General features: G+C 31.9%; 3 protein-coding genes across 3 annotated transcripts; all 3 read right to left on the bottom strand.

Annotated features, from left to right (window-relative positions):
• Window positions 1-38,741: 38,741 nt before the first annotated feature.
• Window positions 38,742-40,962, bottom strand: LOC113399774 (odorant receptor 46a-like). The gene is made up of 6 exons (XM_064215424.1): window positions 40,260-40,962; window positions 40,172-40,211; window positions 39,882-39,981; window positions 39,704-39,805; window positions 39,115-39,270; window positions 38,742-38,850 (listed from the first exon to the last, which is right to left on the bottom strand). The coding sequence occupies exons 1-6, from the start codon at window positions 40,960-40,962 to the stop codon at window positions 38,788-38,790; spliced, it is 1,164 nt and encodes a 387-aa protein (XP_064071494.1). The 3' UTR covers window positions 38,742-38,787.
• A 12,844-nt stretch (window positions 40,963-53,806) lies between these two features.
• Window positions 53,807-57,765, bottom strand: LOC113399730 (odorant receptor 49b-like). Its single transcript, XM_026638942.2, has 5 exons — window positions 57,226-57,765; window positions 56,708-56,807; window positions 55,932-56,033; window positions 54,091-54,246; window positions 53,807-53,872 (listed from the first exon to the last, which is right to left on the bottom strand). Exons 1-5 carry the CDS (start codon window positions 57,735-57,737, stop codon window positions 53,807-53,809), a joined length of 936 nt encoding a protein of 311 aa, XP_026494727.2. The 5' UTR covers window positions 57,738-57,765.
• A 4,052-nt stretch (window positions 57,766-61,817) lies between these two features.
• LOC113399775 (odorant receptor 2a-like) lies at window positions 61,818-66,713 on the bottom strand. The gene is made up of 5 exons (XM_026639012.2): window positions 65,956-66,713; window positions 65,773-65,872; window positions 65,322-65,423; window positions 63,572-63,727; window positions 61,818-61,891 (listed from the first exon to the last, which is right to left on the bottom strand). Exons 1-5 carry the CDS (start codon window positions 66,711-66,713, stop codon window positions 61,829-61,831), a joined length of 1,179 nt encoding a protein of 392 aa, XP_026494797.1. The 3' UTR covers window positions 61,818-61,828.
• Between the last annotated feature and the right edge of the window lie 494 nt (window positions 66,714-67,207).

Here is a 67,207-nt window from a genome sequence, read left to right as displayed (position 1 = left end):
CTCGTCGGAATCTCTGTAATGGGGGCACCTCTCACGTGGAGGGTAGTTGCTCCGGCTGTTCTCCCTTAAATCTCTAATATAAAAAAGTTCATCAAAATCGGCTCAGTCTCTTAGCAATAATACAGTGGCATACATTCGTACAGAATAATTAAATCAAATATTATAAACTTTGACACCGTTGCACAATTCATTAGCTTCGCAAATCGCCGATGTGTTACAAACACAAAATGAAATGTGCATGCATCTAACACAGTTCGCTTCGTTGAGCGCAATCAAAAACGAACTTTACTAGTTTTAACTATGTCATCGGGCATTCGACGAAGTATTATGAAGCAATCATTTTGCATTTTGAAAATACTCCAATGGTCCATCGGTCTACAAAATACAAGTTGATATATAGGAACAAGGGACATAACATCTCAGGTTCGTATGTCATTGGCGATGTAAGCATAGGTAGTGATATTAAAAGTAAGAATCTTGATCAATATTTATTTATAAATTTTTCAATGCGAGGCAAAATGTTATACATTACGCTTTCTACGGAACCTAAGCATTCGTACGTCTGATGTGTCGTCTGTTTAATACAGTTAGCCAGTTGTTTTTTTTTTATAAATACAACGAAATAAACCTTTTCTACTCATACAATATGACAGAGAATTACGATAAATCTTCACCGAATAATAGAACATTTATTTCAGTGACATTTTTCATAGTGAAGTCAGTTAAAATTTTCTATATTTAATCTGTAATAAACCAACTCAATTTACCCCCTACAGCTAGCTCGAAACATTCCACACGTTATCAAATAAAATCTTTCATTATTATTATTTTTATTTGTAAAGCCTAACCCCTATGACTCACTTAAGGTGTCACAATAAAAGTTCTTGGATTAGTATATAGAGCAGCTCGCACGCGATCCACCGCTCGGATTTAACTGAGGTAACAATTACCTGGTCATGCGAAACCCCGATCTATCACCCATTTGGCCGGTGCCACTGGCTATGGCCACTCAGTTCTACTCTAAAGCAATTTCCGGGGCCCTTATCTGACTAAGACTGGATTTACTTCGGTTGTTTAACAGAATTAATCCAGTTGACAAGGATCTCTAGCATTTAGACAAGGCCGTTCGCACCGTGCTCCATTTGTTTTCAATTTCGGTTTTATTCGAAATTCTATAATCATTATTAAAATAGAAATATTTGTATTATTTAACGAAATAAAAATTAAATTCGACATGTCTGTCTCCGACGAGCGTTATTGACAAACATGCAAATGCATGTGTTTTTTTTTATAACGTGGTTACCATTGCAAATTTTAATTCCTTACATTGCCAATGTCTCATCAACCATGGGAAGTACTACCTGATACTATAAGAAATATAAGCCAATTCTAATTCTTTAATATGCGCTGCTAAGCTAATAAAAGATATTCTGTCCTTAGTGCATGTAAATACACTAACTTATTAATTCAAACCAGAAATACAAAGCATTACTTCTTAGCGGTGGAACGATTGAAACTAGATGTTATGTCCCTTGTGTTTGCAGTTACATTGGCTCACTAGTCCATCAAACCGGACCAAAACAATACAAACCGTTGCAACGTTTGAATATCTGATAAGTGAGTAGTACCTAACCAGACGGGCTTGCACAAAGTCTTATCACGAATCAATGCGTTTACCTCAATTTTTTCAATATAATCAATATAGATATAGAATTTTATAGTTCCGAAATGTCTGAGTAAAGGCATGACCATATTATTATGACATATTATTGAGTGTAGGTAATCTTAATCCTTACGGGGTATTTATGAGTGTATAAGACATCGTCACAGATAATTTAAATATAATTAAAAATAGAACGAAGACTAATCAACTAAGGAGGATATATATATTACTATAGTACGCATTTGTTTCATCCCCATACTCCGAAAGGACGGTAATCTGGAACAAAAGAGGGAGCTTAGAAATAAGGCTTTTATGCTTTTAAAGGCATTTCAAAGGCAAGACACTGTGACCTTCAAAACTTCAAACTACTACTTTCTTCAGTCTTCTTTTTTTAATCTGATTCTGGGTTGGAGTCCAGGACCGTTAAAATTCACAACCTACAGCTACTAGATAAACGAATATTAATCGTAGACTCACGAATAAACATATTTAACGGTTGGGGATCTGAATATATATCTACACGTTACTCATATGAATTGTTGATTCATCTTAGAATATATATACAAACAAAATCATTTATAAGACATAAGATTATTGCCCTTTTAATTTTATTATTTAATAGACTGAATTAAAATCTATACTAATGTTATGGAGAGGTAAAATGTTTTTTTTTTCTATGAAGGCGGTAATCACGGAACTAATGATCCAATTCTAAAATGTTTTCCATTGGTAGAGAGGTACAGTATATCTGAGAACTATATATATATATATATATATATATACTAAATTGTATTTATATCATATTATTTTCTTTATTAATAAACACATTCGTTGTCGAAGCCTATCAGATTTTATAAATCCATCGATATATAATATAATTAATTAATCAAATTATAATTGATAAATAAAAATAATGTTATATAATTACAATTGAATCGGGGTAAAAAAATATTTCAGACGTTCATATTTAAAGCTATCAAAAGTCATCGTACAAAGACGTTAATAATGCAAAGAGCGATGTCAACATACCGACAGGATCTGAACAAAAATTCGCCATTATTATTAAATTCCTTTCATGAACGCGTTGTTAGGCCAAAAGTCCTACCGTGTGCATAATTCTTTAATAAGCCTTTTGAAATAACACTGCAAGTTTTATATTAACCGCAGAATTTATAGCGAGTAGGTACCTATAGAATTATAGTGGTAGCTAAAGCGCGACCGTCGGCCTTTAATTATATTCTCTTGTTTGCACAAGATTAAGATTGTGTAGATATGAGTAATATATTGCTAATGGAAAATATTGTAACTCGCCAGCGCAATGTTGAGCATAAATTTACTGAAAACAAGTACGTTTCTTTGCACGTGATTTCATTCGGTTCGTTAAACAATTTTACAAGTGGCCCTATTAGTTCACGTCGACCTAAATGTTTAATTTTAAATATATTATGAAAGTTATTTTCACGTAACGTTTAAAATTATTAAGTCGCCTCTTGTATTTTTTAATAGAATTATAAATCATACATTATCAAATTTGTAATTATGAGCTTATATTTTACGTCGTATTTGTCGCTCGAGTACAACCCTACCGATTAAGTTTTAGTACCGTTGGCAAAACAAACATTTATCCTAATTTTAATTTAAGTATACTCGTGCGAGCCCATCTGTGTAGGTACTATCTACTCATCATATCTACCGTCGAACAGTACTTAGTATTTTTGTGTTCCATTTTGAAGGGTGAGTTAGTCAGTGTAACTACAGGCAAAGGCGACATAACTTCTTAGTTCTCATGGTTGGTTGCGATTGGGAGTTAAAATTTACAGCGCCAAAGTCTATTGGCAGTGGTGACCACTTATCATCAGGAATCACATTTGCACGTCCACCTACCACTGTTATATAAAAAAATATATATATTTAGTGCATAAATCAAGGAAAACCTTTTTGTAATTTATTTAATTTATCAACTTATTTACATTTATATTATACGAAGTTAAACGTTTGACTTTCGCAGACCGATTCCAGTCAACCGCAACCCAAACATTGAACTTCGGTAATGGAAAACAATAACAAACAAAAACGACTTTGAAACATTCATTGAAATGGAAAGTTGGGTCGTAAAGGACGCGACGGGATGCATCAGGTGCCATACACGAGTCTCGCATTCAACGAATACATTTAAAAATCTATTTTGTTTAATGTATTTTAGTTTCATTCGAAACGGTTACTAAATATGTGTAATAAAAAAAGTAACCCATTATTTTTATTTTATAATTCCTTTTAATAATATATTGAAAAATTGTTTTTAATAAAGTAATTTTAATGTTTTAATGTTTTCTTGCGAAATCAAGTAATCAATATAATAATAATTCCGTTGAAATTATGAGTATGTTAATAAGTATAATTTACATACAATTAAAATTAATGATGAAGATAAGATTGAATTTATTCAAAATTTTATAATTTAATTAAAATCTACCGTATTACAATCTAAAAGTCTGTTCATAGGCCTCAGGCTTTCGCCGTATTCACTTTAAGCAAAAATACAACATTTACTTAAAGAGAAATAAAAGTATAAAATATTATCTCGAAATAAGATTTTTCCCTTTTGTAAATAATGTATTTTTAAACGAGAATATTGTAATAAATGAATAATAAATAACAAATAATGTTTCATATGACAACAATATCATTTGAAGAAAACACTATTACAAACGGTACGAGTAGGTACTATCTGGGTTTTAGAGCCGTTTATTCTATTCAGCCCACTGAACTTTGTTTTTGCGTGATAAAAAACATGAAAATGTATTAAATATAAACATTCATAACAAAAACCAAGCGTATATTTTTGTAAAAAAAACTCAGGTATGGTTCTGACGTATTTTAAAAACGTTTTAATATTCACAAGGACACTTTTATTATTTATTAAAAGCAATCGCAATATTTACACATTGTAACAATAAAAATACCTACACTCAAAACATTACATAAAATACTAACACTTAAGGACGGCCACTGCATGCATTTTCAATGTACAGTATGAATATTTTTAGAATATATATTATTACAGATATTCTTCCGCCAAGCAGCAATCTTGGTATTGCTGTGAGCCAGTGTAACTACAGGCACAAGGGACACAACATCTTAGTTCCCAAGGTTGATGGCGCATTGGCAAAGTAAAGGATGGTTAATATTCCTAACAGCAGCAATGTCTATGGATGGTGGTGACCACCTAACATCGGTGGCCATTACATAAAATATATTTATTTTACGTAATATAAATATACTAATGGTTAGGTGCCCTATTCTATGAACGTAAGTTGTAATGGCATAATGTCATTCAAGCCGCTGGTTCAACGACGTTTAGTGAAATGACTTTGCTGTTAATTTTAAGGCTAAATTAACTAGTTGGCAATATGGACATAACATCTTAGATCATTAGGTTGATGTTCAAGAGTGCTTGTAATTGAACAGTTTCTTTCAACTTTTCAACCGAAAAACAAATTGTTAATGATTAATGGTGGAAAACGGAAAAGGTAATCAGTACCAGGCGAGTCTGAAAGACATCACCAGGAAAATAGGATGACGGAACAATACCGAGTTTAATAATTTATGAAATTGTTTTTCAAATATATGATTGGTATCGAAAATAAAATGAGTAAAGTACACAAACATACTTCGATTTAAAAATAAATAACTAAATCCGTTGTAAGAAAAAACAACAATCTTATGATTTAAAAAGCACTTCCATGTAACAGATGAGTCTCGCATCTTATCTCACAAACGTAGAATATTATAAAATGTCGCAATAAAGTAAATAAGTAGACAAATGTACTTATAATCCAGCGATCCATGCGATTTTATATTCAAGGATCTTAAGTTTTAGGTTTAAAATAGAATGTGTTCTAAACACATAATGCTCAAGCGGTGCTCGTAAGAAATATTATGAAAACAAATTCGCGTTGAGCACGTTCGCTCCGAGTAATAAATAAGAGCAAAAGTGGGTACTAGACAGAGGAAGTCAGCCGCAAAATGGCCCTGTTTGAACTTTTATTATGGAGTAAGTCGACTGTAACATGCTATTGCTAAATCAGTAGAAATCTTCTGATTGACTATGAATAATTCTAACATTAGCATTTAGCATTAGCAGCCTGTAAATTTCCCACTGCTGGGCTAAAGGCCTCCTCTCCCTTTGAGGAGAAGGTTTGGAGGATATTCCACCACGCTGCTCCAATGCGGGTTGGCGGAATACACATGTGGCAGAATTTCGTTGAAATTAGACACATACAGGTTTCCTCACGATGTTTTCCTTCACCGCCGAGCTCGAGATGAATTATAAACACAAATTAAGCACTTGATAATTCAGTGGTGCCTGCCTGGGTTTGAACCCGCAATCATCGGTTAAGATGAACGCGTTCTAACCACTGGGCCATCTCGGCCATTCTAACATGTGCATGTAATACTCTTTAATTATCTGAAACAAGAAGAAATGTTTTAATTTTCAACTTGCAACTAACTTATACGATTCTATCAAAGGATTCACAAATACTGATCCCGTAATATTTTATTTCTGATACAAATTGCATTGTGTAAAAGACAATATTCATCATCGTTAAACGCTTAAAATTAACATACTATTAATTTAATTTCATTCATACTTTGTATCAAATAAAATAAAAATAAAAGTAATATAGTCCAATTTTTTAAACATAGAAATGGTTACTGTGATTTATCTATAATAAATTGGAATTTGCTCTTATTGACATTCCGATAGACATTTTAAAGAGCAACCAATCCCTCATATAAAAATTTTCACCATTAAACTTGGATACGTTTATGCTGATAATTTTCCGACTACGTCGACATTTTAAGCAGTATATCAAATGTATTCTATATTTTCGTCCTGAAATTATCAACTAAAATATTATGAAAATCCTAAATCAATCTGAAAATATATTTTACGATTTTTAGGAAAAACAAATTAAAATAAATTTATCTTTAAATAATATTAGTATTATATTATAATATAATCTTTCAAATGAAATATATTTGGAATATACCCTTCACTAAAGTAATCTTATCTTCTCGAGTTTCACTAAAATTAAATTAAATCTATCTTTTTAAATTTAAATGAGAACTTCTTTGTAAGCGACGTTAGCAAATCTTCTATCCGTAGTTTCTGACTAAGCTGATTGGACATAGCAACCTACGTAAGACTGACCGTCTTCGTGATCTATTGATGCACTTGGCATAACAATATCTGACAGGAAATTGCAATCTTCGGATACATCAGATTTAGCTACAAAAATATGCATGGAATTGAATATCGGTTGTTCTGAAAAACAGTTAGAAATTATAGAAGCTTTTGTTTGATAATTATCATGCACTTTCATCATCAGCACCGTTATCCTCTTTCATCGCACTATCATCTGTGGTCTATGTATATGTATTTGCTGTGAGGAGTGATGTGAGGCCTTGTTTTCGAACTATATGTAGTTTGTGTAGTGTTTTCCGTAGAAAGGTGGCTTTCACAATGCTTATCCTATCGTCAATGTCTTGCAGTACGTGCATAAGACGCATGAGTCTGTCTGGACGATAACGTCTAAGTGAGTTGTATAATTCTGTGTTGTCTGGCTCTCTCAAAATACAAGTTGACGTGACTTCTATCTGCATGTCTAATCAAAAGTTTCCGAATAATTCGCAAGTCATTTACCTTCAAAGATTTAAAATGGTTAAATTGGTTCAAATTTATCTCTTAATTTTTAAAATGCACTTCATTTGTTGAATTCCATATTCCATTAAATATTTTTTGAAAAACTCTATAAAACTTCACGATTGGCACGACACAATTGGATCAAATAAATGTTTATGTATTTACGTAAACATGTCCACTAACATAATATATGTTAGTCGTTTCCCAAAAACATAGATCATATTTTCCTTAAAAAACGAAAAGAGAGACACATTAAATGCACCTGCCTGAGAACAACCTTCCATAAGAATTCCGTGTTGCTTAATCTCGGTCTATTCTGTATCAGAGTATTATATGTTGTGATCGATTACAATAAAATTTCGAAAAACGAAAAAAAATAAGTAAATTCGGCTTCTATATAAACAACAATATCCACGTAAAGGTATCTATATAAAATAGAACAATATTTTTATAATGTGACTCCACAAGGTTAATACGAATCCCTCACGGATTTGTATTAACCTTGTAGGTTGTCACTTCTGAACATATACATTGGCAATATAAAAAATATTAATCAATCCATCAATCCTTGTTAACAGGCTTACTTGCCCTTCAAATCGAAACACCAGTCAGCAATACAAGAAATTTCCTATATAACGCTAAATATTTGACGACTTTGATGATTTGTATCTAGAAATTATATAAAACCCTATCAAAAAGCACAACATGTCAATCGCATTGAGCACTTATTATTTAATATACCTCTTCAACTTGAAAAATTTCGAATTTAACACGAAAAGTCGTTGGCGAAATAAGAAATCGTATTGTAACAGAGAAATTCAGACGTGTCACGTGTAGAACGTTACAATAAACGAAAACGAGAAAGAAAATATGTTAAACAAGCAATTCTCGCGAACAGCGCACATCTCTAGCTAGAGAATCGTATCTTTATAACAACCGTATTCTTAAACTTGTGGAAATATTCTGAAGACATTCCATATACTACATTTTTCATTTGTTTTGCTTGAAAATATCCTTGGATGCGATAAGAATAACAATTCAAGGTCGAAATGAGTGCAACGTTTTTACATGTAACGTTCAGTTGAAACTATTCCGACGCAAAAGAAATTTTGTTTAACATTAAATTATAACTAGTTAACGCACGTGAAACTTCTCTTTTATTCAATAGATTTTTTACAAATTTCGAAAGTTATGACAGGTTTTTTTTTAATTTAATTTCATTGTAAACTGACGATGTCTGATCGCACGATTTACATTTTTTTTTTTATATACATAGCTTCGCTCTCTACGTGGCCAGTAACTTCTATCCGCTCTCTCAAATTAATTCTTTGTTAAATCGTAACAATTTATTAAATTGCAATCATGAATCCTTTTTATTTTTCTGCACATCTACGGGTGGATATATACGGCTCTTCAAAATGAGACCATAACCGATTTTTATGTGCAGCTATCGTCCCATAATCACTGGGACAAAAATCGGCTTACGTTATTAATATATAAGATTGATTGTTTACGTCTTTACACATCTCACATTTTGCTAGACTTGCTTTTACGACTGTTGTAAATAAATTATTTTATATTAAAACTTTAAAAACTAAAACAATATTTAAGTTTTTTTATGACAGACGTAAGCGAAGAAGACATACGGTACCAGTTGGTAAGGAGTCACCACCAACATAACCATTCCTTATGTTATTATCAATGCGCCATCAATTTTAAGAGCTATTACGAGAGATGTTACGTACCCTATACCTGTAGTTACACTGGCTCAAAACAAAGCAATAAGGATGAAATATTTTCCGAAACTTAAAAAAAAAAAATAAGAAAAAAATTTACAATATTTTTTGCATATACGATTCTTAAGACATTTTATCAGGTCATGAAATGAACTATTCAAATGTATTTTAATATTTTACTATGAGATAAAACGACTACGTAGTAAGCGCACGCAAATAATTGGTGAATCAAAAAGAAAACAGCTTCGACGTGTATACCCGACATTAAGGTCCACAGATAATCGCTAACAATATATTCTTGTATATCTAAATACATATCTTCTTGTATTCTCGCTACATAAATCAAAAATCAAAAGTCAAAGTCAAAAATCATTATTCAATATGAAAGTGTTCCACTCGCTTATTGATAGTCAAAAATCTACCACCGGTACAGAAATTAACATTTCGGATCTGAGAAGAACCGACGAAAGAATAATAACCTCCACCTTTTTTGAATCGTTTGAAAACAATATCCTCGTGTTATCGCTTCACGTAATAGACAGTTTCTATTGGGATTATTTTCCGAATACTGGAAGGAAAAAGTCACAACACGTTTACACAACATCGACCTCTGTATTCGCGATTTTTATAGATATATATGATAAGGATCAAACGGAGTCGTTGTTTCCGAAACGACAAAGCCTTTACAATTTAACGGTCGTATTGAACGTAAAAGCCACTTGATAATGACACAACTCAGAAATTCCTTAAGTATTTGCAAAATACCATAATAAATAACAATTTTATATTATAGTAACAGGCTTTAAAAACTTCTCTGTTGGGCTAAGGCCTCCTCTCCTTTTGAAAAGGTAGATCTTATTCCACCACGCTGCTCCAATGCGGGTTATTGAATATACATGTGGATGATTATAACCAAAAACGTGCAGGTTCAGTAGTGACAACGGACCGTCTCAGCGCACAGTCACATTTATATTTATATTAAAAAACAAAAACACCAATAATGAAATATATTTTAAATATAAGGAATATTAGTAACATAAATTCTTTGATATAAAACAAACCTACATTAAATGTACTGTAGGTATATTTCCTGAACATTTGTTTAGCAAAGGTCCAATTGTTGGAATGACCAAAAAAAACCCGTCATTCGCAGAAGGTAAGGGTGTGGGTAGACAGCTGCTGTCTTGTTGTCGAATGATGACCGGGGGCCTTAATTAATAGTTTACGGAACACTGACATCCTTCATTTTCTGTTGCCCTGGTACTTGTCTGATAGATACTCAGCAAGAAATTGTTTTTTCCTTATATTAATTATTTACAAATACATCCATATATATTTGTAGGATTTTATCTGTATTATGTACATGTATTTTAATTAATATTTATTGCTATTTATGATTATTATAAGATTTAACGTGGATTTTGTTTTTCAAACACAGTTTATATACTCGTATTATTAAAGTAATGTTTTCTACATTCATATAAAAATTGTAAATTGAAAATAATTATTTACGGCGAAACAAGCTTTTTCACTTATAAGCACTACCGCTATGATTACCCTAGGGCAGTATCCATCACGACACTGCTCTCATTTTTATTTATTGCTTGCAATACCAAGACACTGTTACTCGAGTATGATTGAAGATTTCAATTTAAAATTTAAATTACTCTATATATATCTGATACTTGAAACTTACTTCTATAATATTGCTTAATTTCAAAGTAGTTAGTTATGCATGCAGTATCTGTCCCAAATATTATAACATCTTGTTAGCGAGTATTCGCCATGGGCGGCCTACGCGGATACAGCATTCGCGGTAACGCCGGGATGATATGACTAGCGCCCGGCGACAGCCATCCGTAGAGATAAGCACTTAGTTAGGAATATTGTATTAGATTTATTTTCAATCTGAATAAAACTGTCGTCGAGACTCCTTGGTTTCTTTTTAAAAACCTTCGGTAGCGACCCCGGTACTTAACCGGCGCAGCCTGGTAGGATATCCGCCGGGTTTAACGCTGTATTCGAGTACACGAAAATTGGTCTCACGCGCGGATCCGGGTATTCTCGAAACAAATAAATACGTTAAATTTACCTGGCGCTGAAGGTTACTGTCCACGACACAAACAGCTCTACGGGTAGGCATGGGATCGAGCAGACTGTAAGTAGACCTTTTTACTATCCTGTCTCGTCCTTGTTATTTCCTGTGTTGTTTCTGTAGGACTTTATTGCGTAACTTTAAAACTAAAAGTCGTTAAAAGTTATTTGACTTCTGCACGAAATTGGCAGACATATTTTATGAGCGAGTTTTTATGTTTTAGTGTTTTAAGTGATTAAATTAAATAAAATAACTATAAAAATATCGGACCAAAGCGGAGCAACTTTCCAAATGATCCCTAAGGATATTTTAAATTTAATTCCTAAGTTTGATGGTGATAAAAATATATTAAATTTATTTATTAAGAAAAGTGAGTACATATTAAGAAATTTTAATGGACGGAATAATGCTATTCAGGCAACATATATTTTTCATGCTATTACTAGTAGATTATGTGGTAGAGCTGCGGCTTTATTACTACGTGAGATAAATTAAATACTAAGTGAGTTAAATTTAATACTAAGTGAGAGGGAAGACATAATTACTTGGGAACAATTAAAAACTATTTTTATTCAACATTTTGGGGACTCCAGATCGGAAGATTGCGTGGCAACTGAGTTGGAAAATTTAAAAATTAATGTTAATGAAAGTTATTTGAAATTCTGTAATAGAATTCAACAAATTCGTAGCACTCTTTACTCCAAGGTCAACTTGCTTGCTAATGAGGAAATGAAAGCTGCAAAAATGATTATTTACAATAATTTGTGTCTTAACGTGTTTTTATTTAATTTGCCAGAAGACATTATCCGAATAGTAAGGCTAAGGAATTGCACAAGTTTGGAAAGTGCTCTCAGTGTCGTAATGGAAGAAGTTAATTTTCAATTTCAATATAACTCTAAAAATAAAAACAACACAAAACACCCTATAAAACATCAAAATACTTTAATTGCGAATAACGCTTTTAAAGTCAGTCTCAAATAAATCCTAATGTGAATTCAAATAAATTTGGCTCTCCTGTTAGACAAAACTTTAAGTTTGAAATTCCACAAACGCCTCAAAATAATTTTAGACCCGCTTTCAATAATTATAGGTTTGGTGTACCAAACCAAACTTTCCTTAAGCCTGATGTATCACAGCCTCAAGCTAAATTTAAATTCGGTATTCCGAATCAGCAAAGCTACAGACCAAATTTTGGTATCCAGAATCAGCAAGGTTACCGACCAAATTATGGTAGTCCACAGAACCACAACAATTTTAAGTTTGGTGTTGAACCTCAACAACGATTTAGACCTCAATTTGATAATACACAGAACATAACCAATTTTAACGCACCAAATCAGCAATTTAAATTCGGTATACCATCACAAAATCAACCACAACGTAATTTATCCCACACACAAGATAGTGACGTTTCTATGCGCACTGCTCGTCCCCTGAGGGAAAACATGATTACACATAATTATGACGAAAACAAAATTTTTTATATGCACGATAATAATGAATCCCAAATATTTCAAGACTATGATTATCAGCCTGACTACGCGAACTGTGAAAATAATTTATATTTTACTGAAAATAGCTAACAGGATGCCTTTCACAATTTTTATTTTGAAAATGTAGAGCCTGATCTCCACGAGTCTACAAATCAAGAAGATCACGTAAATTTTCCCATGATCATTTCATATACCCAATGGACAAATTGTCTCCTTTGCTGACGATACCGCTATTACCTTCATCGGTAAATCTTGGCCTGAACTCCAAACTATAGCCCAGAATGGACTGAACTCCGTCCTGCATTACATCCACTCTCTGCACCTTACAATCAACGCTACAAAAACTAATTTCGTAACTTTCTCCATTCCTTCAAACTCTCAACCAAAAACTCCACTATTCCTCAAACTTCACTCTTGTTCCAATAAAAACAACCCAAGCTGTCAATGTCCATCTATAACATCTTCTGAAAAAATTAAATATCTTGGCATTGTTCTTGACAAGCATTTAAATTTTAAAGATCATATAGAGTTACTGACAGGCAGAGTGCGCAAATTAATTTATATTTTTAAAACACTAAGACATGTTGCTAATTTTTCAGTGATTAAAAAAATTTATTATGCATTATGCCAATCTCTCATTGTATACTGCATCTCATGTTGGGGTGGTGCACCAAAAACTACTATGAAACCCTTAGAAATTGCTCAACGTGCCATCTTAAAGGTGGCAACTTTTCGGCCACATCTCTATCCAACCAATCTGTTATACTAAAATTGTGGGGTTCTAAGCGTAAGAAAATTATTCGTATTCAATTTAATTATATACCAACATAAGAGGATTCCGTACACTGCTATTGACAAACGACGCAAAAATAACATTTGTTGCTTACACACTCCAAAATTTGTTTTCACTAAACGATTCGGTTATTATCTTGGTCCTTACTTGTATAATAAGCTGAATGCAGAACTGTTTATATATAAATGGTATTTGCGTTCCTGCTTAACAAGACGTACGATGAAATAGAAAAATATATTACTTCTATAACCTAATTTTTACTGACCCACACACACTTACACGCACGCACACGCACGCACGCACACGCACGCACACGCATATACAGTAAAACGCACGAACACTCCCGCACCCACAAAAAAAGACATAAAAAAATCACACCTCTTAATTATTACCTATTTTAATTTAATTAATTATTTACCTATAAACATTTTACATAAGATACGTTTTGTAATATCCAGGCGATAGATCTCTAATGTATTTTAATTATCTCAACTTTCCGGGAGAGGACTGATTATCCTTAACACAGGCTATTTAATTTAGCCTAGCTAGGATAGCCAGTACTTGACCTGTTTTTCTTTTGATGACCATATTATATTACACATTAAGTCTTTACTAATAGTGCAATCATGTAATAGTTTTATAGATGTTTTCTGTGTGAAAATTAATACATTATACTACTACGAGTAAAATTGACTTCTTAAAGTTACCGATTAACAATCTTCCTGATGTAGCAGCCATCGAGCCACGACTACAACGCAAGCCTATTAATTTGGACACTAGTGAATTAATAAATCTACAATAATTAAATAATCTATTAGAAGTTAGCAAAAGTGAAGTGAATAACGACAAGGAAATGGTAGTTAACGTGAAAAGTGTGAGTGTCGGCACTCTAGTGTTATATCCATACTATCCATAGTAATGCGAAAGTAACTCTGTCTGTCTGTCTCGCTTTCACGCCAAAACTACTGGACCGATTTAAATGAAATTTGGTACACAAAGATTCTAGAGCCTGAAAAAGGACATAGGCTATATACTTTTTATTTGGAAAAAAATGCTGTAAGGGTTTGAAAAGGGGGATGAAAGGTTGTAAGTTGTTGAAAGTATTGCCATTTTTAAAACTAGAAACATAAAACTTATATTTTAAGCTGTATACTTATAAACTAACATATCATGACACCCAGCTAAGGAGGGAATTTTGGAAATTCTACCTCTAAAGGGGTGAAATAGGGGTTGAACGTTTGTATGAAAGTACGTAATTTTTAAAGTTAGAAACATGAAACTTTATTTTTGGGATACTAATTAAAAGGGAGTAGATACTTATCTAAGCGTTTTTGCATATTCTACCCCTACGGGGGTGAAATAAGGGTTGAAAGTTTGTATAGAAGTCAGTCATTTTTTAAGATAGAAACATGAAACTTTGTTTTTGGAATACTGATTAAAAATGAGTAAATACGTATTTAAGTGTTTTTTGATATTCTACCACTAAGGGGGTGAAATAAGGGTTGACATTTCGTATATAGGTTAGTCTGGAAGTCCGTCATTTTTGAACTTAGAAGCAGGGAACTTTATTTTTGGACTACTGTTTAAAAATGAGTAGATACGTAGTTAAGCGTTTCTAAATATTCTACCCTAAGGGCTGAAATACCTACTAATGTCATATACAAAGAGGTCTTACATTAACGTAATATTTTAAATAAATTTATAAATATATTCATATTCTACGCGGGCAAAGCCGCGGGTAACAGCTAGTATAATTATAGTCTTAAGCGCCTGTATAATCATAGCACATAACTATAGAAGTATCGTAAAATATTGTTTCTGCCGAAATCATCGAAATGAAAATAATCATGCTAATGATAATCATCCCTCCGATAATTTCGTGCTTATGGGGGGAGGAGTTATGCATGCAGTATCTGTCCCAAATATTATAACATCTTGTTAGCGAGTATTCGCCATGGGCGGCCTACGCTGATACAGCAGTCGCGGTAACGCCGGGATGTTATGACTAGCGCCCGGCGACAGCCATCCGTAGAGATAAGGACTTAGGAATATTGTATTAGATTTATTTTCAGTCTGAATAAAACTGTCGTCGAGACTCCTTGGTTTCTTTTTAAAAACCTTCGGTAGCGCCCCCGGTACTTAACTAGTTACTTAAGTAGGTGTACAAATAAATAAGTTGAATTTAAAATGAACTTCGATACGCTTACAAACTACTGTAAATATGTGCATTAATGTTCGCTTCGAATAAAAACACAATAATATCGAATAATAATGAAATTGTAATGTATCTAACAAATTGAGAAAAACCGTTATACCGCAAGAGAATTAAAAATATATGTACAAACTTTTCTTTTCTTTTTGAAAACCATTTCATTTTTTATTTTATCTTAAAAAGATCTGATTAAACACTCTTAAAATTTACTCCGCTAATTAATAATTTATTTTCAGTTATTCGATCAAAATTATATTTAATTGAAAGTTATTCATTAATAACTGTCCATTATAAATAAGAGAAATATATCTGTACATCAACCGGCTTGGAGTGAATTATCTTGTTTCAACATTTAACATCGAGGCAACGTCAAAATGATTTTATTAAGCAATAATAAAGCTAAAGTCATAAATCTCCTGAAAAATGGCGTAACGTGAAGAAGATTAATTGTAAGACAAGTCAGTTCATTCCATTTAACCCTTGTCCATACGGCATCTGTTGTCCGACCCTATGTTCTTTAAAACTGTCTGCCATAATGTGCCATTAGAGGCAAATGATGCAGGTGCCCGACCCTTATCTCTAAAGCACATATTTGAGAAGTTTGTCCTAAAAACTGGGCCGAAACTAGGGGCGAAGGGACTGCAACATCTGTAATGGCGGTACGCACACCGCGGATATGCAAATTACAATTTGAATATCTTTGCAAGTATAGTCACGTTTTTTTTTTAATTTAAACATAATAATTTTTAAATATTATACATTAGTTCTAAATATTTTTTTTCTTATAAACATTATAATGTTTCACAACAACAAAATAATCTTTATTGACGAGCACATTTGAAAAAAGTAAACTTAATATATGAAAACATTCTCCATGAGTGATCGCTTTGGATTTAAAGAAAATCAACTTTTACAAATTATACTCATACAAATAGTATCAGGCTTAATTTCTACAGCAATATAATTATTATTTATGTATAACTGTACATTTATTACAGGATGAATACTTTGATATAATAGTCATTTAATTCATTAAATAATTTTAATGAAATGGTCATAATTAATCCGTCCCCGTCATCATAATATCTGATATTCATTTGAGCAAAACTGTGATATTAATTCATAATTCAAGAATATCATTTATCGAATGTAATAATTTGGTATGTCAATCTCAATAACACTACTTATATATAGCTGGTCGACATATATTAGTAAAAATAACTTTCAGTTGAAATTCAATAAGTAATCGAAATTTTACACCGATTAAATTCAGTTATAATATTTTAAATTGAAGACTGTTAAACGGACATTTTTTTTTTAAATTAATTGATTAAGGAGAGCAGACAGGCAATTTAATTCAGTAGTAGAGTTTTGTGCAAACCCGTATGGGTAGATACAACCCACTCATCATATATTCTATTCCAGTTTGAAGGATGAGTAAGACAATGTAACTGCAAACACATATAACATTTCAATTAAGTTAGAATTGGCATATTTTTTTTACGATGGTCATGACTACCATTACCTGAAACAAAACCAGATATCCAAGCCTTGTCAAAACACTTGAAACTCAGGCAAAGATTACGAGATAAATACTGACAAGTATCGTTGAGTATTCATGTGTTTAATTCGTGTTTACATAATAATTCATCTCGTGCTTGGCCGCGAAGGAAAACACTATCAGGGAATTAACTACCAATATCTTTGAGCAGAAGAGTTCTTTGCCAATGAGCAGTTCTACAATAAACAGAATGTTACATATTTTCGACGTTTACAAACGAAGTTGCTCGTCGAAGTGGTGATTAATTGTTTCGTGTAATTTTGTTTTAAAATTTGTTGAAAACCGCTTCTTGGTTTAAGCGAAGCAAAAAGTGTTGGCACGAATTGATCGGATAAATTACATAGTATGCTTTTGAATTTCAAATTTATTTCAATTAATCTTGACTTAAATTTACTGAATAAAATTATTAATATACTTACGTATAAATTGTCAAATCGAAGCTGTTATTATATAAGACGTCTAAAGCCCTTTAGAAATAATTCAAAGCATTAATCATATGGGATCAGAGCGCTGTAGGATAGGAGATGGATTTTCGATTTGAATTTAGTGAGATAAATCTGAAACGAAAAAAAACCTCTTTCGTCTGATTTATTATCTTTTTTACTGGTCTATTGAAAGCAATTTCAACAACTATTAATCTCAACATAACTTTCATAGAGACAAAATTACATTCGATTTGTTGTTATAATTACTTCAAACGGGTTTGTTTGTATTTTTAAAAATATATTGAAAGCTTGTTATAATAACCTAAGAAAAAACTACCACCCCAATTGGGAATAATGTTCCCGATCTCGAAAGAACGGATAGTATCAGCGGATTTTTTTAGTGTAGCATTTTATAAATCTTTAAATAGTGTCACTTTTTGTTTCTATCTGTATCTCCACTTATTCCTTTTAAAATTAATTTACTAATAGAAAGAACGATAAACGAGGAAGATTTGTGTATATGCTTTGTACAAAATGGTTGAACTACGATGGTATTTTGTCAAAAAAACTGCTTTAATACGTTTACATGGTTAACGCTGGGTCTTAGGGGATCAAAACAATGTACTAAAAATCATAGGTTCTGAAAAACCATATTAAAAAATAAAGCACTTCGATCTTCTAAAGTAAATTAATAAAAAACTCTAAAATAAAAATGTGTTTTTGTTATTAAAAAACTATACATTTTCCCCGACTAATTATTAATTCTTATTCAGATAAATATGTAAGTCACCTTCGGCATTTAATATAGATTCAAATTATCTTACACTTATAACATTCGAATGAATACTTAAAAATATATCAACAATATCCAAATTACGTGCTACGAGAAAAAATCGTTTGCTGCGAAAAGCCCCAGCAGCGTGACACTTATATGCCAATTTTTATTTTCCAAGAATTAATAAAACACAAGCTTCTACTGGTTCGGAATATCGATTATACCGAGAAGAACTAGTAATACACTGAGTATTTATTATTTATACAATCATCATCATTATCATCAGCCAATCATAATCCACTGCTTGATATAGGACACTCCCAAAATTCGCCAATGGATCGCCGCGTTCCTCATCCTATATACTTTATAAAAATTACTCGTCTATTCCATCAATATACCTCATACGATTAATTAATTATCAAATACGATCAAGAAAATCGACGAATATGGTTTATAATTCTTACAGTGCCTTGCCAGTCTACTGACATTATCAAATTAAAAAACAATAATTTTAGCTTGTAAATATTTATGTACTTATATTTTCAATGATATAATTTTAAATCCAACATTTCTATTTTAAAATATTTAAATGATTACATATTTATTTATTGACAGTACGCTGCAAGTAATATTAAACATCATTAAGAGAAAGCTCAGAGGAGGTTGAGAATGCGCCATTAATTGAGGATACCCGCATCGAAACAAGCATTGAGGAACAGTTTACCACTTAAGTACATTTAGGAATTACATCGCGATATCCATTTGGTTAAGACTTTTGTTTTTATTTTAATAAAATACTAGCTACCCGTATCGATTTCACATGGGTAGAATTATGTAATAATAAATATTACGTTTATATTGAAAGACAGGCATACAAAAAATAACTCCATATTTTGAACTATCAAGCTACTCCTACGTAGAACTCACTAAAGTTTCATCACAATAGTATTGGTTTAACAACGCACAGAGGACTAATATTTTTAATGTATTATTATTTATCCTATAAAGAGAAAATTGTTGGCTGAAAATGAATTAGACATTATTAAATTGAACTTACTTAAAAAGGATTACATTTTTGTTTTTCAAGTATTTGCAAGATTAGAAATTGATTATTTTTGCTTTTAAGATTTTAAAAATGACCTAAACTATATTAATGAATAAGCTCAGCTAAATTATTCGGCTGCCATTATTGTGTATGGCTTAGAAAATTTTCAAGCGACTCCTTTAAGTTTGAACGTGATACCACGGCCGGTATTTAACTGAGGGTCGTTAACGGACGCTTGTAGTTTGTGGGATGATCCTCAAAGCGATATAACCTTGTATTACAGCTATTCGAATTGTCCGCCGGTCATTAATTTGGTCGGCTCGACGGCTATTCGGTCTTGCTGGATTGTATATAACGAAATTACAAGCACAGCGGCAGACCGTTAACCCTGCAGTGGTCGCGAGGATTACAATATTAATCCACTGTAAAAAAATGGAATTGATAGCGGAATCACTCTGAGCAACACAAGAGCCGGTTTAGTACGGTTCGTTATATTACAAAGTAGCCCTAAAGTTGATGGGTCACTATTGTAATCGACCTACGTCAATATATTCTTTGCCTTGTTAAAACTGATATTTTAATTACAGAATATTTTTTATCAATATACTGTTATAGTAAAAATATTTTGTTATATATTGTTTCTGTGAGTTCACTTAAATAATTGCATTTCAATATAGCATTTATGTCGCCTGCTATGTGATGACGTTCATCGTTATCGTACGATGTATAATTATACGATGATAGTTTTCAGGTGATTGAAATTCTTGCCACCTTATTTACAATTTCATTGTCCTGGGGAGATTTAGCTCTTTAAGAACATACTCGTGTGTCTTTGTCATTGCACTGTACATAGTCTTCTTGATTATAAGCTTGCTTCGTACCATCGAGTTTAAATAAGCAATAAAAATTTGTAAATTTATATAAAATATAATTTGAATAAAAAATGTATTCCTCATATTGAAAAAGTAATTTGATTCGACTTACGTTGGTCGATTTTGAATCCGCGTTCTTCGATTAAGTTCAACGTGTTCTACCTCCTGGTATCTAGACCAGCACACCCATTAAAATAAATCATACAAATCAACAATTTTAAATAAGTTGTTAAGTACACAACGAAAAAATTTAATTTATACTCACGCTACGAGTGTCGACAGTCACGCTATGGCATTTTTTTGTTAATTCTAACTAATTTTCAACTTCAAAAGCAAGAAATATTAGATCAAATAAAAGATTAATTATATTTTTGTATTTTACATCAATGACGTCGTCTTTTATAATAACATAATATGACGATATAATAACAAGAAAAGATAACATTACAGATTAATTTGTTTTGAAAGTTCGAAAACACGTTATTAGAGTTTTTGTGCCAATTTGAAGAAATATATAGTAAAGTTGTATTTGCGCAGACAAATCTGACATCATTCTATTTCCAGTTAATTCCATTTTAGACGTTTAGTTTTATTTATCAAACAATGGTTTTAAAAGCGCAATGAGTTGAATTAATTTTATTCTGTTGGCTGGTATCAATCTGAGCGTAACGCAAGGCATTCAGAGTATCATGCAGGTATCAGACGACGACGAGTCTACGAGACAACATTGTGCATTGATTTTCGTGACTGTGTGAAAATCAAAACATACTCGCTGTACGTTGGCGCACAGGAGCTCTCACTTCCCTGCGCGCAGCAATTTTAACCTATGCCTGCTTCGAGACGTTGATGATTTATTTCAATTTTTTTCCCTGATTGATAAAGTTAATGAACCTGTAGTTTTATTCAACTTGTATTTTAATATTTAATAATAATAATGACCAGACGAATATTGCGCTATTTAATAATGACTTAGTAATCCAGAAAAAGGAAAAATAATTATCATTTCCATATATAATATACTTCTATAAGACTTTGACGTTTCTGTTAATTGATAAATAACCATTTATTAGATAGAATGAATTTTATTCAAATATAGTTAGACGGATAGGATAATGCAGTGAGTAATATTAACCATTCCTTACATTGCCAATACGCCACTAAACTTCAGAGTTAAGGTGTTTTGTTTCTTGTATTTGTAGTACATTTGCTCACTCACCCTTCAAAACGAAACACAATAATACTAAGTATAACTGTTTGGCGAGAGATAATCCGATGAGCGTGTGGTACCTACCCAGATTAAGTTGCACATAGCCCTACCACCAGAAAAATGATTAACTATTTTGATTTGTTTTTAAAAAATTATGCATCATAAGTTTTCTAAGGTAAAGCTGCAAAACACGGTTAAATGCTAGCTAGTATCTAAAAGAAAACAATCAAATTATTCTTACAATTCTAAAAAAAAAATGAATCAAAACAAGAAACGTTTTGTAAGCGCGAGATTGTCTTATCATTTTAACAAATTTAACGATAATTTCGTTTAATTAGATAATTAAGTCGGTAATGTTTTTCCGAGATAAAAATTGGGCCGAGATGCGGGGAAAAAGTATTGTGCTCCTGCTAGATCCTTCAATAGATTATATTGTTTCTAAGGGCGCGCGAAGTTAGCGCTTCTTTGCTTTGTTAAGATAATCTTAGTTTAGCTCCCAGGAGACGTCAACAAAGAAAATTGGATGGGCAGTCAGCCAATAGCTTTAATCCTTCGGTCTTTTTGACCCTCGTTATCTACTTGTATGTTATAATCTCCTTCTTTTAACTATACGAATAGAACATTTAAGCCTGATATAATGAAAATATTATGTTGTAACTTTGAATACTTCAAGTGTACATCGACTTTAACCTTACTTTTTTATATTTTGCTTAAGATTTTAATATAATATTATTTATTTATTTATTTATCAAAACTGTACACATATCATAGTATATAGTATTCTAGTGATATTCATAATATTAACGGCGATGAGGTTCAAATGAATTAATAGAATAATAATTAATTTTTACACACAATTTAAATCATACTAAGTTAATATTATTTCAGGAAAACTGTCGAATTTATATCGAGATATAAGGTTACCGAAATCCATGTTAATAACTTTATATTAAACTAACTTTTATTTGTGACTTTGCTTTCATCGAATTAATCGAACATAATTAGTTAAAACATTCAAACAATACATACAAATTCGCTTCGACGCTAATCTTTTTATGGATGACGTATCAATGACGTAGAGGTTCACGACATCTATTCTGTTCCGATGGTAGACGGGTAAGAAGGTATTAAGTCAATTTATTCCTGTACATACTCCAACTGTATACCCTGTATAAAACCGACAGCGTCGATGTTCCAAGCTGTGGAGTTTGGAATCAATCAGCGATGCATCGCCGATGACTAGCTGAAAATTATACAGTGTGTTATTTTCGAAATCTATAACACCTTCACGATAAGAAATCTGTTAAAAAGTTTTAACATAAAAAAATACAGATTATTGAGAAGAATTAGGTTTGTCATCTCATCAGACCGTGAGAGTGATGGAATAATAATGGCATTTGATTTTTTGAACAAAAAAGTGAGATTCATCGCCATAGCTATAACGAAGGAGACACGAGCATCATCATCAAAACGCGAGCTAAATTTCAAACTATTCAAAGTCTGGAATTTGGTTAAAATTAAGGAATTTTGTTACATAGGGGCAAAAATATTGGAAGCGTGCTAATGGAGTCATGTCTGCGTGTATATGAATACATAATTCCATGCAAATACCTACAAAATATTTACTAAATCGTACCGAGAATATTATTAATCGGACAATTACAGAAATGTATTGTTAAATTTTCATACATTTACGTCAGGTTACACGTCTCTTTTATAGTGATTTTCATTTGCATATATTTTACTATGAGTGAGTTTTAACATGAGCTTGATAGTCCAGTGGAACATGGGTATTATCTAATTGTCTATAATAATCATGTTATATTCAAAGTAGTTCTTGTTTGCAATTTATCTTGTTAATCGGAGGAATCATTCTGATACATGTTATAACTGTACTTGGTAGGCTTTGGGCAAGCCCGTCGGCGTAGGTACCATCCACACATCATATATTCTACCACCAAGCAGCAATACTTAGTAACGTTAAATACTTAGTAACGTCGTGTTCCTGTTTGAAGGGAGAGTGAGCCGTACACTGGCACAATGGACATAACATCTTAGTTCCCAGTTGGTAGAGCATAGAGGTAGAGGTTTTCAATATAAGGAAAGTTTATATTTCTTACAGTATTAATGTCTCTAGTAGTGACTATTTCCGTCCGTCTATGCTATTAAAAAAAAAATAAACCAAAGCACACAGTGGAGCACCATGATAAAAAGCAACAAATATTCCTCACAAAAGAAATATTACAGCTACTATTTTTGGGTTTTGCCCAATGGAAACTTGGAACAGAGCTCTGTGCGAGTATGGATAGGTACAATCCGCTCATCAATGATTATGATACATCGATACTTCATCCACTGTCATGTTTTACAAATTTCTACTAAGTCAAAGACAAAATAGAGAGGCCTATTTAAATAGATTTAAAAAAAACTCAAATGGTCGTCTCTATAATAAATGATGTATAAAAATAATATATTATTTATGCAACTTAAGATATAACTTTTTGTCTATGAACTAAATTTGTTGATTTTTTAGGGTTCCGTAGCGAAATCGCAAAAAACGGAACCCTTATAGATTCGTCATGTCCGTCTGTCTGTCCGTCCGTATGTCACGGCCACTTTTTTCCAAAACTATAAGACAACTATACTGTTGAAACTTGACAAGTAGATATATTATGTGAACCACATTAAGATTTTCACACAAAAATAGAAAAAAAAACAATAAATTTTGGGGGTTCCCCATACTTAAAACTGAAACTCCAAAAAATTTTATTCATCAAACCCATACGTGTATCTTATGGATAGGTCTTCAAAAATGGTATAGAGGTTTCTTATATCATTTTTTTCTTAACTGAATAGTTTGCGCGAGAGACACTTCCAAAGTGATAAAATGTGTGTCCCTGTAACTTCGAAAATAAGAGAATGATAAAACTTAAAAAAATATATGATGTACAATACCATGTACACTTCCACCGAAAATTGGTTTGAACAAAATCTAGTAAGTAGTTTTTTTTAATACGTCATAAATCGTAAACCGCAATTTACCTTTCATTCAATCAACTCAAATGTAAAAAATTGAATTTCATAAACCTATACCTTGTTACTTGCTGCTTCGGGACTCGCTCTTGGCCGCTTTTTTTAAAATTGGATTCAGGACTTCTAACACATGAACCAACAGCAGTCCAATCATAATTTCATTGGTATCGGACATTGTTAAATTTTGCATTCGGTAAAATCACTGCGACCTTTTTCATACTGTAACGAAATATTTCATAGACATCATCGATCACATCAAAACGAAATGCTTTTGATTTTGTTATTATAATGCCTGCGGGAAAGTTGACGGCGCGTTTCTTTAATATTCAGTTATTGACGTCTTTCACAAACAGCACCGTTGAAATGAATAATTATAGAAGATTTTTGTACCTCTTAAACACGTTTGTGACAGTATTCATAAAAAGAGTTTTTAGTAACCTTTATTTTATTTTCATTAGCGTTAAATTTCAAATTTCTATTGAGCAACAGTAACGAATGAAACATTGTTACTTTATTTTGCGATTTTACTTTAAGCGAGCAGTTCAGTTAGTTTTATATGTTTAAGCTTAAAGTAAGTTGTAATCGTGTTACAGCTGAAATACGAGTTATTTTATAAAGTTACTCGAGGTAATAAAAATAAAACTTACACTACGTTAACTACTATGTTGCTAACATAGATATGAGATTGTTGTCTATCGGTGTAGTATGTAGCTAATGAAGCAGCATCTCCCAAAGCCCTGGAATCAATTCTCGCCTCAAGCCAATAAAAGTAAAACATCGACCGCTTACTTGCAAGCTTAATTATAATAAATTTTTATTATTAACCAATTTTTTTTTTCTTTATCTCTTCTGTCGGCTGTTCCTTAAATATCGTGAAAAGTATATAAAAAGAACTTATTATTTTATGACGTTCATTTATATTAACTTTTAAAATTAGAACACGTTCTAAGTAAAGTATAACCACCGCACTAGATTTATACACTACATACAACGGTAATCCTCAATTATATGAAACGTACATTTCAAACAATAATGCCATTTTGATGTGGGTCAGTATTTAGAAGTTCATTTCGATCAGACTTCCCTCGCTTTGTTCCGCAGCTCTTTTTTCTTAAAGGATGTTCGGTGAATTGCAAATCTTTTCAGAAGACTTCAAGGGAATGGCTCGGTCGGAGACTGTGTAAATATTTAATGCATATTTCATGGAGCCGCCGTTTTCTTTGTAAGAGATCGGATAGAACAACTTTCCCTGTATAATGACGGCACTTAAGATATTTTATGTGTTAAGTTATTGGATTTTCAAAAGTATGTGTTAATACATAAGAGTTAAAACTAATTAATATAATTAAACGCTATTCATTAAACGTGTAGTATAGGTGATTAGTAATTAATTTTAAAATCGCGTGCGTTTTGCCTTTTTTTCGATAAAAATATTATAATTATCATGCAAATCATGTTTTTATATTGCATCGATACGGTCGGACGGTATTTGATGGTAATTGGTCACCGCTGCCCATAGAAATTGGTACCATATGATTTTAACCATGTCTTACATAACCAATGTGCCACCAATTTTGGTAAATGAAGTTATAAAACCTGGAATATAAGTCCCACGTGCTTTTTCATTCCATTTTCCAGTTATATAATCTTCCTTTTTTTTTTTTAAATATAGCTTCAATTTATCTTATAGCACGTTATATAATGTATGTATTAATTTTTTTATCTAAGCTTTTAGATTTTATTTAGCTTTATTTTAGGCAAATTTCAAATCAACTTTAATCACACAATTCAAAAAACACGACATTTTCTATCAAACAGCTAATAAAATGCAATTAATTAACATATTATTACGTATAATTTTTTATTTGTACAAATATCAAATACAATGATTTTAATCATTTAAATGAAATATTCTAGAGGTTATGTCGAACATATTTTTCATTTTAATCGAACCGCTTAAAATGATATGTTAAAAATAATTGCCTTGCCCGTAGCTTCGGAAAAGTTAACGAGTGCTATTTAAACTGGCAGGAGTCGGCTCGTTTCGTCAAAAAAAAAAACGTTTTGCTTTGAAAAATTTACCAAAATAATGACCTGAAACTCATATAAGCGAGTGGACGCGTCGGAAATAAATACTTGGGGTAGCTAGGGAGCTCGCTTTATTGAGCGCCGGCGTCAGTCCGGTATGCGCTATAATTTTAGACCGCATTTATGATGCATTTTATTAATCTAACAGCTACCCCAGTCAGTCAAGAAATTCTTATAAAATGAATTGAATTGAAATCGCTGACGATTTATTTCAAGTATTATGACTTCATAATCTCCGCCAATCGTATTCTTTCGAAAGCAATGAGAAATACGTAAGACGGTTGTGAGTAATGGGCTTTCGGGATACTAAATCTAAATTTCGACAGAAGTGTGGGGTATAAATCTATGAGATGTTATGCGTGACTCGCTCGCGTGCCTTTATGTACAATTTATTACAGGGGAAAAGGAAAAAACGACGCTCCAATGGGCAACGTCCAATTGCAAACCACATTTCGAGGCACTAAAATAAATATAACATAATTCTCCCATTCTTTATACTTAGTTATTTTTATTTATGATAACAAATAGATTCTATTACGTAAAATATGTTTTAAAATATAAAACTGCTTTGCAGAATTGAAGTGTCGCTAAGCCTACCTTGACATTCGAATTCGGATTGATTATTTCAATCACTGTAGCTTTTCGTGATGTAATATCCTCCTGACATGTAACCATGAATTCAAATTATAAAATATAACATATTTTGTCTACTAAATATATATTTTTTTGTATTATTCACAACCAATAATTGCCACTAAAGTAACCTGTCTATTGGTGTATAGTGGTTAAAAAAAAAAAAATTGTTCGACAATTTACTATATTATTTTGTTCAATTTTAAGGTTATATAGATGAATATAATTAAATATCATTAAACATTACATACGCCAATAAAGTCGTCTTCCCATACGTTCACCATACGTTATATTAAGCCCCATCGTTTCTCTGAGTAATTATGTATATCATTTATTACCTTATTGTACAGCTTGAACTTGATGTTCAACCATCAAATAAAAAAAAATGAGACGACACTAGAGGTTGGAACACGTGAATCTTAACCAAAGATTAAACCCAGACAGCCACTAAATCTTCATGTAATTAATTTGTGTTTATTATTAATCTCATGCTCGATGGTGAAGGAGAACATCGTGAGGAAATTTAAAAATTAAAATATTCGCCTTGGAGGAGCGTGACACTCCAAACATTCTCCTCAAAGGAGAACCTAAAAATTAATAAGCCTTGAACGAACAACAGCTGAGTTAAGGTTCTTACCTATGTCCAGCTGTGTTACCTTCGGAAAAAGAAACCAAAAACAATATTCTTTTGAAGACTTCTATAATTTATCCAAAGTGTTATTGTTATTTGTTAAGATACAACATAATATTATACTAAACTAGTTTCACTGCTGCTTCGCCCGTGTATGAGGGGGCCTTAGATATGCATTTGCACATTTTCAAATTCAAATTTGAAGAACTTGCGTGTATAATCCCATCAATCGCAATTGAAAAATCCACTCGAATGTGTAAATGAAGAAAAACCTAGTCGTTATCCTACCTTGAGATTCAAGCTTGCTTCCAACCAAATGTCCTCGAAATTGGTTTCCAAATGTCATCGAAATTGGTTTCCAAATGTCATCGAAATTGGTTTAATTGTTTACCCGTGAGAACGTAACAGACAGAGGAAGTTACTTTCACATTTATAATACCAGTAATGTATTAGTATAATACTTACTATTGTCATAGAAATACGGACAAGGCAAAACATATTTTAAATTAAGCATTACTTAGTCAAAAACATTTACGTAACCTTAACTACATTCTGCCGTAGTTTCAATACACGGAATGCTCAATTGTTCACGTCCCGCACACCCTTTTGTAAAGGAAAACGAGCGTGAAGAAAAATTCGCTGCGACATCAGATGTGAGTGGAAACAATCGAGCTTCATTAGGAAAAATATTTCTTGTTCCTTCCTATTTTTGTATTCATCTTATTGTAGTCTCGTTTCACGTTTAAGTTTTATTATGACCTTGGATCAAATCTTATGTTATTTTTTTTAATTCAGCTTTAGATAAAATCTATACTATTGAACACAAGTGTTTTAAATGCGAAAGTGACTCTGTCTGTCTAACTTGCTCTTTCACGGTTGAACTACTGAACCGAATTTGATGAAATTTGGTATGAAGCAAGTTTGAAGTTAAAGAAAGGACATAGGCTCTTTTATGCCTAACGTCTAACGTCCAACCCCTAAAATGCGATCGAAGCCGCAAGCGACAACTAGTCTTTTATATATTAACGTATTCGACTATTCTGTTATCTATCTTTCCGATTAAGAAAATTTTATTATGTTTATTAGTTACTCTATTGAGAAACCATAATATCACGCAGCGACCTAAGGAGATTTACGTTTAACGCGGGCATAATCGCGCGGAGCAACTAGTATATAATAGTTCACATAAACTCAAGGTACATAGTTATGTAACTTATAGGAAATATCTCGTGTCACCACAAAAGTTTACGATGGCTGAATAGCTTTATTTCTCAATTTTATTAAAATACATTACGCTACGGAAACTTAAAATAAATCGTCTGTTTGAAAGAAAATAACGACCAATATTAAATAAATTGTCCTATAAAAAACAATTTTCTAAATACTCTAAAGATTTTTCATTTCAAATTGATAATTTATTAGTAAACCACATCTTGCCTGTCTAAATTGTAGTCTCCCATTTGAAACACTAAGAGGCAATATTCAAAATACAGATATCACATGGGGCTGATAAAATAAAAAGTATACACAAACATACATAAGTACTTACACAGAAACATAAGCACACAACAACAGAATATTCTCAGGATCATGCCCTTTAGACCTCAACACGTCGTTATTCAACAACGTTAATTGTACTTCCAAAATTCAAACTTTAAAAAATTTAAATTCGAAATGAGAAGTGAAATATTTAAAAAAAACAATCTGTTTAAACCAATAAATTAAGGACGGAGCTCTATAACGTTATACTAAAGCAAATCTCACTCGGGTATTGACCCTTAATCTAAGCCATTTCCTCTCAAAACATTCCAACAGAGTATCAAAAGGCAGATAAAGCAAGTTGTGCCGTCCGGTCTGATGAATCACTCCCGCGGGTGTCGCTTCAACGTCGCATTACTCGCTGAAAAAGATACGTAACACGAAGATGTATTTATGCGAACTATATACATATATATAGAACACCAGAATCTGTACCAATAGTGAACATACTGTATAGTAACAGGCGGTAAATTTCGCACTTCTGATTAAAAGTAAATGAACCTGTTACATATATAAATAAAAAGTAAAGCTAGATGTTGATTCCGCCTTCCAATTCTATGATACTTTGATTGACGAAAATATGAGCTAAAAAACGCTCATGCAACAATATCACGCAAAGTCAAAACCAAATCTCATAACGAAAGGCTTTAAAAATACTAAAAGGAAGATGTTAACGATTGAATTATAAAGAACATCAAAATAATTTTCAGAAACACTTTTCTTTGAAATATTAAGAAAAGTCACTAGGTAAAGCAAATGCTGTAACATTGTCACGAAATGGAGATTTCCTCATACTAAATTAATTAGACGACGCAGTCGACTTTAGAAAGCAAGCAAAATGGACTCTTAACTGGAAGAAATTAAACTTGCAATTTTCGTACAAATTAAGTTGACCTAAAATATTTGGACCCTTTTATTCCGGGTGTAGTTACGTCGTGAATGCTAATAATGTAAGGGTTGCTGTATAAATTTATTGAATAATTAAAGTTAATTCTCGCTACTAAATTGTTCAATAGTATAAATTCTATTTAGTGAAATGGACATTTCAGACATTTAACTTTATTGTGTTAACAATATTCTTAACTCTTAATGATAATACTATAAAATATTATAGCAAGTAATAATTTTCTGCTATGCAGAATTAAAAGCAATAAAAATAAAATAAATTTATTATTGTATTGATAAATACAAGGAATCTGAGACTTGGTTACTTTTATTGTGTGTACAAGTCAAGATTTATCATACACAATGATCGAACAATGAATTGATGCATTCTGTACAAACCTTGCAGACTTGCTCCCAATTCTCCCTGAAAGGGAAACGTTGTACGTCGCGCCACAAAATGTTTGAACTGTTGTTGAAAACTTTTAGTCGAATGGCACCACTTGAAGCCTTTCTTCTACTTCCAATTGCTTCAAGAGCATGTGTCTCAAAACTTATAAACGAAGACAATTTCAGCAGTTCAGAATTATTGACTTATAGTTTTTGCTGTACTATATTATGTCATAAATACATGTTTATTACGATCCTTAATACACATTCACGATAGAATTGTTTATTGATGTAAGCGAAGGAGGCCTTTTTAAAATTCCAACCCTCATTTTAATTATTTATTAAGTATTCAATCTTAATCAACGTAATTATTTTTAAATGAGCTTATTTAAGTGCTGTGATTATTATATTTCAGCGTGATTATTTATTCTAAGGATTATATCTTATACTCTCTCTACTACTTCTCAGAAGTGTTTTAAATTAGGTTAAAAATGATAATAATCTTATTTTTAATAAACCTAATTTGCTTTTTTTTTTATTGTTTTTTATATGTCAAAAAAAGGGATACAATTATTTTAAAATACAGCAGATTATATATAGTTGTATTTACAAGTTAATTTTTGGTAATATTAAAATAACCGTATGAATAGAGCCCTTAAAAAACATTGTATAACGATCTTATTTAATCGAAAGTTTTTTAAGACCGAAAGGAAAAAAAACTACGTGTTAAAAACTAATTCACAAGACACTTAACTAACAATTACAGGCTTATATACTTAATTTATGTGTAAAAAATTTATGTTATATATAAATTCGATAAACATAAAAATATAAACTATAAAATATTATACTGTGTTTTAAACGTAATGCTTAACGGCTAGGTATTGTATTAGTCTTGTAGTGCAATCCATCGTGACATTGAGGATCTTAAGCGTTATATAAAATTTAAAGAAAACAATGTAAATATTACTTTAATAACACACAAGTACAAACTATTAGAAGTCTATTTAATAACATATGTTATTTGAATGTTACCCTGAATATATTGAACTTTACCCCTGACATAATTATACTGACCGGATGAAGACTTAATGCCAGTCCATTCCAAATATAAAAAACTACAGCATCCATATCAACTAGATAAAGTTGTCAGGAGGGATGCAGTTGTTTCAAAATTGAAAGAAATTTAATTTTGTCACGCTCTTTGTGTTCAAATAAACATGGGCAGGGGCGCTGTTCTAGGTATATTCTTATCTACATACAAATGCTGACCAATTTTTTAATTCTTACATTTACGCATGGAATTATTAAATATATATAATATATACATTAATAATAAGTCTTATATTTTAAAAAAACGTATCAGGTTAATAACCTACAAACTATATAACCTATAGACCAAACTAACTAAATATGCTATCCTCGCACAGTCTGATGCCGGCTCATTTAATTCCAACGAGAGAAATTTTCTTGATCAGTTAACGTTAAAGCTAGACAAAAACAAGTTTCCTTACAAGTAACAGTGAACACATCTTTCATCATTTCTGAATATTCTATGATTTTCCTTAGCCTGTCTCTATTCGTATCAGAATATAAACTAAATACGAGATTTAAAAATTTTACTAATTTCGACTTATTGATAATGTCGTTGAAATTTACTGTAGATATTTTAAATAGGATGCTAGTGATATACAAAATATCCGAAGTATATGTTCCTTTTTCATTTGCTTTTTTTCATTTGCTAGTTTTTAATTTCTAACAAAATGTATTTATACTTACTATTCCATATTATATTTTAACCTCTTATTGGAAAACCCTTTATTTATCCCATACGCATTGTATGAGATAAATGTGAAAAAAAAGATTAATACCATATAAGTTATGAGATCAAAGTATTATTATTATTATTATATATAAGCAAAACAAACTACCGCACATCGATCATACCCACAAACATAAACAAGGGCTCATATACGTGGACTCATTAACGTACAAACACACACACTCACATCGAACGCACATAGACTAACGCATTTTTTCAACACCGTCGATTATTTAAAATCTTTTCTATAACTATATTAATTAAGAGTTTTTATTGCTCGTTGATTTTATATAAAATACTATGTTATGGAAGAGTGTATAAACACGAGTATGTTATTATGCTCCCAACATAAAATATGCTATGTATACTATGGTAAAAAACATACTACTACATTTGAAATATTTAAAATTTATTAACATAAGAATTGATAACATTAAGTGCTTAAATATATACAAATATGAATAAAAATAGTTACTGTATAAATCTTGACCGCGTGGAATGGTGGCAAGAATGCTAGCAGCATATCATTTAAAATTGGATTTTATATGTCTAAATTAAAAAAAAAGAAGTAAAATAAAATAGAAACATCGATCAATTGGTCAATAACGTTTGTGGTGTTACCTTAGTGTGATTGATTCTGTCATCATCTGCCAGCGCTGATTAGCGGCGGCTGGCTGGTTGCGGTCGCCTCTTCTAGCTTTTGCCAGGAAATCATTGCGACATACATACGTGTACTACAAATGTAAACGCCAATGATTTGTTAAAAATTTGAAATCCAGTTAAATAACTTATTCCAAATGATGTATCTATTCGATTTACAGTTGAAATACTCGGACCTCGGAGTATTAGTGCAAAAATTTGTAAAGTATCATCTTATTGCCTTCACTGGTGACAGAAGGGCTGGTTAATTTTTCGCCCAGAGGATCGGAATTCAACGGGGAAATGCAGCTTGCTTTCTTGCCACCATTCCACGCGGTCATGATTTGTACAATTACCATTTCTAATTTTTATTTGTATGTTATTAGATTAAATCCCTAATTTAATAAAATAAACTTAAAAAATATAAAATTTTCAGAATGCAATTCTTTATAAGGTTATGATATAAATTCAATTACTGATTTTTTTTTTCAACTATGAGGCTTAGATACTCAATCAGATTGTTTATTGAACTCTTTAACGTACATAATATTACGTGGACTAAAAATAAGTCCACAAAATAACGAATAACAAAGTATGTGCTGTACAAAATACGGTTTTTTCCCTTTATAGCGATTTCATCCAGACACTCTTTGGTTAGGACATTTAAAAACCGAGAACGGACGGTATTTTTATTTAAACCTACAAATAGTATAACAATACAGTAAACCGATACGATAAATATTACATAAATATATATAAACTTCATACGAATAAAACAAAGCGTGATTACTTACGTCGTCAAAAAATATACATAACAAAATTTGGCGTGTTGCAAATTTATAATTTAACAAGAAAACTATATAAATTGATATGTGTAAATAATTCAATACAAATTAAACACACTCATAATATATATAATCAGTTTTACACAAAATCTGACACACCATGAAACGGCAGCCCAAATTTGTCTCTAAGTTCATTTATGTAATGAGTAATTTCCTACTTAATTAGACCGATGTGTGTAATGTTTCTTTTCTTAATTACTTGCCCGCGAAACATAAATTAATTAGTATAGCAAGGGTAACGTGTACAAGCTTTAGCTTAATTCACTCGGCTTTAAAGTAAAGACGTGTTTTCATAGAGGGTGAAGATTCCAAGTTTTATTTAACTAATTTTACATGCGGCAAGTTTTAACCCTCTTACATTTGTTTATTTCAGTTAGAGCTATTTTCCTGGACCGACAATGTTTAAGGGATTGGCGCAATGTAATATTTAAATGATTGTAATGAAAAGATACATATAACAGATTCATTCAGTTTCTTTGCGCCATGTCTAGGTAGGTTCCGCCCATTCATTCCTCATTCTAACTCCAAACAGCAATAGTTTACGAAGTATAATACTTTGTTGTATTATTTGGTGGTGAAGGGTGAGTGATCAAGTGTCACTACAGGCACAAAGGACACAGAATCTTAATTCCCAAGGCTGGCGGCGCATTGACGATAAAAGGAATAGTTAATTTCTTACAGTACCAAGTCTATGAGGACCATCATCATTTAGTTCGTAGTTTCAGACAAAAAATACCTACTCTTCGGAAGAAAATATTTATTTACAAGAATTATATTTTCTTAGATCAAAATGACCACAAAGAACTAAAACGTTAAAGCAAGGCATTTTTAGTCCAAGCATATGTAAAACCTTTGCTCGAATTCATGTTGGCGACAAAGGCACTTAACAAAGATTTATGCTCAAGAAGCATAGCATGCAGACATTAAAGAACGACGAAAAATATGCTTTAGTAACTGCACGTGTTGTCAGTTGGATAAAACTAGTGATGATTATGTATTGAGACTCTTTTGTATTATATATTTTGTCAATATATTTTTTGAATCTTCTTTCCAAATAAACATATATTTTTTAAATCGTTCAATTACTTCTATCAAACTGCGATAGTATTTTCCTACTCCTTATGTTTTCTAGATGATTTAACTAGATCGTTGGTCTAGACGCTAGTTAGGAGGTAAGAAGGAGATCCTGAGATTCTGGTTCCAAGCCCCGGGTCAGAAAATAAAATTAAAAAATATTAAGTTTCTCTTTCAAGATATTCTTAGTAGCAGGACGTTAAAAGATAGCGTTGTTTGCACGCCTACGCTTCAGACAGGATGCATTGATCTTATGTCTGAACTCTCTCTGGTCATGTCTGATTTGCGTCCTATCAGATTATAGTATTAAACGAATAAAGCCTGTTCCTGTCTTTACGCTATTACACTTTTGGCTAATCTCCATTGATAATGGCAACCGTATATCGACGAGGCCAGAAAATTTTAGCAAAAATGTCATTCAATTTTGTGTCACGAAATCACGACACAAACTTTTAAATTTTTTTCAAACAATAGCGCCGTATTTTCTCTTTTGACGAATTACTAATATTCCTATTCCCGTCAACCGTAAACTGTAATGCTCTTATTACAAAACAATGTATCTAAATTTTGAACTTATTCAAGAGCTGGATATTATTTGTTTCAATAACAAAGCACCTCTTACAGGTAACTTAATATTGTTATTTTCTATCATCAAATAATGTGATGAATAGGAGGCGTTTTTTTTTTAAATAAATATAATAATAATAATGGATTCATGCCCTAAAACTACAACTAATGCTCCTTAATTAATATTCTACTCTCGGTTTTTTCCACAAAAGACAATAGATAAATAATTGTCGTACAATCATGTACAAGCATTCACGGTCCCAGAAAATTTTAAAAAATCGTTAAATTTCTAATATTATCAAAGTGGCCGCAATTCGAATGAAATATACTTGTCTGAAATTCTTCTTTCCTCTCTTATTTCTTATATCATACATAATAGATCCTTGAACAAACAAAGAACCAATGTGCCACCGATATCAAACGTGTACCAGTTCAGTTCTGAAATGAAAAACAACACCAGAATGAATAATTGCTTTAATAATAGAAAAGAGATTAGAACATTTCTAAATAAACATGTAATATAATATTTATTTCATCAACCACAATTCTTACCGTCAGTGAGTCAAAAGCACCAGACACAAGATATGATGTGCCCATAATTACAATGGCTCACACAGCCTTCAAATATGAACACAGTGATACAAAATATGATTGCATTGATAATTATAAATACTGATCTGTATCATACGCATACGAGTATTGCTGTTTGGTAATAAATTTCATAAATAAAAAACAAATGAAAGTGTTCAAATAGATGATTATTAAAACAATGCCGTCTTCTTCTTTCGAATGTTAAATCAAATATGAGTGAAAGAGAGAAATTAGAGCAGCCGCTAAACAAATTTTATATGTAAACCCGTTAAATTTACTTTAGATTTAGTTTGTACGAAACACTCGGTTTTGTAAAACGAATTTCCACGTCTACAAGATTAACTGACACGTACTCTTTAGAATTAGCACTGCAATCTATCTCACTCGAAAACAAATATTCATTTAACTTTACCGTCTACAACGATAGTTTTAAGTTGTTTTAAGCATTCTGAATCCTTAATTTTGGGTAAATATTTTTCAAACACGACAGACAACCTTCTAGAATAATAGCTTAATCAAACAGTAATTATAATATTAATATATTATAATTTAAATTAAAACTGTAGAAAACATGCTTTGAGAAATCATGGACCACATTATTGAGACCAACGTAAACTAAGTTACATAAAAACATATTTTGTTAATCCTATTATAGGACCTTTATCTATGCGTGAATAAGCATCTATATCATACTAGTGTTATTAATATTTTCACTTCATAGTCATCACCTTTGCCTATTCAAGCCTTTTTTGTAACATAATTTTCAATTTTGCTCTTCAGATTTTTTTTATTTTGATCACCAACCATATTGCAATACACATCTATATACTTCAATATTAAACAGGATGTAAAGTTATAGTTCTTAAGTGCCTCATAACTGTACAAATTTCTCTTCTCCTCTTAAGAATAAGGTTTGAAGCTTATCCCACCGCACTCCTCTGATTCTCGTTGGTGAATACCTGACAGTAATTCATTAAAAACAAAGAAGCTGCTTCAGGATTTTTTTCTTAATTTACTAGCACAGATTACAAATATGAAAAGCAAACCGTCCTTGTATGGATCTGAATCCTTAAAGAGGTAATTTTATCAAAATATTTTGTAAAAAAAGTATATAATAAAAAGCCACACATGGCAAGTTTTATATTGAAAGTAATTGTCTTTAAAACTCCTTTACTAAAGCAATAAATAATTCTTGGCAATAAAAGCCGAAATTGAACGAGTTTCACAAAGAATAGTCGCAACAAGGAGCATATTATTCAGTGTCAACGACGGGACGTGTTCTAATATATGCTTTAATAAAAGGGTTCCAGTTCTACTGAACGTACATCACGGAAACCCAAGGTATCAAGATGTTGAATTTATTATTTATTGATGACATTCCTTATAAATTCAGGTAGTTACCGTTACTAAATCATATCGATGTTATTTGGAAAAATTATGTTTTTTTGATAACATAATATTGCAACAAAGATTTTCTTTAGACTACATAAGTCATATCCGTTTTACATTATGAGAATTATACGAAATATAATTTGAAACGTTTACAAATACTGCTACTAGTTGATGAATATGATCATATATTAGACTGAAATGATAATTATCATACGACAATTAGAAAAATACAGCAACATATACATGGTAAAAAGCTTCAAGTTAGTATTCGTTGATTTACAAAATATATAAATCGTAAATTATTTTTTTTGTGCATGTTTGATTAAAAAGTGCCGAGAAAAACACTACCGAGTTTATTGCCAGCTCTTGACAGTAGAAACATTCGAAACAAACGGCCTACTTTAGTGAAATATATTTTGATTTTGAAAAAACATACTTCATACATTATCAGACATTAATTTTAACAATAGATACTTGCTACACATTGTTCATTTAAGCAAAGTTCTTCTTGAATTAACAATTCCGTCAGACCTTTCGAGGCCTAAACAAAGAGAATCAGGTGGACCTTGGACAGGACAATGTTACACCCACTGAAAGATTCCATAAAAACTGTAATGGTACCCTCGTCACGTTCGGACATCTTATTTATCTAGTCACGAGCGAAATCATTGTTTCCTTTTCGTTGTTCTCGGAAAAACACGCCTTATTACGGCTACGGCTAACAGATGAACTGCTAAACAACGCCATTGTCTCCGATACTTGTGTGTGACGTTCGCTCTACGAGGGTCATATGCTAACAGTGGTATTTTATTCATTCGCCCTCTGATATTTTGTATTCCATTAATAAATTATTATTTCGGTTCATTTCGACATTAAAAAAACACCCAGTCCTGGAAGCTCTGCCATGTTTTCATAACATCTATTAGGAAAAATTATTTCTACTAGCAGTCGTATTTTCCACGACAAAAAATAACTGTCACATTAAATTTCGATTATACTTCAAATGTAAATAATGAAACGAAATTGAATTTTCCATAATATTACATTTAATTCCTTCAAAATATTTGCCTTCTGCACTTAAGATTCTCTTGTTTGCATATATCGTAGCAAAGTGAAAAATGAATACGCAGAATTCATGATCTAGACAAAGAAAGAAAAATAAATATAAATTGAAATGAAAGTTAAATATTGAATTTAATATTCGAAATCATACAAACATTATATATTTAAAAAAATAATGTTTATTAATAATAAATAACATTTTAAAAAGCGACGTCATTCGTGAGGTTTGATTAGATATTTTAGAAGGATTTCATAATTATAATGAATGCAAATATTAACAGAGAATACGATTTTTGTTAATTATATTATATAGGTATTGATTAAAATTAAATTTAAACTTACAGAAGTGAAAGTGCTTAATGAAAGTGGAAACATCTTCCATCCAGTAATAGAGAGGGGACGATTAGCCCTTTCAACGAAGACTCTTATGCTACTCTTGAAGCGGCGACACCGAGGCGTCCAGTCGCAAATGTAAATTGCTTCAGATAATAGGCGACTCTAGAAACAAAAGATCTTATTATTATCTATTTTTTAAATGACGATAAAATTCGTGAATATATATATGTATATATATATATAACTGACTTGGTGGTAGGGCTTTGTGCAAGCCCGTCTGGGTAGGTACCACCCACTCATCAGATATTCTACCGCCAAATAACAGTACTCTGTATTGTTCTTCTACTTCTGTTGTGTATCGGTTAGAAGGGTGAGTGAGCCAGTGTAATCACAGGCACAAGGGACATAACATCTTAGTTCCCAAGGTTGGTGGCGCATAGGTGATGTAAGGAATGGTTAACATTTCTTACAGCGCCTTTGTCTATGGGCGGTGGTGACCACTTACCATCAGGTGGCCCATATGCTCGTCCGCCAACCAATGCCATAAAAAAAGAAAAAAAAATAAGAATATTTTATAAAAATAACTTAATATTACCTTTGTGATAATGCGAGTTCCAAACCAACATGGTACCATTATTTGTATCATCATGACAAACATGTAAGTAGCAAGGAACATGTAATACTGGAAAGGAGAAGGCTGAAAAAAACAAAGGTATCACAATAGAAATATGACAAAACATACAATTTCTAAACATAATTTATTTATTTCTTACCAAAGTGAAACGAAACAGACAAACGCAAATTATACACGACGCCATACTAAATTGTACAAACAATGTTATACTGAATACATTTTCGATTAAATCACAAAATCTGAAATTGAAATTATTTTATTTATATATTTAAAGTGTACGTATTTCTGTTGCGAACACAAAACAAACAACAACAACAATAGCTGCTGATAATAAATTCTAATGAAATTAAAAAACACAAAAGCATTTTGAATTATTCTGCAACATTTTTTTTTTTGCCAAAGCACCTCAAACCTTTGTTTATTACTCACTTTGCAACTTTATCAAAATGTATGATAGATTTATTTAAATCTTCGATGTAATATAATTCATTGATTTCACTTCGTCCCTTTCTGTTACGAGTATTCATAGAAATAGAAACATTGCTATCATATTTATTAGTTACTGTCATCAATTTCTGCTCTAGTATTTCTAACTGGGCTATAACCAAAATCATAAGACCCAAGAAAAATGTATCGATATTGACATTGTAAAGCATGTTTATGTGAATTCCAATACTTTGATAGAAATATATAGGATAAATGAACGTCTCTGTAAAGTTTTCACTTAGGAAAGAATAACTAGACACAGGTAAAACCAATGGAACCGGTAAAAATAAATGAGCAATAAATGGAGACGAAACATGAACGAAATTGGAAAAATATGAGACCAATGCTACAATTTTCCAATATTTGACATTGAAATTCATTGCATTTTTTATGAAAACCGTTTCTGTTTCATTTATGGACTGAAACGTTTCGCTATCTAATGTCTTCAATATTTCTTCAATTTTCTCTTTCATTATCATAAATGTAAGGACCTTCGACATAACCGCTAATTCCGTAAAATAAAATATCATTTCCTCAATGAAATGATCCAAGTTTCTTTCTAAGAAATAAAAATTTAAGGTGCTTAGTCCATCGTACAAAATTATAAATGCGAACACAAAGATTTTCGAATACCAATTATAGAATTTCCATTTGATTTCGAGTGGATAGATTCCAAGAAATTTCCAATATTTCATATTCCTAATAAAACAGTCGGTTTGTTTCACGAGTGGCATTTTATTTTAATTTAAATTCTTTATATACCGCAAAATAGCACTGACGGTACCGTTGCACTCTTGTAATGAATCTTGTGATTGAGATGCTATAGGTTTAGATGTGTGGAAAAATATGATAGCTTCTCCATTTCTTATACATTTCTTTTCATTAAACTTGCGACCAGTTTGTCATTATGAACGTTTAAATGCAAATTCTAATTAGTAGGCCGTGGACCAGTAATGGAACACTTCAACTACATATTTAGAACTGCACGTTTGTCATTAAGTATGTTTAAAAATTAATCCAACATACGTGCAATTCAAAGAAGGAAGTTCTCAATAAGTACCACATACACGTCGAAACGATGCAAATGGATCTAGGTTAATTGCAGGAGCCTTACTTTTTAAATGAGACGCAATTAGTGCAGGTGACGTCGTCCACCCGCAAAATAGTCTAGGAATTCGCTCTAATTGCCGGCTTCCAACCAACTATTTCTTAAGGACTCTCTGCTTTCAACAGAAAAATGATCTTTTTGATCACAGCTTACATTGATAGAACGTTAAGGTTCTAAGTTCACTACACATCTTCTTTTTTATTATTGTTTGTGTTGCATTTTCTTCGTAGTAACCTGCCGCTTCTGCCTCGCAATCAGTCTCCGCCTAACCCCGCGAACAAATATTTGCTATTGGATTTGGTGCATAGCAGCATGAAATATATTTACTATAAATATTATCTGCATAAAATAAGAGTATGCCCCGTAAATTTAATGTTTGTTTTCTTTTTATTTCACTAGTTCTAGTCCGAGCGTGGGTGTTCGTTGGTTTTGGGGTTAAAAAAAGCCTATATCCTTCCTTACAGTTCAAGCTTGCTTCTTAACAAATTTTATTAAATTCTGTTCAGTGATTTAGAAGTGAAAACGTAACAGTTAGAGTCACTATCGCATTTATTATATTAGTATAGATAGTGTATGTAGTTTTAAAAAAAATCTTAACACAACTTATCACTATGATAATAAAAAGATTTTAATCTTTTGATACTGTAGAATATGCTCTATAATAGTTAAATATTTTTGTTTATATAATGTATTATTTGTTGACTGGTATTTTCTAGTAGAATAAAAAGTGTTTTAAATATAAATCTTCGTTTAAAGTCAAATAAATATTTGCTATTGAATAGATCAATTATAAATATTATCTGCATAAAAGTTGTATGTCTTAATATTATTAAATTTTATGTGTGTGAGTGTGTCTTTAAGATTTTATTAACACAAATTAAATTAAATATTTATCGCACTCCTATCACACATAAATAAATCACACGTAGATATGATCTATTTATTTGTGTTTACATTTTTTTCCGTTCTCGCACAGACTACTAATTTAATAAATATGGAACTTCTATATTATTTAATAATAAATAAATATTGTACAACATCACATACATTACTCTGATCCCAATGTAAGTAGCTAAAGCACTCGTGTTATGGAAAATCAGAAGTAACGACGGTACCACAAACACCAAGACCCAAGACAACATAGAAAACTAATGAACTTTTTCTACATCGACTCGGCCGGGAATCGAACCCGACACCTCGGAGTGGCGTAGCCATGAAAACCGGTGAACACACTACTCGATCACGGAGGTCGTCGCCTTATTAAAGGTTATTTGGTTTTAGTTTGGATATATCAAATGTTGTTTATTTTAGACTATAGTTTTCTTTTTAATAGTCGATCCAAACGCTTTTTGTACGAACCCTTTACTGATACACGAAAACGATATATAAAACATGTGTAAATCTATAAAACGCCTATAAAAATTTTGCAACAGCAGATATATCTTTTTTATACGTAACTACCGTTTATTATGTTTAAAAATTGGGAAAATAGTAACGAGAATTATCCTTTATTTTTGCGGTTACAATGAATTAATCATTATCATAATGTATTACATACAAATTTTAAAACGTTCTTTGATTACGAAATATTTTAATAAACTCGTGAAAACAACATGCGGATCGTGTTGTGCGATGCATTGTCTAATAAAATATACGACACGGGTAAACCCGCCGCCTTATGGTAAATATTTACCAACCCCAATAGATTTTGAAGCTGTAATAAAAATTAAACTTTCCTTGTTGCCAATTAATTTATAAGAAATAGCGCTATAAATATTTTCTTACATATTTTTTAAAGGATAACAAACGGTTACCTAAAAGGTAAACAAAAACCTTATTACTCGCCCGTGTGTTTTAGGTTATTGTTCTATGTTGCGGGGCGATGGGGCTCACACAAACGCCACTTGATTTTCTGAGAGCGTACAACAAAGGCAGAACACCTCTCCACATAGTTATTTTTTCACGTAGCGTCATTAGATCGTGCAACTAGACGATACTTTTATCCAGCAGATAGAGCATGCCCCGGGGCGTTCGTTACAGCCGAATCCATTCCCGATGGGCTCCCGTTCGTTCCTTACCTATTATTTCGAACGAAATCCGTACATTTTTAATATTAATCCTCATTTTACAATCAGGAAAGAAGCGGGGCAATTTGAATTTTTAAACAGTTGATAATGAACGATTTATTTACGGATCGGTAATTTCTGATTTAACAACGTTGTGTATATTGGTGTTCAATTTTAACTTGTAATATTCACGGCGTTAATTGCGAGAGCTCTTTTGATGTAAACCATCTTTGTTTCTGCAGAGGAAACAGTTACTCGTGGATTGTTTGTTAATAATTAAATCTGCTACTTTTACCTCAATTCCTTCGCAGAATTACAATGTTTGAATGTAAACATTTCACTTCGTTAATTGTATGAGAACAATTTTTATATAACAGAAGGCGATGTTGAAATTCTATTTAATAACTTAAGCTTAATTATTCGGTATATGTTTTGAGTTCTCGTTAAGCTGCGTAAGGGTTTTAATTGTTTAGTCTGTATTCTACATTTATTTATCTGTGGTTCTATTGACATATCTGTATTAGTATTGATGAAATCTTACGTAATTATCATTATAATGTAAACATTTGTGTAAGGAATTCATTTTATTAAGTTAAATCTTTCTGCTGTTTTTACATTATTGTTATTTTGTTTTTACTTAACGATAGAGTAATTGTATCTATTACTCAATATTTAAACTTAGTTTTCGGTAAGATCTTCGTACCCTAGTATGATGGCTCCAGGTTCATAAATTATTTATCACCGATCATTATATATCGATATATTATTCGATACATACAGTATGACAAGAATTTATTTCAAAATCATAACATAAAACAATATACAAAGGGTTATATTTTAAGGGTTCATTATACTCGTCATAACATTTAAAAAAATAACAAAATTAAAGATAAGCTTAAAAACATGCTACATAAAAGAGCCATATTACCTTTGTCCATGAGGGTTCTCCATACATCCATAGCTTCAAGAGTGAACTTCACTAGGAGCTGTATCATCACCTTGATACTTCATGTTAACAGCGACTTGAACTACGCAACCGAGACTAAAAACAACGAAAGTCATTTCGCATGATTTATAACAAAGCACCTAAAAGTCTCGTAAGTGCACTTTAGTTTATCCAAATGTTTGAAATCCCAGATTAGGTCCTCATCCACTGAAATTATACACGGTGTTCTGATTAAAATAGAAAGTAAAAACAAATTATGTTATGTATTTGCTATTTTAAAAATATCAATTTGTAATTACTCAATAAGTATTCCTTCTTGTAACAATCATAAACATAGATGAATCAAGCAATATTAAGCCCTTTTATACAAATTATTGATGTCACTCAAACAAGCAATAGCAGTCAAAATAACCAAAGTCATCAAATAATATTTTGAATTTGGTTTTTAATAACATTTTGCAAATAGACAATGACCACGTGGTTTAAATTCTACGGAGACAATGACCGGTCACCATTTTGGTTTCTAAACTGTTGGCGAATTCCGTTCGATATCGTGGCATGCGCCCGCCGTACTGATTCGTACACTCGTGGGATTCGCGCGGCAACATTCGCTGTTCGCGCCACCCGCCTTTGTGTTCGCGCCGCCCGCCCTTAGCCGCTGTCCGTGGCATATTTAGTATTATATTAATTAGTTTATTAGTACATAACCCGGTGCCGTCGTCGTCAAGACCTGATCCAGTTCAGCGGACATGACGAAGGTGACGTCTCGAAGCGTTAAATGATATGAAACATATTGCATCACATAATCCTAAGGAACCAACAAATGGGATAAAGTCAAGTGAACGTTGAATTTTGAAATGTAATATAATTTTTATGTATATTTAATATTTAATCAAGTTAGCAACCGCCATTAAAATTTCGAACAGTTTCGTATATTCGGCTCTGTCTGCTTCTATCACGCAAAAGTCTTAATGGCACTTCAGGTGGTTCAGAGATGTTATCCCCATCGCTGCTTGTTTCAGACACGCACGACTGTAATGGCCGCGCTCATTAGCACTATTCAAGAACCCTCCATATTAACAGTTAGTAAACTTAACAATGTACACAAACTGTAACAAGAGATCTAGCAAGTTTCACTGCTACATAGTTTTTAATGGAACTTTTTATCCAGAAAGTACTAAAAACATTTTTGAAGTAAGATACTGTTTGAGTTTTGTAACGAGCTCGCGGAGTTGATTCTCTTCTTGTATATTTATGATATAATAAAGTTATTTTGTTCAATGGCATTTATTACAAACTTTGCAAACATTTGTTTTATAAGATTTGTTGTAAATTTTTTATTTTGCTATGATAACTTTATTGCAAATATTAAGGAAGATTCACCCGACTGCCAAGAGTATTGTGCCTTCGTGGACACGCGGTAAACTATATCAGAGTTCACCGTAAGTGCAAGAGAGACCTGCTTTCATTATCAGTTTTAATCTCATTGCAATTATAGAAATTTCACATCAGAAATATCCGTCAAAGTTTAGACAAGCTTATGAAACTAGAAAATAGTAATACGCATAATATTGAAGGAGACCTTATTCTAGCTAAGGGTACTTACAGAGTATTATCTTTTTAATTTACTTACACGGGAATTCTTCTATTATTCCATCGGTCGTCGTAGTACTTGATACAATACCGACTGGAAGAATTACGGCTATTAGAATTCGAATAGAGAATCAAATGCTACTAAATGAAAGAGCAACGTTCGTCTAACATCATATAAGATGTTTCCTATGTTGTTATTATATTAAATAATATTATTATTCATTAATCTTAGTTTATTGTTGATAAAATTTTATAGTCTAGGAATAACTGAAATAATTTTAAACGAGAGAACAATCCGTTTAATGCGCTATCTCATTAAGCACGAACAAAATGGATTTAAGATTTAATAATTACTTATATAAGATAAAGATACTGTTATTCGAATTAATATTCTTACTTGTATTTATATTCTTGCTGCATTTAAGAAACTATCTTAATATTTATTCATTATTTGTCCTCCAGGCGTTTCTAAACTGTTCATACGATTATTATTAAGCTTGATTAGTTTATACCTTGGCCCAAAAAAAAAATAAGATTGTAATTGTCACTTTACAAGAGATAATTTGGATTTTAATTCCACCATACGAAGTTGAGACGGTTAGCTATTTAAAAATACTATTTTCAATTTCGATTCTATTTACCCTTTATATTTTTTATTAAAAATAAAAAAAAAACGGCATAGAAAATTATTTCTTATCTTTTATCACACTTAGAAGCAAGTGACCTATATTATGTTGTTAGAAGGCGCTTCTACTACACCACTACATGCACGTGATAAATTAAGATAGAAATTATTAAATAAATTAGATAATTACAAAAACGCTTACATTATTTATTGAATAATAAATTATGTAATCATAATAATTAGATTTACATTATTTTTGAATTGTATTGGTAACATTGATACTAAATAAGAGGCTACTTTGACTTTTCTGTTCAATTTTGGGAATCATGTGATTTGTAGTGAGGCTTATATAAGTGATAGAAGCTCGGTACAGAATGACTTTACTATTTACTCTTTCCTGAAGCAACAAGGTAACATTTAAGGTATGATATAATTTTGCGATAACGTATAATTGTTATTGATTGTTAAATTATTGATGATATATGAATTGTGTTTTTTGCAATTATATAATTAGATACAAAGTTAGTATTAAGGTAATTGGTGTTAATGTAGATATTAATACAATATTACGATTACTACAGCTATTATAACAAACATTTGTGTTTCATATATAATATTTTATTGTCTTATAACCTTAAAATATACTAAAGTAATAAAGAAATATAAATTATAATTTGCAGATGTCCATGGGCGGTGGTAGTGCAGATGTCCATGGGCGGTGGTAGTCACTTTCCATCAGGTGAGCCTCCTGCTCGTTTGCCACCAATGACATAAAAAAAAAAAAACTTAAAATATTCTGACATAATGTATTAAGCCTCTATAAAAATTTAACACACGTAGCAAATAACACACTGAGCTCCCTGACACCGCTATTTTTTCCCCTCTATTCTGGGCCCAATACACAATTGATAGTAGGCATGCCCGTTGACGAACTAAAACTGTAAACTCTCTAAGGATGTGACAGACAAAGCGAAAACAACTATATCTAACAATTCAAATATCGAAACCAAAAAATTAATTTAATAACTTAATTGTAAATAATATCAAAGCTATAAAATTAAATCGGCGCCCGTAATATTATCCAAATAACTACTATAATATAATGGGTATTCATTACTCAAAGCAATTAGCGTTGGATATTACGTTAGTGATTTTAATCGACGGCAATTCTGAGTTGTCGCTAATAGCGTTCGCAGGTGTTACTGGCTATTAGCCGAGCGTGAAATTCAACTCCTTTGTAGTTTCTTGAATTAAACAAATTATAAAACATAGACCATAGAGAAAACGTGGTTATGATAGATTTGTTTTTGGAATTGTTAGTTTTATCGTTTAATGGAGTTGTTTTTGAGTATGTAATTTTAGATTAAGCCGCTGAGCAGCGCTTTAATGAATATGGTGACATTAGCGTTGAAACTTTTAAAATTAACTTTATCATCACAAATTATTTATTAAACGCTTATAGTTAGTATGTTCATTTTCAATATTTTTTAATGAATTATATTTTAATAAAACATGATACATTTAATGTTAACAACGTCGATTAATTCGACAGAAACAGTGATAAACATTGTGTTAACACAAGAAGGAAGATAAACTTGCAACACCAAGCTTCTGACTCCGCAAAGTCAATACATCCTTCCTGTGACGTTATTAGATTTTTAACAAAATGTGATACAAGTATCTATAATAATGGAGTTACTTCTTTGATTTTTATGGACAAAAATAATGTATAACAACATAACTGTAGACCTAATTTCCTAATACATTTAGGCGCTTAAGCCTTTACTCCTTTCCACTGATTTTTATAGTGACGAAATAAAAGAACTACTGAGTGTGTTTTTTTTTAAATTTCTGGTTACTGTTTCTTTATTTTTGGTGGAATCTACATTAGAAACCGGTTAAAGGTTCACATATAAACATAATCACACGGTTCACAAGCAAAGTAAGAGTAATGAATACTACTTGGTGCTAGGATTTTATACAAGCACGTCTGGGTAGGTACCACCTGCTCGTCGTATATTCTACTGTCAAGCAACAATATTTAGAATTGTTGTGTTCGACGCAAGGGACATCTTCTTGTCACGGTAGTATGCGCAAGCGATCCCGTGACAACTCCCAAAAAGACGGAGTGGGTATCGCTGGTTTTTTAGTAGGTATTCCGGCGCCTTCAGCGCTGACTAGCCCCGCATACTCCCCCACAGCATGTGGGGGAAACGAGTAATGCGTAATTCCAGCGTAAAAAAAAAAAAAAAATTGTCAAAGGGAGATCGTGACCTGCGTAATAAAAACAAAATTACGCAAGACCCTACCAGGTTTTTCTTTTAAAATCGTTTGATTCTATACTTCAGCTAGATTATAATGTATCTTAACTTACATAGCTTTATTAATTTTAACTAACCGCCTGTTTATTCTTGAAGATATTTGTCTTGGAACTAATGAAAAATTCTAAGATGAACAAGGCGGTAAGCTTCTTTACCCCGGAGGAACTTAAGCAAGGAAATTATTTCCACAGTTATCACGAAGGCAAGAAATTAATATTTCAATCAAGTATAACGTTACCGTTTTCTGCGAGACTTAAAACGACCAACTCGCTTTGATCCTTTATAGTCAAACTAGCTCTTTGAAATTATTATTTGACAAGGGTCAAGATATACTAGAAAGTATTATTATTCTGTATAATATCCTTCTGGATTGCAGAGTAGATTAAAACAATGAACGTGTTTGCAATTTAGAAAGCGGTGCAACCCTTCGGTTGCGTTTTAATTGCAGGGGTTGAGTTGGGAAATGTACCGCTGAAATCTTTTGGCTTAATTCTTAGACCGGATAGTCGATTCAATGAATACTAATAATGTTCTTCGTTTAAAGACAATGTAAAAAAGAAAATAATAAGAGTATTCTAGTTAAGTCACAGTGTAAGATTTAAAATATATTTTTCATATAAAATAAGATATGGAATTTATTCGCTAAAATAAAAAACCCACTGGTTTGAACGCGTGCATCTAAACCATTGATTGGAAGTTCAAAATTTAATTTGAGTTTATAATTCATCTCGTGCTCGGCGTTGAAGTAAAACGTGAGGAAACCTGCATATATTTTATTTCAATGAAATTTAGTTACCTCTGTATCCACCGACCCGCATTGGAGCAGCGTGGTAGAATGAGCTGCAAACCTTCTCTCTAAAGGGAGAGGAGGATTGAGCGCGGTACAGCAAATATTCCACATTTACAGGCTGTTTGTTACTTCTAAGCAAAATATTAATCAATTATCATTCGTCGAACGTTAAGTAGATCCTAATATTTTGACCGATTTTATCATAAAAAGTAAAGTACTGTAATTCTTAATTATATGTATTTCTAAAATTAACCAGGTGATCAAGAGTTCTGTTTTCATTTTTCATATTATAATTCAGTACATTTAGTGGTTCTCATATCTCTATACTAATCGTATGTAGTTTTAGTTCACTGAGCACAAAATCAGTATCAGTGAGGAAATATAAAAACAAGTATACTAATACCTATTTACTTTGACGTCAATCGGGATATTCATCTTGACCTAAAACTTCCAATTTCCTCATAAAATGTACTAAAACGCTAAGTCAAAGAGAAAAAACTTATTATTAAGATATGGTGTATTTCGAAATAAGAAACGAGTTTTTCTTTTAAGAAAATATATGAATCCTCATTCACACAGTTTCCCGCCATGCATACTATTAGCATAATTGGTTATGCCAACGATATTCCTGAAGCAATGGATAATAGCATTGACGTTCATGCAACTGCATGATTTCAACAAAGCATCTGATTAAGACGAAATCAACAATTAATCAGGTATATTATGCATATGATATTCCACTGAGGGAAGTGAATGTTCAAGATTTTGGTGTAATTTTAGATAGCATGCTTCCTTTTCACCGCGATTTTGATGCGATTATGAAAACTTCAAAGTTATACCATATTATCTTATGATTAATTAAACGGGTTTCCGTACCGATGTAATATTTGTACATGATTTGTGCTGCTCATTCTGGTGAGCTACCTCCAACGTTCACTCAGACAAATTGCACCGTATCCAAAAACGTTCACAACTTGGCACACAACGGTAACAAATGTCGAGAGCTGTAATCATATGAGGCACGCACATGATACTAAAGTGTTATGTCACTAAAGAATAAAAATAATGGACATACATAGTTTTCTGTTAGAAAATTATCATCCAATTCTGATACAACGTTTACTTGAGGGTTTAAACTTTGTATGAATCATCATTTGATTTTTCTTTCTGTCAGTTGTACTCTAAATTGCTCTTATGTGTGGGCTCTCAACTGTTGTATATTTGCACACATTGTCATTATGAGAGCTTTGAATCCATTCTAAGCAGGCGTACAAAGAATCAGAAAACATTTAATTTTTTTTTATGGCCCTTGCACACTCTCTCTTGCTCATAAGTGTGTGCTCACAATTCTGATATATTTACTTCACTGTCAGTAAATTACACTTTTGCAAATTATGTTCCTTCTAAATTATTATAGTTTTCTTGTGCTATTATTTCTTAGTTATCTTTTATACTAAAATTTTATAGTCATTTTGTACTCAAAATGACTATAAAATTTAAGTATTAAGGTTTTATTCACATCTATGTTATTAAACATAACCAGCCTGCTTTTCTATTACATAATGAACTATGTTCGTTTTTCTTACATCTAATTTCAACATGATTACTAAATCATCATCATCATCTCAGCCGTAGGACATCCACTGCTGGACATAAGCCTCCCCCAAAGATCGCCACAACGACCGGTCTTGTGTAGCCAGCAACCAGCGGCTTCCCGCGACCTTCACCAGGTCGTCCGACCACCTTGTGGAAGCCTACTCACGCTGCGTCTTCCGGTCCGTGGTCGCCACTCGAGAACTCGTCGGCCCCATCGGCCGTTGGATTAATAAATAGTGGAAAACAATTTAATATCTTTTAGCGAATAAATCGCGTAATGTCTTCGAGCAATTTATTCAAAGTGCTCGTAAAATTGATTGTCTCTAACGTCAGGAATAAAACAGCATATGGCGTAAATGGCATATATAACTAGTAAGGAGAAACAATTAGGTACGGTACAGTGGGTTGGACTTTCGAAAACAAAGAAAAATGTGAACTTCGTCTATTGATAAAACATTATTTATTTTTTAACAATGGTTAAATATTATGAGGACTCCTGATGATTTTGCGGAATCCTTAGCTTCGCGGTTGTATGAGTCGTTGCGAATTGTTGTTAATAGTACATTTTAAACTTGCACGATTATCGTGGTAATTTTTTTATAATTGAATTTATTTTTATTATATGCGTCATAACATTTGCCAGAATTAACTCGCTGTGATAGCTATAGCTGTATAAAAATCAAGACCTAAGCTAATTATTCTGTTACCAATGATTCTGAAAGGATTGAAATGTTAGAGAAACATGGAAAGGAGTGTAGATTGAGACGATGGCTATAAATTAACAATAACTTTTCGCTTAACCTTACGAGACTTATAACTCTACCCGTGTAGTCTGTTGCAGGTGTACGCTGTCTCCATTCCCGCTCCTTAGTTCCTTTTTCCAGCATAGGTGAACATAAAATAATACTTAAATACCAATTTCAATTTGCGAATTTATTTTCTATTTGTTGAAGCACGATGAGATAAATATAAGCATTACCAAATCTGTGTTTTAAAAAAAAAAAAACTTACCTACTTAGTTGTTATCCGCGCCAGGCTCAAGTAATCATGACAATTTCAGGTGAATGTATTAATAATTATTTTATATTAATTAGTTATTACTTTTTGGTTTAAATTAAAATTAAATATATATATACATTATGACTTATTTATGTATTTTAAATATAATAATATGTACATCGTATGATATTTAATACAACAGATAATTATTCGATTCCGAAATAAGTAAATAATATTGAATTAGGAACTGTATATAAAAATACATATTAAAAAGAAACACAAATATGAAAACGATTTATAACCTCATTCTTAACGAGTTAAAATGTTTATATTTATTTCAAATTTATTCAAAAATACATCTTTAAAAAGGAAGTAAATTTTTAAAAGAATGTAGTTTGAAAAAATCTGTCCATTTAGGTTAAAAAGCGTCCTGGCCCCGTCTTGAGAACAACTGAAGGGAAGTCTCTTAGGAAATCGTAGAAAGACCAAGGACGCTTCAAATTCTAGTTCTAGTTAGTTTTTTTTACATTTTAATTCGAAAGTATTTCGAAATCGGAACGAAATCTTAAATACTTAATGTACTTTGATTCCCATACCATAATATATTGTATTTAAATTATGCCACGACTATTCGCACTGTCAAGATTAATATTAACTAACATTTATTTTACTTACGTTGACATATTATTTTATATAGCAATACTAAGTTTTGTTTAGTGCATTATTTGCACACTTTCGACACAAATCCTTGTCTGGATTTAAACAATATTTCATAGAGTGATTTATACTGTACTGATATATATTTTCAAGATATAGGTAGGCGACAGGCAAGTGGGCCACCTGATTGTAAATGGTCAGCACCGCACAAAGACATTGGCGCTAAAATATTAACCATTCCTTACATCGCCAATGCACCACCAATTTGTGAAACTAAGGTATTATGACTTGTGCTTGCAGTCACAACACAACCAGCGACGATAAAGACCCATCTACTTTTAGATGATGTGAACAGCGAGCTTATTATATCTAACCCTTCATTCTTAAGAAAGAAAGTACTGCCAATAAATGTACCACTGCTGGGCTAAGGCCTCTTCTTCCTCTGAGAAGAAGTCTTTTAGCTAATTCCATCACACTGCTCCATTGCGAGCGGCAGATAGACATGTGATAGAATTTAATTAAAATTAGACACATGCTGCTTTTCTTCACGATGATTTCCTTCACAACTGAGTTGGAACCGTATCGTCGATTAAGATATACACGCTCTAACAACTCATTTCATCAAACTCTTCACCAATAGCGGCCAGATCCAAATATTTTTCAAAAAGACCCAGTAACGTATAGGAACGTACGTTTAAATTCATTAAATAATATATATGCGTGATGCATTTTGTTTTAATTATATTTTATTTCAATGAATTCATATGTGCATGTGCTTAAATAAAACGCTAAGATAACTTATGACAAATCAAAGTGACATATCAAGTGACGTTCAATTTCAAGCTTGATTTCAATAGATTTTTTTATCGATATCGTTTTATGTTTCAGCTTCTTCTTGAAAGTTTCTCACTAGTGTCACGAATGAATAAGCTGTCTTCATTATCTGCGAATGAATAAACTTTAATTTAATAATCACAGAATAAGGACGTATGTAACAACGTCAGCTGCAAAAAGACGTCGAATTTAATTATTAGCAAATATTATAATACTATAGCAAACCCATTCGTTATTCCGTGTATATTTACCGGTTTGAAGTGGTATACTAGTTTATGTGGTTGTTAATATTGTCATCTAAAAGTTTTCTAACAGAAATATACTCACAGACGTGAAAGTCTCAAGAGACAGTGGAAACAACTTGAAGCCGATTATTACAATAGGAGTTTTAGCGCGCTCCATAAAAACCTTGACATTCCTTTTAAACGGTTCATTCCTAGGGATCCAATTGCTATTGTATGCCGCAAACACTAACTCTTGACTCTGAAAGAAAATGCGTCGATCTTGCTCGAAAAGCAATATTAGACCAAAGGAAATATGTCAACGTTGAGCTAGACTTTAGGTAAGCACAAAAGGCACTAACGGTTCTCGATTTAATGACTTTGACTTTGCACATTCAGTTTATATTTGAGACAGAGATGTTTTCTTTGTAAAGTGATGACATTTACACTATCGTGTGGTTTTTATCACATATATATATATATATCATACATAACATATAATGGGTATGTCGTGCCTGATTGTCATAGAGATCGGTATAAAGTAATCAGCATTCAGTAGCATTATATTTATAAACACGAATAATTAAATAATCAACAATCTTTAATTGTTCTCTAAGAAATGTCATTTCTCCTATTACATTTATATAGTCAGATTATGCGTTTCTGGACGTTAAAAGCGTTATGCGTTATACTTTTTTTTCAACCATAGATGAGCTGTATGCAATCGCCAACGACAGAGCGTCAGCTGCGGGAGCTTGTACCAGCCTGCACTTCTGGGCTAGCTTTAAATTTAAAATAACATTTATAGAGCTCGACATGTGACCGACGCGAACATTGAGAAAATCTTTAAATCTTCATTCGAATGGAGTTTAAGATTGGCTATCACTTATCCTCCAAGTTTGTCTTATTCCCCTGGTGCTTTGTTGTCGTCTCACTAAGATTCTGAATGATAATTTTAAAAAAAAAAACTGTCAACACATCTAGCACCCAAAAAAAATTAAACTATAAAAAAAGCAGTTCACGATTCAAGTAACTGCTTCTACCTACAATATCATAATTACGTATATAGACAAGATAACGATTATCTATCTTTTAAGAAATAATAAAAGTATAGGATAGAATTGTTTTCAAAATGAATGATATAAAATTGAGATTTTATTTATATAAAAAAAATATCAAGATTAAATTTATTAATATTCAACGATTATGACAAACACGGATTTAATAAATATCAATATATTTAAAAAATATATAAATTGTTAAAACGTAAGGGAATATAGGTACACAACCGATTGGCTTAGGAATTTAAAATTCGGCATGTGGATAAACTTTACGTCCCTTTTCACAAACAAAAGTTAGAAGTTACACAATGGTTCCAGACTAGGAGTAGCTGCGCTTTACAATCATAAAATAGAAACTACAACATTTTTAGCTACTTTTGTTGAACCGATAATAATTATACTTGCATATCTTTTAAAGTATGGTTGTCTATTAAAGAAGGCAATTATTAAATATTAACGTCTGTGTTGTCATGCGCACCAATTGATCGCAAAGATTGTCTTCAAAGATTCGTTTTAATTCATTAATAACACATTCTTAATTTTTTATAAAATTGTGTATAATTTTGCCTAAAAATTGCCGGGGTAAATGTAAATATGTATGTATTTATGTATTATACTTGTACAAGATAACATTTTCCGAGTTGCCTATCATAGGCAACTGAAAATAATTGGGACAGTATACCACCATAACAGCGATCATTTAGCTCGACCAAAATCAAAATCAAAATATACTACTGTAGTTGGCTTTTACGAGCACTTTTGAATCGACATTTTACTGTATTAAACTTAAGTATACTAATTACTTATTAATCATTGAGCAAAAAACTTAATGTAACTATGCAAAGATACGGTTGCTAGTTTTATATAAAATTGTAATGTATTTTACCTGATAAATGAGTTGCGTCCCAAGCCAACATGGAACAAATATTTGTAATACCATTGCCATTGAATAGAAAAGCATAAACATAATAGATTCCATTGTTTGAGGCTAAAAAAAAATTAACAGCATTTTAGGCGGAACCCACATGTTACATTTTATTTGAACACTATAGAAAGTTCCAGAACAATAATAATATTTTACACAACACGTTTAGTTTTTACAATATAAAAAAAAAAAAACTGAAAACAATCTTAAATTAAATAATTATTTCTTTTTCGTAACAATTTTGAAATAAAATCAAATTTATCCCATAAACATTACGTTTTATAATACATTTATTTTACTGGTATTTGTGTAATTTTATCCGAGTGATGCCTTGAGTTTTTGCATCACGAGACCTCAATAGTTTTTAAGGTTCCAATGTGTATAGGATGAAATAACCATTAACTATCACTTGGATTTACTCCTTGGTTTTTACTTTAAATATATAAAAACCATCATGCAGATAAATAATTATCGTTAAAAGGTCAAATTTATATATACTGTTATGAATTTAAATCAAACAGACGGTTTTCATGGAATATAAGCGTCGAGAGTTCTTTGAATTGAATCGATCTCAATTTAACAAGTTAAATATATATGCTGATGCAAGACAAACACTACCTAACATTAAATGGAGTATATCTAAATACACATAGACTGACTTAACTACTATGAAGTATAATAACAGTAATACAAATCTACAGATATATCTAAATGAATTTGAATATAAATATTCTTACCAGAAGTAATCCACACAACAGAACACAAATAAGCAAGGATCCTAGTCCGAATTTCACGAACATAATAAAGTTGATTATACTTTGGACATCGCTACAGTATCTGTTGATAAAATATTAAATACAAATGTAACATTAAACTGAACATTTATAGTGTTACAAGAATTTCAAGTCTTAAATTAAATCGGGTAATTTAATCATATAATAATATTATATATTAAAGATCTTCTCCGAAACAAGCTATATGTTCTGATAAAGGTTTAATTTAGTTATTTCAATTGCTCAATTCGAAATCATCTCCCCCGTTATTGTTACCTACAGATATTATTTTGAAACTTGTTTGTGATACAGGCAGTCCTCGTACCGCGTACGTACCTCGACCACTTACCATTCGGTAATCCGTCGATCAGCTTGCCTTTCTTTTCAAAATAAATCAAAGTTATTCAAAATTTTTTAATACAATATATGTAATGAAAAATAAAGTTTCAATACAAAATTTGAAAAACGAAAATAAATCTTACGTCAAAATGCTGTCGTAATGTCTCAAGCATTCTTTTAGTTTCGTAACGTGTATTCTTTCTTGAGCGTCTCTCGACAGTTTTGAATTTATTTCCGTCTTCAGATTTCTGAATTTGTTGTTCAGTATTTTCATTTGTGTTATTGAAAAAAATAATATGCCATTTATAAATGAGTCAGTTGTTACGTCGTACATCATGATTCCGTAGATGGAAAAAAATTCGTAAGCGTACAGCAAGCCGAAGTATTCGTTCTTAATACTTTCGCTTAGAAAATAGTAGTTAAACGTAGGAAGTTGAAGTTGGTAAGAACTTATTACCAAATTTACAATTATTGGAACGACAGAGTTCAATGTGTAAGCGAAGTTTCCCAGCCCCAAGAGGCCTTTCCAATACATTTTATAGTGAGCTACATCCTTTGTCAATATAGCGTTCGTAACGCTATCTGTACCTTGGAACTCTTCACTATCTAATGCTTTAAAAATTTTGATAATCGTTTTCTTTCTATACAATATCATGAATACGCAATTTGTTATAGCGAGAACGTTAAAGAAGAATGTTATTTCTTTAATCATTAGTTCAATTTTTCTCGGAGCGTAATATAGACTCATTGTTTGTTGTAAGTTATATAATATTAAAACGACGAAAATATAAACGGATGAATAGCATCGGTACATAGTTTTATGTTTCCCGTCAGGCCAAATGCCTAAATATTTCCAACACTTTAACGAGTTATTTAAACTTGCAGTTGCGCTCGGTACCGCCATCGTTACAGAATGTATTTAATATAATAATACATTGTAATTTATAGCAATATATTCGCGTTTAATATTCCACATTTGTTTCTCGTTTTATTAATTAATTTATAAGAAACTTTTACATAAGTTTACGATATTTTTATTTGTTTTAGCAATTTGATATTTTTAAAATATTTCATTATTTAGATGATAATCATTATTTTATAAAGCAACAAAGTTACCATTGATCGACTTCAGAGAAGGAATAAAGCTAGGTGTTCTATCAGTTTATTTTTGTAAGTTTTTCGATTCAGTTTAGTTCTCATGTGCTCGGAAAATTGAAACAATCACGTCTGACTGTAATCAATGCTTCTATTGGCTTTTTTTTTCTCAGTACCGATTCTACCGTTTACAATTTTGACTAGTATTTAAATGTTTAAAAACACGTACGGTTATTTATTTGGTGGTACTCTTATCACTCATCAGATACTCTACCGCCAAACAGCAATAACCAGTATTATACGGATAAAACCACTTTCTTAACCCCAAAAATTCCTTCTACACTAAAAAAGTTAACGTTTGAGTTTTATTCCACTGCGCTCCTTTTATGGCCATATGGCAGATATAGACAAAACGGATACAGTTTCCTGACAATATTTTCTTCACCACAGAGCTCGGGATAAATCTGCAAACACATGCCCATGACAATACAGCTTAAACCCACAATGACCGGATAAAATTTGTATATTTTGATCACTAGACATAAGTCTAGGACATAATTTGACGACCTTCGTGGTCGAGTAGTGTGTACACTGGTTTTCATGGGTACGCCACTCCGAGGTCCCGGATTCGATTCCCAACCGGGTCGATGTAGAAAAAGTTCATTAGTTTTCTATATTGCCTTGGGTCGGGTGTTTGTGGTGCCGTCGTTACTTCTGATTTCCATAACACGAGTGCTTTAGCTACTTACATTGGGATCAGAGTAATGTATGTGATGTTGTCCAATATTTATTTATTTATAATCACTCTCATTTGAAAATATGTGGATGTGGCATTAAATATATTCATGATGTCTTACATTGTATGCTTAGTGTGTGTTTATATTTTGCATAAATTTCGGAATATATGTATAATACAAAATTTTAACACTTTTATATAAAAACTGAGAAACAGAAATTATAAAAAATATTTTGTACATTTTTTCTATTTTTATCTTTATTTTTGACAAACAAAGGTGATAGAGGTACTGAACTGCTCAGCGTTTTTCTATTTGTTATATAATTAATAATAATAATTATGACCTCCTGGACAAATTCAACAGACGGTCAGTTTCAATACATGCATGAGATTATATTATAACTAGCAAAGAGCCTGGAGTACTCTCTTTATCCTTAGTCACCAGTTCAACCAGGTGCAGAACCAACAGGGGTACAGGTCAGTCACCTCCTCGTGGTGTACCCTAGGCAACGGGGCCGGCTTGAGTTTGCTCGTCGACCACGCGGTTGCATGCCCTTGGCGATCCCGTGGCCTCACCACTCGGCGGCATGGTGGAAACCCGAGGATGGTTTTAGTGGGTAGGACAGGGCATTAGCATTAGCGTGCCCTGGCACGGGGCATTAGACCCCGGTTGAGTCCCACATACCCGTCCCGGTCCCCCGACCGAGCGGCATCGGTAAATTTTCATTTTGCATTTCCTCCTCGTAAAACAAAAAACAAAAAAAAGGTGTAGAACCAACAGCTCATCGTGTTTTCTAAGGAATGTGTAGCGTTGTCACCTTGATAGCTTCGAAATGAATGAATGAATGAATTTGTCCATTTTTTTCTACCTAAAATATGAACCCAGCACCAATAGCTACATCATCTTATCAATAAGCCAATAAGAAAGTTGTATACATACTTCAAAATGAGCTTCAATTATTTTTTTCATTTATTCAATAAAAATATCTTAATTTTTTTTCTCTTAAATAGGTTTACTTGATGTGGCGCTTTATGCAAACCCTGGGCGATCACCATCCGCTCGGCATTAGTTTTAAAAGGTAAGTGAACCGGTATAACACACACAAACACATTTAAGTAAGCAATTGTTAATATTTCTGACAGCTTCAATATGTAGGGGCAGTGAAGACCACTTATCATCAGTACATTCCAAATCCGTGGCAATTCTCGGACTTGGACCAGTAGGTAGTCGGCTACCTACTTTAAATATATAAATAAAAGTTATTTAATAGTCTACAGTTCTTTCTGTACACCACTTAACGGTAATAGAATTTATAAATATTTAATCATCGTCGTTTTTTATTTTCGTAATACTCGCTAAGTGCCTATTACGGACTACGATATTATTCTAACGTCTAGAATTTTCTATTGACTTGAGTACCTACTTATTTTTTTATAAATAATATATTACCTACTGAGTACTTGTTTGTATATTATAATATGTATATAACATCGAGGTTTGTTTATAAGCCAGAACATTTTTGTTATAAACTAAATGGTATCGAAAAAAAGCAATATTTCCACTAGAACATTTTTAACGTATCATCATTACGGTTCAGCCAATCGTAATTTATTTCTGGACGTTCTCCAAACCTCTCCCAAAGTTTGCCAAAGCATATATATTTATATATATATGTGTTCGTATACGCTTCCATAACTTTTTTTTATTTTTCTTGCGGCCTTTCTTTCTTCTGTACATAGCATTAAGGCCTTTGTTCACAAATTTTAAAATCAAAATCAGACAAAATCACAAATGTTACTGAGGCGATAGAGACCTGAAAGGTAAAGTGCCCTAATGATGATATCCCTAAGGAAGTTACAAAACAAAAACTTTGGGATTCGCCATTGGTCCACGTTACACTACACAGTTTGACATAAAATTTAACAAGTGCCCAAAACCGTGCCATTCTTCTAGCGTTATCAACTAAAGAGTCAAGTCACTGGTTGAATTCATTACCCTCTAAAAATCTTGGGACACTTTTAGATAATGAATGTTTCCGCATATCAATTGGTCTCCGACTGGGAACACCGCTGTGCTCTGAGCACAGATGCCCCTGTGGAAAGGAGTTGAACTCTTTCGGTTTACATGGTCTCTCTTGCCCAAAGAGTTCAGGCAGGCTTTTCCGCCATGGCTCTCTTAATGATACAATAAAAAGGGCTCTTGCCACCATCGACGTTCCTGCTCTTACAGAGTCTCGTGGAATTAGTCGTGATGATGGTAAGAGACCTGATGGATTAACATTGGTTCCCTGGGAACGAGGACGGGCCCTTGTGTGGGACGCTACATGCGTTGACACGTTGGCCCCGTCTCATATAAGAGAAACAATGTTAAGAGCCGGTGCCGCTGCGGAAAAAGCTGAAGCAAAAAAAAGATCTAAATATTCTTGTCTTATGTCGAATTACTTTTTTGTCCCATTTACTGTCGAAACACTTGGCCCTTGGAGTAATGGTGCAAAAAGCTTCATCAAAAGTATAACACCTCGCCTTATTGCCTCCACTGGTGAGAGGAGGGCTGCTTCGATTTTAGCCCATAGGATCGGAATTGCGATTCAACGGGGAAATGCTACTAGCATTCTTGCCACCATTCCACGCGGTCAAGATTTATACAGTAACTATTTTTAATTCATATTTGTATATATTTTTAAGCACTTAATGTTATCAATTTTTATAATAAACTATTTATAACCTTTATATAATTTAACGCTTCTATATAAATCCATTTCATACACAATTTAAGTTTATTAATTTAAGAATTTTATTAGCATAAAAGACAAAAAAAATTTACTGTATGTTTAAGGAGTTCAAAGTTATGATTAGACCTACAAAGCTGATGTTACAGAATAAGCTGTGTGATTCCAAATTAGCTGACCTATTAACTATATTTCTCGAGCTTGCACGTTTCTGATGAGAGTGAAAAACGAGTATGCGTTTTTTAAAATCTGAAACAAATTATTTATTAGTATAATAGAATAAGATGTTTTTTTTTGTCACAAAATTTGATATAAATATAAGAAAAAAATATATGTTGAATACTTTCTTGCCGATACTTCTGGTTAGAATCCGATTATTCATTTATTACATTCCGAGCCAGTGGGACCTTTGAATTAAAATTAATCTTGAAAAACGACAAAACTTCAACAAAGTACATTTTAGTTTGATTTAAGTCAGATATCTATGTAAATAAGGGCTTAATAAAATTCACTTTACAATCTAGAGCTGTGACCACATCGTGACGATGTTCGTGAAAATGTAATTGGTCATCCTGTGGGAACTCCATCAATCCAGACAAAATGATAATATTTAGTCAGATAGCTTAAGTGTTTGCGTGTATTTGTGTTTATAATCAGCTGTGAGGAATAACTGTCAGCTGTGAGGAATAACGTCGTAAGGCATGCGTGGAATGATATTCCACATATTTGTATCAATGAACTCACACTGGAGCTGCAAATGCAAAATAGACTTGCTCCTTAGTGGGACATTTAGGGTGTTACTCTTTACCTTTACAAAAGACTGGTATTTTATTATGTGTATAAATAAATCTAAAAAAAATCCACTAATACGCACGTGCATAATTTATTTTCATTTATACATGAGAGTGATATTACTTTAAAATAAATTAGAAATCATTTTTACAACATCAAATATTACATTATGAATTTTCGCTTAGTAAGTAGAGTTCTGATATTATATATAATATAATAGTTATTATTCAGTTGGAATCCAAACATTCCGTGGAATCTCTGACAAAATAGGCAAATATTTAGCCTTCACTACATTTTCGCAGCTGGCGCAAATACATCCGTACTTATTCGACACGTACCCCTTGATTAGTGGTGTTCTAACCGAGTTATCCTGTGATTGGTTCACGCTCAATACATATCAAAATATATAATAAATATATAATCAATCAAAATAATATAATACTGTATTTTTAAAGGAAAAATTTTAGAATTCGATCGGATACAAAACCAAAAGTAAGATACACCTAATGCCTCTTTCCAATTACCTAAATATTACAGTTAAATTCCTATTTGAACTTCATATATTTCGGCCTACTTGAGTTGTGCAAGTTCAGTACATTTTTGTGGGATAAAAAGTTACTCATGTGCTATAACCGATTAATTTATCCTCATCATTCAGATCCAATCAGCTGTTCTGGCGCGATCGAGTAACATTTGTTACTATTTATTATACACGTTACTGTTAGGTGTGTACTATTGGATATTTATCCATCTAAACTTTCCCATTTATAATATTAGTAATAAGACAAAGGACATGACGTAACTTATAGGTAGTTACTTGGTTCTAGGGGTTTGTGTAAGCCCGTCTGGGTAGGTACCAACCACTCATCATATATCCTACAGCCTACAGTGTTGTGTACCGATTTGGAGGGCGAGTGAGCTAATGTAACTACAGGCACAATGGACATAATTACTTATTTCCCAAGGTTGGTGGCAACTGGCACATGGAGATGTAAGGAATGATTAAAATTTCTCATGGCGCAAAATGTCTATGGGTAGTGGTGACCACTTACCGTCACTAGGCTTATTTGCCCATCCACCGACGAAATTCATAAAAAAAACAACGATTTTATTAATGGAAAAAATGATTGTTCTTACCGATGTGAATGTATCAAGAGAAAGCGGAAACAGCCTCCAGCCGGTTAATATTATGTTTCGTTTCGCTCGTTCCATTAAAACATTAAGACTTCGTTTGAATCTCTCAGATCTCGGTATCCATTCGCTACAATACGCTGCAAATACCAGTTCCTGGCTCTGAAATAGTTGAGTATAATTTCAGTCGTCCAAATTTTTAAAGCGTATAACTAATAGATGAATAAACAATATTTATTTTTGTTAGGATCAGACGCCAATATTGTTCTTTTAATAAAAATACTCCTCCAAATTCACAATTAAGTCCCCTTCATTCTCCAATGTAGAAATTAATCATTATCAAATTGACAATCAACGCGGTCGTCTGAAATATATATCCCAGGGAAATCTTCAGCGTCATGCTGTTTACAAACACTTACAGGAATATGGTCATACTTATACATATATTTAACGAAGGTTTGATATTATTAATATTCTCTAGTAATTTGTTAACTGGTTACAAAGGTTTTTATTCAAGCTCGTCTATGTAGGTACCATCTACACATCATATATTCTACCGCAAAGCAGCAATATGAAGTATTGTTATGCCAGTGCTAGCCAGTGTTGGTTACACTGTTAGTACAAAGGACATAACATCTTAGTTCCCAAGTAAGTAGTTGGTGACTCTTTGATGATGTAATAAAAGTTATGTACGTCTACGGGCGGTGACGATTACTTAGTAAATAAATAACAGTACACTGTATTGTTGTGTTCCGGTTAGAAGGGTGAGTGAGCCAGTGTAATCACAGGCACAAGAGACATAACATCTTAGTTCCCAAGGTTGGTGGCGCATAGGTGATGTTAGGAATGGTTAATATTTCTTACAGCGCCTTTGTCTATGGGCGGTGGTGACCACTTACCATCAGGTGGCCCATATGCTAGTCCGCCAACCAATGCCATAAAAAAAAAAAAAAACTATCACGTGCCCCATATGCCCCATATTAAAAAACTTAAATTTATATGATTAATCTTTTGTAAGGGTCACAACTACAAAAATGAATAAAAGGGATATTATAGCCGCACGGTTCATTGTACAAATAAAAATGAAAGATATAAAATTATATACTTATAAAAAAGTAATTAAAAGTTAACAAAAGTAACCGGCTTTGTGCTTTTGCAAACTTTTAAAACATTATCCAGTTCTAAGATGAAATAATACATATTTTATAAATAACAATTCATAAATTTTTTTTTAAGTTTACTTGGTGGTAGGATTTTGTGGAAGTCTATCGGGGTAGGTTCGTCCACTCATCATAGATTCTACCGCTAAGCAGCAATAGTATTGTTGTGTTCCGGTTTGAAGGGTGAATGAGCCAGTGTAACTAAAGGCACAAAGGACCTCAAGGTTTGTGACACATTGGCAATGTAAGAAATGGTTAATATTTCTTACAGCACTAATGACTATTGGCGGTGGTGACTTACCATCAGGTGGCCCATTTGCCGGGTCCTACTTATATCATAAAAAAAAAAAAACAGTTTTGAATATCGAAGCACTTGCTTTTTCTAAGTCGAAGGAAATTAGTGCTTTATTATTATTATAATATCAGAATAAAATTCAAGGTGAAGTAGCTTTTGACACTCATGCGTCGATTTCATATACATATTTTCTGACTAGCATTTTTCGTAATTTCAGCGTTCGGAAACATTGAGAATGATTATTTCATGAAGCCTTTATTTTTATTTACTTATAAATAACTAATAATTTAAACAAACTCACTTCATGACTAAGCTGTGTCCCCAACCATGCTGGCACGAATATTTGTAAAAGCATGGCGAATAAATAGCTCACCATAAATATCATAGCTTCTATAGACGATGGCTATATAATTAACAAAAAAATTTTTTTACATAAAACAGAATTATTGTAATCATATTTTTTAAAAAATAACTATAAATAGTAATCCCTGAATTTCAAGAGTATAAAAATACAGGAAAAAGAAAATGACTAGAAAAGTCTAACGAGGAAACTAGGATTTCCACATCGCAAATTCTTACATAAATTGTTGTAAGGTATTTTTTTATTTTTTATTCGAAAAATATAGGCCGTAAAAAATATTGTACGTAATTAATAAAAAAGCTTCACATGAATATTGTATCCCAGATCAAAAGGTACTTTTTAGGAAATAAAAATGTCAAAAAGAAACAATTGAATATGATGAAATTCTTACCAAAAGCAATCCACATAAAATGACACAAATTATTACAGAAGCAATCCCAAATTGAACGAACATTGTTATTCCTATAATATTCTGTATTGCAGAACAATAGCTAGAATAAAATAAGGTATTAAAATATTTATAATAGATACTTAATAACAAAAAAATAATATTCTATATTTTAAATTAACTCACTCAAGGATCTGCTGATAATGTTCTAAATGTTGATTCAGTTTAACAATTTCGGCAGCATCCCTAAATTGATAATTTTTTGTATTATTTTTAACGACTTTTAAATTTTTTAATCCATTATTTAGCGCTTCGAACTGTGCTATTGCCATCATCAAAAATCCAGCGATTAATGTGTCAATATTGACATTATATTGCATATGACCGTACATTCCAACTGATTGGTATATGAACCAAAATACAAAATAGTTTCGTATAACATGATCGTCTAAGAAATAGTATTTGCATATCGGCAATTCCATTTTTGTGTTGAATATCAAATATACGAATATCGGTAGAAATACTTGCGAAGAATAAGCAAAGTTTGATATAATGGCGTATATTTTCCAGTAAGTTTTGTACTTAGAGACATGACTTTCCACAATTTGCCTACTAGCTTCGTCTTCACCTTTAAAAGCTTCACAATCTAATATATTGAAGGCATCAAAGATTTCCTTTCGCATAAGTAGTATCATGAAAACTTTACCAGCTACCGCCACTTCGGTAAATAAAAATATTACTTCGCGAATTATAAGATCTATTTTCCGTGGTGTAAATAGTAAATTTAAGATAAGCAAAGAATTGTAGGTGAATGAATTTATAAAAAGAAATAATATCGAATAATATTTGTAATACTTGGACGAATTGTAACCCCGCCATATTCCAAAAAATTTGAGATGAATAAAATTTATTTTAAAGCAATCGGATAGTTTAGACGTAGCCATCCTTTATGAGGAGACGGCGAAATGGACACTCGACTTTTTACATTTCTAATTGCGACGAAGTTATTAAAGCATTTTAAATTAAAAAATATTTATTTCTTACCTTGGTGTGTAATTAGTTAATTACTGTACATGTGTGTGGAATGTGATTAAAAAATTACACACTTCTTCAAACCAATTATGTCATTCCACAAATTGGTATACCGCTTAAGTAATGTCTACTTAACAGTTATCTTCTTATTACATTATTTTTTAATTGTTTTCTATACAACCACTATTAAATACGTTACAAACGTTAAATATTTTTCATACATTTTTTCATGATCATAATATTTACCAAGTGGGTACCAAAAGCTATACTAAGCTGGAGCTGCTTAACCAGAAATACACACGAAGCACTAAAGCACTGAATTTTTATGTATTTATAATTTACATCTTGACACAAGTTGAATCGTAATGGAATATGCTCCAAGATCAAAACAGAAAAGACATCTTCG

The sequence above is a fragment of the Vanessa tameamea genome, chromosome 2 (genome assembly GCF_037043105.1).
Source record: "Vanessa tameamea isolate UH-Manoa-2023 chromosome 2, ilVanTame1 primary haplotype, whole genome shotgun sequence".
Classification (NCBI taxonomy): domain Eukaryota; kingdom Metazoa; phylum Arthropoda; class Insecta; order Lepidoptera; family Nymphalidae; genus Vanessa; species Vanessa tameamea.
Note: the sequence above shows the minus strand (reverse complement) of the source record. Positions and strands in the feature narration are given on the sequence as shown.

Excerpts from the sequence above, each read along its gene's own strand:
- LOC113399730 (XM_026638942.2), bottom strand. The coding sequence starts at position 57,737 with ATGATATTGTATAGAAAGAAAACGATTATCAAAATTTTTAAAGCATTA. Across the intron at positions 56,034-56,707 it reads TGTTGTGTGGATTACTTCTG|CCTCAAACAATGGAATCTAT; the intron begins GTAAGAATATTT and ends ATTTTTTTTTAG. Across the intron at positions 54,247-55,931 it reads GGACGCAACTCATTTATCAG|AGTCAAGAGTTAGTGTTTGC; the intron begins GTAAAATACATT and ends ATTTTCTTTCAG.
- LOC113399774 (XM_064215424.1), bottom strand. The coding sequence starts at position 40,962 with ATGCCACTCGTGAAACAAACCGACTGTTTTATTAGGAATATGAAATAT. Across the intron at positions 40,212-40,259 it reads TTCTATTTCTATGAATACTC|ATTTAAATAAATCTATCATA; the intron begins GTAACAGAAAGG and ends ATTACATCGAAG. Across the intron at positions 39,806-39,881 it reads GTCTGTTTCGTTTCACTTTG|CCTTCTCCTTTCCAGTATTA; the intron begins GTAAGAAATAAA and ends TGTTTTTTTCAG.
- LOC113399775 (XM_026639012.2), bottom strand. The coding sequence starts at position 66,713 with ATGGCTACGTCTAAACTATCCGATTGCTTTAAAATAAATTTTATTCAT. Across the intron at positions 65,873-65,955 it reads CATTATCAGCAGATCCTTGA|CTATTGTTCTGCAATACAGA; the intron begins GTGAGTTAATTT and ends ATTTTATTCTAG. Across the intron at positions 65,424-65,772 it reads TTTTATGTGGATTGCTTTTG|CCATCGTCTATAGAAGCTAT; the intron begins GTAAGAATTTCA and ends TTAATTATATAG.